Consider the following 71,857-nt stretch of genomic DNA (forward strand, 5'->3'; position numbering starts at 1 on the left):
CTTGGCTTGTTTAACATGTTTAAATAAACGGGTTGTGTTTGGGTTGACCTGTTTAACTCATTTAATTAAACATGTCGCGTTTGGGTTGACTTGTTTAACTTATTTAACTAAACAGGTCGATGTGCCAACCCGTTTACGACCTGTTTAACCCATTTATTACAACCCTCCAACCTCTTTAACGTGTTTACAACCCGCTAACCTATTTGAGTCGTTTAAATAAACCGGTTATGCGGGTCGTATTTAGGTTACGCAATTTTACATCTGTTCGGGTTTCTTCGACACAAATAATTATATTCTAAAAAACCATTACTTCTGCCTGGCTATGTTTATTGAAGATTTTGAGTGTAATTTTGCTAGGTTAACAGTTCGGGAGTGATGCCAATTATATTTTCCACGTCATCATTAGCTCTTCCTGCCACTCTGGCACGCTTTACCGGTTTAAACGTGCTGAAAAATGCTGCAGTCAGCTTGAACCCCGGCGGTAAGAATACGTATACGATCAAGATCAACAAAAACATTATTTTACCAACACTCGGGCCATATTTTGTGTTAATCTAACTATAATTTGTAATTTTGTAGGTGCTTTTTATCTCCCAACAAACATCTTATTGATAGGTTTCTTTAATTATTACTACACTTTTCTACAACTGGACCCTGATGATGTCAGCGAACAGTTGAAGCGCCAAGGCGCCTCCATCCCTCTGGTCCGACCCGGGAAAAGCACAGCGGCTTTCATCAGAACGGTAATGTCCGATTCTCACGGTCAAACATGTCGTTTGTGGTCAAATACAAATTTTCAAAGAGCTAACATTTTTTTTTTTTTTTTTTTGTGATCCAGGTTCTGAGTAGGATATCAGTTTTAGGGTCGGTGTTTTTGGCGATTCTTGCAGCTGGGCCCGCAGTTGTGGAACAAACGACACACTTGACTGCTTTCAGGGGATTTGCGGGTACATCGGTTTTGATTCTGGTAGGTTGTGCTACCGACACCGCGAGAAAAGTTCAAGCGGAGATTATTTCTCAGAAGTACAAGAACATCGAGTTCTATGAGATTGACAAAGATACAACCTTTTAAACTTGAAACATAACTCACAATAGTTTTTGTAATTTTGAACACGATATTTGTGTAGTTTGTGATTAGCCATTGTATTTATTTGTGATGTGTTATATTTTAAGTAAGCATGTCGAAAGGGTTGTGTTGGGTTAGGTAAGTATTGGGTAAAGTTGGGTTTGGGTCGAAACTGTTGTTTTAGAAAAGTATATATTTGGTTAGGGTCATAACGGGATCGGGTTTAAAAAGGTCATTTTTAAAAGAAAAGTATCAACATGGGTAGACCTGTTATATTTGTTTTTATAGCGGCTACACAAATTGGTCCAGTTACAACTGTACCAGGGGCTCCAGCAATCGTTCTGGCAACACACGTGGTCGAGGCAGCTACAACAATCGTTGCCAAGGAGGAGGTAATCGTAGACAATTTTCTTGGGCTTCTAACCAGAATAATGTTTATGGAACATGTAATAGGTGCGGTATTGGCCATGTTCCCTCACAGTGCCCCAACTGGGATCCCAATACCTTGAGGACAAGACAACCTTCCCCTAACTTTGCGGATACTTTGCATCATTCCCCACCTCTCGTGTCAACATACGAGTGAACAAAATGGTTTTGTTGAGCGACGATTTGAAACAGGTCTTACCTTACTAGCCCAATCTCATGTTCCACAATGGTTTTGGCACTTTGCCTTCGACACGGCTGTTTATCCGATTCACTGTATGCCCTCCAGAAAAAAACTAACATTTCACCCTTTGAACAAATTTTCCATCATCCACCCGCTTTCTCGTTCTTATGGGTATTCGGGTGTCGATGCTATCAATATCTCTGTCCCTACAACAAACATAAAATGGATTTTGGGTCTCTTCCATGTGTCTTCCTTGGTTATAGTACGCTCATCATGGCTACCGGTGTTTTAATCTCCACTTTGAACGTCTATATGTCGCTCGACATGTTCGTTTTCATGAACATTCGTATCTCATCACCAGTGGCGGAGCTTGACCAAAAGTTCCGAGGGGGCGGAAAGTCATGGGACCCAATTTATATATTGTATAAATATTTAGGCAAAATGATTAGGGGGGGGGGGGGATCCTATATAATTTTAAAATTTTCGGATGAAAAATAGGAAATTTTACATTTCTAACCGAAACATTGGGGGGCGGGTGCACCCCCACTTCACACTAAGCTACGCCCCTCTTCATCACAACCTGATCCTTATTTTTCCTCTTATCCCACCGCCTTTTCACCTTCTCAACCTGACCTTCCTGAACCCAATACCCCCTTAGACAACTCTGCACCATCCACCTCACTCTCGGCCTACACACCAGGCCCTGCACCACCCTCGGGTCACACTGTCGAGCCAACATTGGCCCACACACCAACCTCGTCTCATACCGAGCCAACCCAATCACCAGCCACTACCTCAAGCGCACATACAACCCCGGCCCGCCCACAACAACCCACCATCAACCCACCCCGTCCACGACCGCCCAGTCTCCGTCCTAATCCTAAACAAACGAAGCCCTACAATGCTACATCTTTCCACACTCATACTGCCACTCTTGACACTGAACCTGCCACCTTTATTGTTGCTAACAAATATCATCAATGGCGTCACGCCATGGCTTAAGAGTATTAAACGCTTTTGAGAAATGGTACATGGTCTTTAGTGCCACGTGTTCCAAATTCTAATATTGTTGACTGCAACTGGGTTTATAAATTAAAAATGATCAAACAAGGGCATCAAACATTATAAAGCACACCTTGTTTCCAAAGGGTTTCGCCAGCAACCAGACATTGATTATCAAGAGACTTTCAATCTAGTAGTAAAATCCACAACTATCCGTATGGTTCTTTCCCTAGCTGTTACATGAAAACGGCCATTGAGATAGCTCGATGAGCAAAATGCCTTTTTACATGGTGACTTGAAAGAAACAGTTTATTTACGACAACATCAGGGTTTTGTGGACCCAAACAAACCAGATCATGTGTGCATTCTTCATAAATCCTTGTATGGTTTAAAACAAGCACCACATGCTTGGTTTCATCGTTTGTCTGCGAAACTTCATGCTCTCGGTTTTCAAGTATCAAAAATTGATCCTTCCCTGCCATTTACTCTTCACAGGGTACTCTCCTATACATGCTTGTCTATGTTGATGACATTATTTTGACAGGCCACAACTCACCAGCGATCGACCGGGTGGTCACCAGCCTTAGTCGATCCTTTGCTGTTCAAGATATAGGTCCTTTGTCCTACTTTCTTGGTATTGAAATCACCACTCCGGGTTATGACATGCCACTTTCACAGAAAAAGTATATCCTTGAATTACTTGAATGAGTCGGCCTCTCCAATGCTAAACCTGGCTCTTCGCCGATTACCACCACTGTCAATCTAGCTCTTGGGGACAATCCACCGTGTTCTGATCCGGTGAAATATAGACAAGTCATGGGTGCTCTTCAGTATGTCACTCTGTCACGACCAGATCTTACATTTGCAGTTAACAAGGTATGCTAGTTTATGCATTCTCTGGTCGGTTGTGAAACAGATTTTGAGATATTTGCTAGGTACAGTTGATTATGGTCTCCTCATAAAACATGACTCCGAGACACTTCTTCATGCCTATACAGATTTTGCTTTTAATGTTGTCAATGCATTCTCTAATGTTGACTAGGCTGGTTGCCCAGATGACCGTCGATGCCTGAGGGGATTTGCTATATATCTTGGATCCAATCTTTTGTCATGGTCTGCTAACAAACATATAATTGTCTCTTAGTCATCAACAAAGTCTGTATACAAGGCCTTGGCTCATACAGTTTTTGAACTCACTTGGCTTCAAGCTCTTCTACAAAAGCTTCGCATTCCTACAAAGTCGGTTCCTATATTATGGTGTGATAACCTAGGGGCTACATATTTATCAACGAATCTGTTTTTTCATGCACTCATTTTGTTCGAGAGAAGGTAGATCAAGTAAAACTCTTAGTACAGTTTATATCCACAAATGATCAAATTGCCGATGTCTTCACAAAGCCATTACCCTCACAACGGTTTCTCTTTCTACGATCCAAGCTAAGAGTCGCTCCCTGGCCTTAGCTTGCGGGGGGAATATTAGATAATAGTGTATTTATGTTCTCTATCTGTATTCATGGTAATTAACTCATAAACCACAATCAATATACAATTTTGATTACCAAGATTCACTTGCATGATTTGTTAAATAAATCAGACGATTAGGATTCGTTTTTTATTCATTGATTTTGTTATCTTCATATTGAACTACCTCTTCTTCGTTTTATGTTCTATTTACCATTTTGTTTTGTTAACGAAAATAATTATTCTAAGGAAACCCATAAACTTATTACCAAAATGATCATTTAGTTGTTGTTTGTGGCTCGTTTTTCGGTTTATATAAATTAGTTTGATAAAAACTACAATTGGTTTAGCTCGTTGGTTCAAATGAACGTTCAAGCAGAGTTCGAGCCAAAGGTAGCTCGCTCATATAAAACTTAAGTTAATTTGGCTTGAGAAACTCACTCTATGATCTCTATAACTAATAAATTAGCTCGTTTTTTTTGGTATATTGGTAGTTTTGTGCAATATTAACCGAGACTTATGATAACCGTGAGTGGGTAGTCATGACCTTTGTGGTGGCGATGAGTTGGGTACTCACATCTTTGTGATGAGATTATGTGTTAGCTTTCTGTATGATGTGATTTACGTGTTTGCTATAACTGAATGTGGTAGTATAAGGTGTATATAATGTGATTATGGCGTTAATTTGTGTTCTAACTATTGTGGTATAGATTTGGGTGTCAAATGATGGAGGGTGTCGGTTCTAGTCGTGCTATTACATGTGATATACATGCTATGCAAGGGGAGCAAACAAGTCATGGGTAAGGAGGTAGTGGGTCTAGCGACCGGACAAGTTGATTGTAGATTCTTGTTTGGGTGATTACCAAAATGGGCAAGGTGTTAGTCATTATTGTTTGATATTTTGATTTAAATCATCAAACTTAACTGTAACAACTCAATCAGGGAAGCTAACTTTTATCAGGATTGTTAAACTTATTATAGGTGCATAGATAAGGTCACAAGACTCTTGGCTAGCTGGGAGAGCTACTAGTGATTTATGGGTTTTGGCATTTGTATATGTTTATTTGACCATTTGTTTGGTTTAGTTATTCTTGAGTTTGACGAGTTTGTTTTCAAACTTTGACGTTGATTTATTTTAACTTCCGCCATGTTATTTTGAAACACGCAGCACAATCTTTTGAACTATTCGTGTGATGATGTTTAGTTGTGAGGTTCCCGGATTGGGGCCTTACAACGTTGGAACCTAATTTTGAGTTGCATGGTCGTCATCATTTTGACTTGAAGACTAGTATAGGAATCCATATCTGTTGTGCATAATCTTTGTTAGTGTTGCATAGAGTATTTATAAACGAACTTGGAAAAGCTTTTACCTCATGAAATAAGTCCATTGCCAACACAAACTCATAGTCTTCTTCCATTGGTACCGCTGATATGTATAACTTGTCTTCACAAGTTTCGATCTTAGCTTTCACGCCCCATGTCATTATATCAATTGGTTAGGCATCACCATTTGTGGCTTTGATCATTGTCATCTTGATACAGTGTCCTCAAGTTTCTCATGTCGAGATGAAATTATGGCTTGTAGTTACACTTTTGTGAGTCTCTGTTTACTTCTATGCCTACCAACGGAAGTGTGTCCTCACAAGCGAATTCGCCTTTGTCTCACCCTTGGCATTGCGTTAACCCTTGTTGGGCTTGTTTTGTCCTTCCACTAGCACCTTTGTACATGTCTTTTATCAGTTTATCATTAGTCACTATTTTGGCCATAACCTTGCTTGTCTCACATTTTGCCTTCACCTTGGAAGAATGGTGTGGAACGAGCTAGACAACGCCCCACCCCATTCCGTGAAGAGTTTCACGATGAAAGCATACTTTTTTAGTATTTATCAAGCAACTCAACTGATTTTTCAGCAATAACCTGTACTCGTAAACTTATTTTTAAAATCTAATTACACAATATTGTTTGTCCTTTTCTTTACAAATGTTATATAGCGCCCTTGATTAAACTAATAGAAAGTCAAGGGCCTTGAAAGTTTACCTGATTATTAGAGAAAGGTTTGGAATCCTAGTTTTGGAGTTTTCAGCTCAATCTAGGTTAGCCAAAATTTCATTGAAAATCAAGTTACTTTCAAGATAAAGCATTTCTTGATTTGGCATACGGCTTTGGCACGTTTCGACACATATATTTCAATATAAAGTGACTAGCCTATATCCCGTGTGACACACGGGTTAAAAAAATATAATTAATAACCTATTATTTAATATGATGTTTTATATTTTAAAAATCAAAGTAACATCTAAGAGCATTCACATTGATGCCTTCATCTTCATCTATATAATTGAATAAAAAAACTCATTTTTCTCTAAATTATGTTTAGTTTTCTAAAACCTCTCACATCCATCTCTCTATCTATATCTTTATCCTACTCACAAACACAATTTTATTATTTATTTATCTTTCATACACACTCACAACAAAAATATAGTGGATGGATATGAGCCTCTAAATATACAGGTTTACTTTAACATCTATAAAAAATTCTCTATTATAGAGATATCAACGTAGTGGTTTTTTTGTTATTTTCTCTATTTCTTCCTCTACATTATATAGAATTTATTAATAAAGAGGCTTCAATGTGAATGCTCTAACCAAGTAATTTAAAATAATAATGTTTTGACACATTTTAATTCAATATAATTTCCCTCTTTCGTACACAGGTTAGATAAATATATTAATAAAGCATATAATATTATAAAATGAACATCAACAATATACGAAAAAAAAGTTGTTGACTATGATATAGTTAATTTAAAACTTCCCACATAGTAGAACTTTTTGTTTACATATAATTTCCGACCTTATACATTATGAATAAATTATAATAACCTTTCATAACTAAAGAGGTAAAAAATGACATTAAATCAGATATAAGTTCGAGTTCACAAATGTTACCTATGATTAATTATCGTTTGAATCCTTCTATACTTTGATTATCTAAATTATTATTAGCATATTTAACAAATTAAAAATTGAAATGTATAAGAGGTCTTTAAACTTAAATTGATGGAAAGTAATTATTTTGATATACCACAATTATAAATAAATAAATAAATAAATAAATATCTATATATGAGTAAATTAAGTTATATATATAAAAATACATAACTTATACAATGTTAATACATATCATATAAATAGAATGTTACTTTAAAATGAAATTACATCTGAATATTTATATAAAATACTAAAGTTATCATTATATTACATTTTAATATATTTATATAACCTATCTATTTTCATGATTTATAAAAATTCACTTTATGCACATAATACAAAAAATTACTTTCTGTACACAATATCTTCACACTCCCCTAGGTTATAATGGGTGAAAGAAAAGCGATAAAATTACTTCAACATTCAGTTAATAAATGATGGGTCGAAGTTTAACATTTTTAAATTCCAAGTGTGATTAATTGACTTGTGGTCATTTAAAGGATGGGCTTGAAGAAGTTTCGGTAATGGGCTGTCTGGTTAATGGGCAGGCTGGACAGTGGGCCTATGGGCATCCTACCTTTCAATTCAATCGCCCACTGTTATGATAAATGTTTTTTTGTTTACAAAATTGTAGCGTTTACCAGCGGAGGTATCTAGAAGAGCAGGGCTGACCAACAAACTCCATCCACTGACAATTGAAAACATGCAAGGTCAAGTGGTTACGAAGAAAACAAAAACTGAAAGCAATGGTAAAGCATTACGGTATGCAATTGAAGATTGGGGAGGTTTCATGAATGCTAATGGTTTGAAACATGGTGACATGCTTCACTTTACTTTTATAACCTCGCTGAAGAAAATTATCTTAACGAAAGTGGATGCAGTTGAAGGAAATGCGTAAGTAGGTTTGGAAGTTGATTTGATGCGGTCTTTTGAAAGTCAGTTAGTACTTATGATGTTTCGGATATGGATTTTGAAGCTTTAGGTTGGTGTCTTAGTTAATGATTATGAATGGTTTTATTTTGGAACTTAACATATATGGTATGGCTTGTTAAGGTTGATGGGAATGTTTGTGTAATATTTAAAACTTTTCTTTGGTTGACTATGGTTTATGTAAATATTGGTGTTATGGTACAAAAGGAATTCACATCTAAATAATGTTTCGTTATGTAAAAGATACACACGTATTCAAGTAAATAAAACTAAATCACATTTGACAAGTTAAATTTGAAACAATCGCAATAAATGAAAATACGGAGAATATAACTAATACAATATACTATCGTCTCTGCCTTTAACTCAAGATAAAGCGACGTACACTTCACTGTGAGTGAACACATGATACTTTAAATATACATTACAAATTTCTAAAAACTTCTTTGTATACCACATTTGAGGTAGTATCTGAAAGATTTCCATCACTATCTAGAATAACAATTTTGAGGCCATCTCGTCGGGTAACTCTTGATAATGCAACATACAATTGACCATGTGTAAAAACTGGGTTTTTCAAAAACAAACCAACTCTAGAGAGTGATTGTCCTTGACTTTTGTTTATGGTCATTGCAAAAGATACGGCGAGTGGAAATTGTCTTCTTTGTAACTTAATGTGAAGTTTTTTGTCTGTAGGTATCAGCGTAATTCTAGGAATGTAATGACGATCTCCAATGTGACTTCCGGAGATAATCTCTACCTGTATAACACGCTTACACAAAGAGACCACCTTTAATCGTGTTCCGTTACACAAACCACTTTTTTGATCAATATTTCTAAGCAGCATGACCGGAACACCTACCTTCAACACTAACCTATGATTGGGCAAACCAGAAGCTTTAATTCCATTAAGAATATCCAGGGAGCATAATCTATCATCTAAATTCTCATTAACCATTTCTGTTGGACATATACTATCTGAACTTAGATATTCCTTCTCAACTCCCGGAAAAACTGACAACAACCGGTCGTAAATTTCTTGAACCACATCATTTGTTGGAGCAAGAATTGCTCTTTGATGGAAGTAATTTTGTTCATTGAAATGATATATAAGAGAAGGATATACAAACTCGATTAACTCAGAAATGGGATCTGACGAATGTTTGATGAGAAGATCTTCGGGTATTTGTAAATTTGCATCGCCGTCATTCATACCACCAACATTACCTTCCCCTATATCCAAAAGCCAGTTTGCAAAAATGGTAGTTTTCTGTATTTCAGATGGATCATTTGAGGTACTCAACCGCAATTTTTTTTGTCAATTTTAGGACCTTGCAAGTTCTCCAAAGATAAGAAGAACTTAAAGAAGCATTTACAATTTGTTGTCTGCTTCCTCCTGGCACCACAGGTAGTATTTGTCGGAAGTCTCCTCCAAAAACTATAACTTTCCCACCAAATGGTAATTCTGATGATGCTCCAGATACAGATCTAAAAAGGTCTTTTAACGATCTGTCCAAAGCTTCAAATCCATGTTTATGTACCATTGGTGCTTCGTCCCAAATAATAAGTGATGTTTCTTGTAATAAACGTGCAAGATCGCTGCCTGGCTTAATGAAGCAAAAAGAATCCTCATCTAAATTGATAGGAATGTGGAACCGGGAGTGAGCAGTCCTCCCTCCTGATAGCAAAAGAGATGCAATTCCACTGGAAGCCACACTTAAAACAATTTTCCCTTCAGATCTTATAGATGTACATAAAGTCTTCCAAAGATATGTTTTTCCAGTTCCACCGTAACCATAAACAAAAAAAAAACCCCTCCTTTGTTGTTATCCACCGCTGTGATGATTTCTTCATATATAACCCGTTGTTCATGAGTTAATGAAGAGAAAAGGTTACGAAACTCTTCAGCTAATATCTCCTTGTCGTAAGCCAACTCTTCACTAAGTAAAAGATTGTTTGCGGAAGATATACAATCATGATTAGGAAAAGGCATACTGGAATACCTTTTAAGAGTCAAATTATTTCGAAGTAAAAAATTTTGGATCTCAAACAATGTTAGGTTCTTAATTTGATCTTCGTTAAGTACTAAACCTGTCAAATAATTAAATTAACGTCTAAATTATATATATTACATTAACTTAAACATTTATATAAAATTTATTATAATGGAAAATACCTGGATGTTTTAAAATACGACGTTGCTTGTAGAGAATGTCATCTGACAAGTAAGTGAAAGTTTTTTCCCACACAAATTCAGGTCTAGACATACTCTCGGACATTAACATTGTACAAAACAAACTTCTTAAATAATAACCCGATCCGGTGAAACTTGCTTCTAAAATTGCTTCAATATATTCATTGTCATCATCCAAAAGGCCATATGCATAACATGCATCTCCAAAAGTAGGATACTCAACATCATTTACGGTTCTAATATCCTCAAAATTTCTTGGACCTTTCACCTTGTTCAACAAAATCCTCAAATAATAAGCTTCACCGACTGAAGGAGAAACCGAATGAATTCTGCCAATTGAAAACCCTCTTTTCCTTGGTTTCCACTTACGTTTGTTGCTCTTCCAGACAAATTGTGTTGGGAATTCGACGTAAGTAAGTTGACGTGTGGCTGGGTATTTTTTATTACAAAGAAACCACTGTAAAAACATTGAAGCATTCACTGACGGTTTATCTAACACATCTTCTATTTCTCAAATTCTTCATAGATAACATGTTGTCCTGAAAGATGAAAAGGAAGCCTAATGACAGAAGGATTCCTATAATGTATATCATAAGAAAAAATCCGCCAAGACGCTTCACAAGCAGATATGTATCTACAACTATAGTAGTCTTTGATTTCATCAACCGTCTTTTCTTGATCATTTGCTTCTTTACTTGGTACAAAACAAATTGATGCCCTATCATGACCTTTGTTTATATATTTAAACAAATATTTTATTGATCCGGCCTGATTGCACCACTCAACATTGATGTGTGCTTGATATCTTTGTAACAGAATTTTGTTGTATGGCACAACACTGTGGTTATCTAACTTGACATCTGACTTCTCAATAAAAACACCATTGTTACGTCTTCTATAAACGGGAAAACCATCACCATCTATGCATGTAGATTCACGGAATTTTTTGGGAAATTTTTTTGAACACTTATCGTCAATCATGCAGGGACAATTCATATTTTCAACACCACAAGGACCATGAGTCATGAACTCACTTACAAGAAAATATAACTCTGGTTCTTTGTCTTTGTCAGGTATTTCGGCAGAAATGAATGGATCGATATAATCAACGGTTGGAAGTTTGTGGTCGGCATGCATAAATAAGCACAAATTAGCATGAGGTAAGCCGCGCTTTTGAAACTCCACCGTATATACAACTAAAAAAAGCAAAAAAACAAATTTTAAATTGTGTAATATATTTACTTTTTAATGTTTCCTACCGTTTACTAACTAAATAGGCATATATAACATAGTTTATAGTTTATTTATTATAAATGTCGAAAAAAATGTAGAAACGTTTGAAGACAAAAACAAAAAAAATAAAATACCTGCTTGAACCTTTCCCAGAATTGCATTATCCCTTAAGTCTTTAATGATGGAATCCAACTTGATTTTAAATAACCTACATAAAATATCAGGCATATCTTCCGGGTTAAGAGTCGTGTCCTTATGAAACCTCTTCACTTCAGGCCATTTTGGGTTACATGTGATTGTTATGAAAAAATCAGGATATCCATACCATTTACAAAGGGACATGGCATCTAAATAATTTTGAAACATGTACCGTGCACTACCGTTAAAAGACGAAGGTAATATAACACGCTGACCGATTTTGGAGACATCACTTTTGCCTTGTTTTTTAACGGAACATAAATTCTCAAAAGTCTCGCATCTTAATTTCTTTTGTTGAGTACGTATGTATAAGAGCCTTTCGCTTTCAATCATAGTAAACGCATCAACCAAAAATTGTTGAAAAAGCCTTCTGGAATTAAGAACCAAATAAACGTATTCAATCTGTCTTGCATTCTATAGCAAAAGTATTCTCTCATTGTGCACGTATGTCTTTTACTGGTGGTTGAAGTAGAAACATCACTGGTGGTTGAAGTAGAAACATCACGATGAAGGATATCAATTCTATAACCATCATCACCGTACACAAAAAGTAGGGGATATTGAAGAGCTAAATAAGAAGGATGTAGTTCACTAATACGCTCGAGATAACCTTGTTTACTCTTCACAATAATATCTCTAGGTTCAAACAAAGTGTCAATATCTCTAACTATTAAAGCAGCAACTTCAGAAGCAGTTGGCAAGTTATATGTCCTACCATCTTGATTCCTTTTTGCAATAAGGCGTATCTTTAGATTCTCACGAGGATTTCTTTGAAAACAATCTCGCGCCATTCTGTAAGACTTAACCAACTGATTGTGTGAATCTAACATTGCCTTCAATTCTTTAATAATTTCAAAATCCAAATTTTCGGTACTTGATGTGGAGTCTTTTTTGGTTTGTCTAATTAAAAAAAGTAAAATATAAAGTAAATAAGGATTGATAAAAAAAGGTATTTTTGGAATATGAAATTTTGAAAAATTACATAAAAAACATACCCTAAAACAAATTGTCTGCTTGCAACCTCATTCTCAGTATCATATATATATATATATATAACTGAGAAAATTTAGGCTTGGATCCATTCGTTGGTATAAGACTTCCAATACTATGATAATTTTCACCACTAAGTCTGAATACATACGGAGATTTACCATTGTTAATGGAGTTATCTACTTTTCCACCCATGGAAGTAAAAGAAAACATTGAGTTGTAACGACGAATGTTTTTCAAAAAATGATTGCTTTTTGAGTCCAAAGAAGTATAAAGACTTTTATAATCAGGGGGGGGGGGCTTGAAATCGGGAAGTTTGACTTTGTTGTAACCACAACATAGAGAAAAACTTGATTTAGTCTTTCTTTGATAACTTCTTAAGACTTCATCTTTCCATAATTTTGCATGACATGTTTCACATATATGACTCTGAACACCATGATCCAAGTAATCTGTTAATGGTAAAGTTTAATTTTAGTAGTATATAATTATAACATAGTATTGTTAAATTGAAAAGGATAGATTTAAAAAGCTTTGTAAATGGAATATTACCTTTTGATATGCCATAAAATATATTGGTTATAAATTCTCTGGCAAGATGGAGTTTTTCTCGATAATTGTTCAAGGAAGATAATTGAATATTCTTATTTGACGTACAAGTACCTGAAAAAGGAATTCGTATTTAACAATTGTGAATATATGTATGTTAACTACTGATAATAATTTGAATTTAGAGTTTGAAAAAAAAAATAAGTAAGTAACATACTTTGTGGTAATTTGATAGATGCTTGTGTACTTGATCTTTGAAACTTTACTGATGGAGATTTAATTGCTTGTTTTTGCCTATCACGATATTGTTTCCTGATGCTCCGACAAAACTTTGGGCTAGTATAATCATCATTGGTGATTGAAGCTGTGAAAGATAGAATGTTGTATACAAAGAGAAAAAGTAAATGGAAATATGTACTTTTTTATTAAATGCAAAACAGGAAAATTAATCATTTATACACCATTAGTAATATCTGATAGCATAGGTGTAAAATAGATATTGGAAGAAGTAACAGTGGTATGTTGATTTGGATTTGATTTATAAGGAATAACAACTTCCTTCACATAAGGGACAATTCTATTAATTGGTGAATTGTTATAACTGAACTGGATATTTGATGAAGAAGTACCTGCCAAATATATGAGAACTATTAATAATAATTTGAATTAGTATTTTGTAATTAGAAAAATGAGACTACCATACTTTGACAAAATGTGAGACATGGTTGTGTACTTGAAATTGGAATGTTTGGTGATGTAGAATTCATGACTTGTTTTTTACTATCCAGATATTGTTTCCGGATGCGCTGATTAAACTTCGGGCTAGTATAATCATTATTGGGGATTGAAGCTGTGAAACAAAAAATGTGGTATACAAAGACAAAAACATAATAGAAATATGTAGTTTTTAAAGAATTGATTAAAAATAAATATGTACCATTTGTAACATCTGATAGCAATGGTGTATAATAGATATTTGAAGCAGTGTCAGTGGTATCTGTGTTTGGAATTGATTGATAAGTATTGACGACTTCCTTCCCATAATCGGCACTTCTGTTAGTTGGTGATTGGTTAGAAGTAAGTGGGATATTTTCAAACCTGCTTTATGAAAACAAATATTTAGTATTGTAATAATAGTGTACAGTTAAGATTTGCATAAAATGAAATATTTAAATTAAAAAAGATGTGAGTAATGAAGATTAACTTTAAAATATAGCTTATTCATAAAAAAATTAATGGTAAACATATAAATTACCTTTAGATTTGTTGTGGGAATTCCTTTTATCGATCTCTTCTTTTCGCATAACTATTCTTTCTTCACAATCTAGAATGAATACAGATATTTCAACTATAATCGAATAGGTGAAAAGTAAATAAAGTAAATACATACCATTTGTAATGTTAGAAAGCGGACTTCGCATTTGAAAGTCTGAATAAATATAAAAAACTTTCATTAGTTTCAAATTATTGTTTTATAAGCAGGCAAAAATTAATATTGAATGGCATATATTATTGACAAATAGGAGAATGTATTGAAAACATGACCTTTGCCTGTGCAAGTAAAATCACAAGCTTTCGTTTTTTTTAACTGCCATATGTAATTTCCTTTTTTGTCGCATAACCTTTGCTTCAAAAATTCCCTCGTTTTGATCTGTGGATAATATATGGTATAAGTAAGGAAAAAAATATTTTACATAGACTCAAACATAAAGCATATTTCGAGAGGTATTTGAAAAATTAAAATTTTGACATGTTGAGTTTTAAAACTACATAATAAGGAGTGGAATACTTTGACATTCAAGGATTTGAATGTTTAAAGGGTATAAACTTTTAAAAATGATGTTTTTTTTGAAAAACTATGTAGTACAATCGCAATATAAAGATTAAAGTTAAGTTTAGAATAAAAATATTGTTTATCGTGTATTGTGAATGTCGATATTTACAAAAGATTTGAGGGTTTCTTGTAACTACTATCAACTGAAGATGATAATGTATATTCAAAAAAAAAGTTGTTGAGAAAGGACCAGGGTTTAAAAAGTGATCAACCTTATCTTTACATTATAATGACATAAAATATGATGTTGTAAAAAATAAAAACAGAAATGTAACAAAACATTAATACATTAAAAACCAAAACATAATAGTTGCTTTGGAATATTGTCTTGAACCATTCAGTACAACAAAAGGAAATTAAACTTCTTAAACATAAAAGCTGGAATGATCCCAAGCTTTTGAAGTAGTTCTTAAACGATAAACATAAGTTAAAACACACTAAAATAACATAGGAAAACAACACTTAGAACATAAAGACTGTAAAATCTTCATTTTTCAATTTTCGGAATTAGGAGAGTTGGTTTCCCAGGTTTAACTGGTTTGGTGGTTGACATTTCTCCATTTTCATCAACATCATAACTCTCAACCAAGTTTTTCTTGAAAGCATGTTTTTTGGTTTTCCTCTTAAAGATCGCAGGCCAAATGGCTTACTTGCCATGGCAGTGTCATCCAAATTTTTGGCCAAAGGGGTGATGACATTATCATCCATGGACTCAGTAGCAACCTAAAAATGATATACAAAATTGGTGTCAACAAAAATACTGAAAATTGGTCTTAATTATATAAATTAAATTGTAAAAAATTAAAAGTATATAATTAATTTTACATACCTTCGATTTGACGTCTTCGTTTGATTTGGTACCAACAGTGACTCCCATAATAACATCAGTGGAGTTATCATCCTGCATTTTTTGTATAGTACAATTTTTATATCAAATAACTAAAATACTACATAAACATATAATTGAAGATAAAGTTTAATAATGAGTAATTTTAAAGAGTACAGAATGCATACATTCAGGTTAACAGTATCTTCTGAATCCATATCAGTGAACCTGTTGTTCAAAGAAGCAGACTTTTCCACCTACAATGTTTTTCAGAAATTGAGTATGTTAAATATGTTTCAATAGTAAATGAATTGATAATTAAGTACTGAATCTTAATATTACCTCAATGTTGTTTGCTTTCTTCTCAAGCTCAAATATGATATCCTCATCATCAGTCAATTTAGAAACACCAAAAAACCAAAAGTTGTTTTCAATGTTGAACTCACTTATATCAATCTTAAATGCAAATTTTTTCCCCAAAAGAGCTTCAAACTCGTCAGGATAGAGACCCTTATCACCACCCTGTAGTATATATACAAATATATTATTGACATATTAGATGGGACAAAAATAAGAATGTGCAAAATTAATAAATACAAACGTACAGCAACATGTTTCTCAATTAAGTTAGCTGCAGTTGTTTTTAGAATTCGGCAAGCATCTCTGTCAAACAATGTCAATGACACAGTTCCACTTGAATCTTGAACAGTCAATGGAATTTTAAGCCTAAATAACAAAGTGTCAAAATGTAAGGTATGAAATATAAACAGCTAAGAGAAACAATAACTTTCAAACAATTTAAATTTGTTTAGACCTTTGAGTATATTGAATCACAGTGTCCTTGCAAGTTGCCGTTTTGCACTCATAAACCTCTTCTTCATCAACCAAGACACCAACCGTAGGTGTATCATTATTAACTTTTTGGAAAACCTTCTTGTTACAAGCTTTACAAGCAAAATAATACCATGGCAAATCTTCGGATATCTTTTGAACAGTACCAACAACAACATACTTGGCCTATAAAATAAGTAGTTTAGTTATAACGATATAAATAATGTTAATATAAAAACATAGTCATGTACTTTACCTGATTGAGATTTACTTCAGTTATGTTGTTGAAATCAGATCTAACAACATACTCATCATACAATGACAAAAATATTCCAGAAAGCCGAGAAGATTGACTCGAACATGAAGAAGCAGCAAAGTTTGTAATAAGCCTGTTACAAATAATTAGATTACATTAATATTTGTGTATTTATAATAAATTACCAAAAAAATTTAATAAATGAATTCTGGGTTTTTTTTAATTGAAATGATTAACCTGTTACGAAAAGAAGTCATTTCATCAACATCAGAATTGATGAAAAGCTTTGAAACATTGAAACAGCTGTTAACATAACCAAAACGACCAAAGTACTTCAGTGTAGCAAACTGCAGAATGACAACAATAACACCATGTTGTTCTCTGTTTTCCCAGTGCTCTAAAATCCGATCAGCATAAGAATCCCACAAAGACAGGTATATTGAATCCATCCTTCACAAAAAAATATTGTAAAATCAGGCTTAAACAAAAGGGGTAAACATTATAAATTATGAATTTATAATCAATATATTGAATACGAATTAAAATACATACTCTAGATCTTAAATGATGACATTGAGTTTCTTGGTGTCTTTACCCCTTGCTGTCTTAAACTTCTTAAGGTCTTTAACATTAGCAACAAAACCAATAACATCTAGAAAATGACAGTCAGGTTAAATGTGAAAACATATTACAATATTTAACAATTTAACTAAAAAACATGTATGAGGTTTTTAGTTACCTATAGATTTGTTTTCAGGAACAGTTTTGTCGATGATATCCTTAAAGGATGTGAATGAGAAGCCATAGATGGGACCATTGAAATCCTTACATGGGTACACATCGGTATCAAAGTAGATTCCCAGCTTGTTTTTGTTGTCCACATACTGGTACTTGGACTCATTTAACCCAATAGTGGGTTTGACAATGAAATAGCAATCTGTTAGAAAATTTGGAAAATAAACATAAAAGAATTTAAAAAACAGTAAAGTGAACATGTAAGGTACGTGTAAAAAAGTTGGTATGTAAAACTTAAAAGTTAAAAAATATTTAGAAACTAAAAATACTTAAGTTACAATGCAATGTTGTATTATTAAGTTAAAATTAAAACCACCAAGCAGTGTACAAATATATTATGCAGTTGCTTATTTATACAGGTTATAAGTTATTGCATATACCTAAGTTATAGGTACCTTTTAGTTCTACACTATGTGGATGTCAACAATTTATTTTTAATAAATTTAAGGATAAGGTAAATGTAAGTATACAAATATTATATGATGTTTAAAATATAAGCATATGAGGTACTTCAATGAGAATATGGTCAAAACTTGTGGTTGTTACATTTGGAACTACTCATAACTTATTAGGGATAAGATGATAATACAATTCCTAAATGAATGACATGTGAATAAAAATACATGTCTAAAACACATAAAGAAACTACTTCAATAATACACAATTATACAAATAAAAACAAACAGTTATATTGCATAAATACATTTTCTTAAAACTAATGTAGTTGTAAATAAGTAGATATGTAACAGTTAAAAGATATTTAGAAACTAAAAAAACTTAAGTTACAATGCAATGTCGTATTATTAAGTTAAAATTACAACCACCAAACAGTGTACAAGTATATTATGCATTTGCTTATTTATCGAATCATACGTTATTGAATATACCTAACTTATAAGTACCATTTAGTTCTACACTATGTGGATGTAAATAATTTCTTTTAAATAAATTTAAGGATACGGAAAATGTAAGTATACAAATAATTTATGATGTATAAAATAGAAACATGTAAGGGACTTAAATGAGAATATGGTCAAAAGTTGACGTTTTAACATTTGGAACTACTCATAACTTTCTAGGGGTAACATGATATTAGAAGTCCTAAATTAATGACATGTGACTAAAAATAATTTAAAAAATCACATAAAGAACCAACCTCCATAATACACGATTATACAGATAAATACAAAAACTAAAATTTCATAACTACATTTAATTAAAACTAAGTCAGCTGTGAATAAGTCTTTATGTAACAATTAAACATGCAAGTTTATGCATAACCAAACATTGCTAAAATATACATGGCAGTTGCTTATTTCAATGGTTATAAGTTATTGAATATACCTAAGTTATAACCACCTTTTAGTTTTACAATATGTGGATGTAAAAAATAACATTTTATTATAACTAAGGCAGCTGTAAATAAGTTAATATGAAACAGTTAAACAGGCAAGTTGTTGAATTAAATATAACTTTAACAACTTTAAAAGGTTTTAAATAATATACCCGATTCATTCAAAAGATGTTCAAATTTGGGAAACCATCTTCGGAGAACATTGGCTTGCATGGTGGTTCCCTGTCAAATAAAACATGAAAAATAAAAATAAAAAGGTTAAAAACCACAAAAAATAAATATACTTTACGGAGATTACAGAGGAAAGAGACAGGAAACTTCATTTTGGCATGTTACAGTCAGATGTTCATAAGCAGAAGGATAACACTTTAAATTAAACGGATAAGTAATTAGATAACCAAAACTTTAACAAAGTGACTGGATGCTAAGGTTATATGTTTGTTTGAGATGTAAAATAATTCAATTTGTTCGTTATTTCAAAAAACAGTGAACTTAATATGAGAAATATATACCTCTTCATCAACAACGATCATTTCGATTGAGTAAAACTGCTCTGGATTGTTATACATGGGCTGCTTCCATAAACGGAGTACATGAACCTTCACAGTGTAATCACGCCGAGCCAAATCCAAATCCTTCAAATAGGTGATGTTACTGTATCAAAGAAATATGGGGTTAATATTAGTATGTATAAAATATGATATGAATCAGTAAATGGAAAAAAATAAGAGAACTACCCGTGCTCCATTAGTTCACTAATTTGCTTCACAGATGAAATGGAAGAAGGAGAGTTCTAGTTGGTGAAAAAGGAGGAAGGGGGAGTGGATATAAATAATGGGGGATGGAAGAAAAAAACAAAACTATATAAGGTATATGAAAGTAAACAGATTCAGTTATCTTCCTTGGATAGGTAGTAGAATAACTAAAAGGTGAAACAATTTGAAATGGTTTATTTGTCCTTATAGTTGACCGAAAAAAAGTTAGACCTTACATAACCTGCCAATTTAAAAGCATGAACCGTTGAAAGTCCATTTGTTAAAGGAACAAAGAATTCAGTCCCATTTTAGGCTTTCAGTTTTGTTTGTATTATTCTGTTTTTTTAACAGCTGTCTTTTCAGGGCCTTAATAGGCTGTATGAATATCAATTGGGCATGTATAGTTTTTTTAATGAATACTTGTTCTTAAAATTATTTAAATACATATACATATGAAATATGCTTTACTATTGTTAAGGACTACTGTTGTAAAGGTTTAAATTAATGATCTTTATAAAAAAGAAACACGTTTCCAATCTTTAAAATGTTTACAAAAGTATGGTTATGAGTAGAAATCAAAGTGTCTTTGTGAAACGTCCTTGAAAAATTTGATTTACTTTCAAAAAAAGAAATATTGTTAGTATATTATTCAAACAGAATTAATCTATAGTTGACAATTTAAAAACTGTGAAAACCATAATGTACTGCAATGACAAAAGGGCTTGACCGTTAATAAACTGAATGGTGAAAAGTGGAACAAAGATTATGGGTAAGGTCAACTAAAAGGAAAAGGTCTTTCAGAAAGTCAAAATAAAAGGTTTATGAAAATAGGAAAAGTTTGTCTTTGTATTTTTGTGCTTTTCCTGGGTTTTTAAAGCTAGTTATCTGAAAAGTAAAGGAGGTGAACAGTGTTTTTGGGGAAGAGTTTGATTACCTTGTTGATACAAAGACAAACTTGTATACTTTAGGAATTCTTAGAAGTGTAAAGTGTAAAAAGTTATAAAATAGGTTAAAAGAAATACCAAAATTGATTCAGATCTGTTTGGAATATTTTGTTTTCAAATACAGAATGGTGACATAATGGTTTACCAAGATCAAAATCATATGAACCAAGATTTAGTTTAAATTTTACAATCATTCATCCTAAACATGTTAGTAATCAATTTGTGAGTACATTTACAACAATAAGATAAAATGAGACTTAAAAACTTATATACCTTTGGACCATTTCAAACTCAGCTGAGTGAGATTTTGGATTCAGGTATGCATCCATCCAATGCTGAAAACTGATGATTCCATAGAAACTTATTTCTATCACCTACAACAAAAAACAGTTGTTGAAAATCGAAACTCTATTATGTATCTGATATGAACTGAAAAAAACATGTTATCCCTTCTTAAAAACAAAAACTAATATCATGCTACAAAATTTCTTGCAAACATCCAGAACACAAATTGGACATTTAACACAATATTTGATTATCAAATATCAAATCATATTCAGATTCTAAATAATTGGTTTTCCAAATCCATAACGGTAAAAAAAACCCCAATGTTAGTGAAATTAGTTCAACATTAGAAATATCAAGCCAAACAATTACTTTCAGTATTCAACTACCTAGTTAGGATTCGTCAATTATGTATAAACTGGTTATTAAGATTTCCAATTTACATTTAAAAATTAGAATTCTTAATTCGACTTATCTGATTATGGATTTCCAAGAATCGTGCAAAGAAGTGTCAATCACATGAAGCCGACCAAGTTGTTTGACTTCGAATCTTAGAATAAACCCTAATATGTTCAACCAAAAACAAAATGTTAGAATAACAAAATGGAACCACAACTCATAAAACTGCTATAAAAGAGAAGAATGATGAAAAAGATGAAGAAACCCTAACCTGTAATACGCGTGGTTCAGATCTACAATAATCACTAACAAAATCAACTCAACAAATGCCTAGAATCAAGAACAGCGATCAGAAACATGACGAAACCATAACCTATTAAACGCGTTGTTCAAATCTTCATAAAAGTTTTAAAAAAACAAAAGATTTTTTTAGGGAGAATAAAACCTGAGACAGAAAAGGATGCAAAATTGGGAAAATGAAAACAGCCGCCGGTACGGATAGCTTGAACAAACCGTAATATGATCAACGGGTGGTTCAGATCTACATGTTAATCGCGTGGTTAAGATCTTCAACCATGGATGAATGATGGAGATGAACAATGGAAGAATAAACCCTAATATGAAATACGGGGGGTTCAGATCTAGAATAATCAGTAACAAAATCAACTCAACAAACTGCTAAAATCAAGAACAATGAACAAAAATAGAATAAAACCATACCTGTTAATTGCGTGGTTAAGATCCGGAACCATGGATGAGTGATGGAAAAGAAGAATGGTTGCGCGAGTGTTGAGGAGAGAAGAAGGAATCAGAGCGGCTGTGGGGAAGTATTAGGGTTTGTTCGAAAATGAAACAAAAAACCCGGTTCAGCAGCGTGTAGACGTGGACACCTTATTTGTTGAACACGATAGTAAATTGAAGGAGGGGCTGACATGTGTTTAGGGGGAATGTGGGGGTGTCAAGTGGAAGAACTATGCAATTAATCTCGGCGATATCTCGGTGATATCTCGGTTATCGGCCCCTCACCAAAATATCGGTTTCCGATATCGGTCATATATCGGTCAACGATAATATCGGCGGTCAACGCCGAAATATCGGCCGATATCTTGCAAAACCGTATCGGTTGTCTCGGCGATATCTCGTTTGGGCCAATTTTGTATAAAAAAAATTCTGGATTTCAGCAAAAAAACGAAGGTCCCGGGTTTCGGAGCTGCATTCGTGTCCGCAGGATGCGCGGGCACGCATGAGTTCAACCAAATTTCCAGCTCAGAAACCCTTTTTTTGCACCCCCCCTGCGCGCGCGGGTAGGACTTGTGGTAAAACATGTGATAAAGCTATAATAGAGTAGTAAATGCTTTACCTTATAAACACCCACTCACTTTGTTCCCACACCAATGTGGGACAAAGTATTTACCACCTTTTGAGACTTTCATTCCCACACCTAGACTTTCTACCACCTCTTGTATATATATAAATATATATATTTATGCATGATATTAGACTTCTAGTATATATATAGGCTCTAGATATGAATATAAATATAAATATATATATATTTATGCATGATATTAGAAATTACCGATATCTCACCGCGATAAACGATATCTCATATATCGGTCCTTGACCGATAACCGATATTTTTCCGCATTAACTGCATAGTGGAAGAACCTAGTTCTTTTATTAGAGATAGAGAACCGAAGAGATTTGGATACATAACAATGATGAATATTAGATATTTAACTTCGTTATATTTTAAACATCTCAGGTTGTATTTAACTTCTTTTCTATTTTTAATTTTAATTATTTTTACGTAACGGTTTTAATATACTTATTATTATGTGATGTTTTTATTACTTTTTTTTTACAAATTGTTAAAAATAAAACTGTTTTTTTTTTGTATTCAATTAAAATAAAAAATGATGGGACAACGAAGTATGTCTAGTTTGGTAATTTTCTCAAACTAGGGTTAAGAACCGCCCGCGTTGCGGTGCGGGTACATCGTAAACATTGAATGGATTAGTCCAGACGTTATATGATACATTAACCATATGAAAACACATATTTCAACGTATCCAGTTCAACTCAATGTAACATGTATAAGCATTGTAATTGGATCAAACGTAAAGTAAATCAAATTCGTATCGAACAATTATAACGTATTATATGTGACCCAACTCATACATAAAAAACGTAACGAGTATGAAGGAAAATATGCACATGTAATCGAAAGTAATTAATTAGAGCTTTCGAAAAAAAGGGAGAAAAACAAACCATAATTTGACTCCACTCAGTTCGAAACAAACTTTACGAAACATACATAAAATAAACACGAAAACATATTATATTTGACCTGAACCATTTCCCAAAAAAGTTTAGGTCGAAACGTAGAACAACTTGAATTTATACCAAAACGTGCATAAAAATATGCACGTAAAAATGGTTTCTTTAAACGAAAACGTATTATATTTGACCTGACTCGTCTATATTACGTCGGAATATAGAACAAATCATATTTATACATACATGTACATAAAATATGCACGTAAAAAATAGTTTTTAAGTAAAGGAAGTATAGGGGTAAACCGAAACAAAATATTAGTAAAAAAATTAATAGGTTAAAAACGTTCGTAAAACCGTGCCAAGTAGTACCGATGCCACAACAACATCGACTCTCAACATCTTAAAAATAAAATAGATAAAATGGTAAAATTTACACTGAACGAAAAACAGACTAAAAGTCAAAATATAAAATATGAAATGTTTGGGTTAAAAATGGAAAAAATACCACTGAACGAAAAGCAGACTAAAATCATTGAACCACGTACACCCGTTACAGTGTGTTAATGCGAAGAAATTAACCAGAAACGTAAAACGTAGAAAATAATAACTTATAGGACTTGCCCTTTGCGGCGAACTTTTCAAAAGGGAAAAAATGGGCGCGTTGCGACGGGTCTGTCAAATATGAAAAAATAGAGCAAAAAAATATTAAACCTCACATGGACGCTACAACATGTTAGCGAAGAAATTAACCAGAAACGTAAAACGTAGAAAATAATAACTTAGTCGATCTAGGACTTGCCCATTGCGGCGAACTTTTCAAAAGGGAAAAAATGGACGCGTTGCGACGGTTCTGTCAAATATGAAAAAATAGAGAAAAAATGTTATACCTCACATGCACGCTACGAAATGTTAACTCACAAAATTTAGAACGATACGTAAAATGAAAAACTTGCGAAAGATTAAAAGTATGGTGGACCAAAGTTGTAAATAATAAAGTGTTGTGTTAAAATATAAAAGATGGAAAACTTTGGATAAAAAGTAAAAAAAAGTAAAAGGGGTCAAAATATAAAATATGAAATGTTTAGGTGAAAAACGAAATATCAAGTTTTTTTTTTTTTTTTGGAACACTCTCAAAGCATATGGCATATGTTAGAACTCAACAAAGCAAGATGTAGTTGCTTATTTTATTTATAGTGGAATGGAATGGAATAATGTTAAACCACTCCCACTACTGTTGTAAACCCTCGTTTCCGAAGGTGGGCGTTAATGGCGGGGAGCTCCACTGAAACCTCAAAATGGGTGACTTTATCCATCACTTTGACCTTGGCTACCCTCTCTGCATCTGCTGCTATCTCCGGTAACATTGTTGTTCATATCTCATAGTAAATAAATGTGTTAGTTAAATCAAATCATCTTTCAGTTTTCTTTCGGAGTAAGAGAAGAGAGAAGCATATAAATGAACTTGAGAAATCTCTCAAGGAATCATTGAAAAAGTGTGCTGCTGAGAGGCAAGGTCGAATCAGAGCTCAACAGGTTATAATTATATTCATCACATACTCAAACCCTAGTTCAGAGGCTTATACTGTAATAATTGTCCAACTGAAGCCCTAATTGAGAGCTACCAACTGAAACCATTGCAATGTGTCGGGATTTTAGTATTTTTAGGGTTACTGGTTGGTTGGCTCGGGGCAAAAGTGAAATTGCACTAATTTTAACGTTATTCTACTAATTTCGTGAAAATAATGTTAAAATAGGGGGATGGTTAATCATGCATCATGTGGTGGCGTTGATAGCCGAAAAACAAGGGGTACATGCACTAATCGGCCTTTGTCTCAATTGCTGAGTGTTATGTGCCTTATGTCCAAGGCTAGATGCAAAACTACCATCGAGCCGGGGGTCTCACTGGAAGCAGCTATTCCTACGGGGTAGAAGTAAGACTGTCTACATCTTACCCTCCTCAGACCCTACCTTAGCTTTGCTATTGGTGGGATTGGGATTTACTGAGTATGATGATGATGATCCAAAACAACTTTTTTTGTACCATATTGCCCTTCACTTTTGGGATTTTTTGTCATTTTCATCCAAACGTCTAATTTTTTTTTTGCCAAAATCGTCCCTGAGAATTGGGATTTTTTGCCATTTTCACTCAAATGTTTGACAGAAAAAATAAAACAAATCAGAGGTTTGGATGAAAATGGCAAAAAAATCCCAAAAATGAGGGGCGATATGGTACAAAAAAGTTGTTTTGGATGAAACCGGCAAACATGCCCAAACCTCATGGACGATTTTGGCAATTTACTCTTATATTTATATAAACATATAAGTTTGCTTAAGCTTGCTAGCCTAATCGAGGCATTAAGCTCGAGTTTGAGATTGTTTAATAAGCAATCAGCTATCTCAAAGTTAGCCCCTAAACTTGTTTAGGCTTTAGCTTGAGATAAGCTCTTAACAACGTAAGCTGGAAGTACATTTTAGTATTTTTAGGATTACTGGTTTTTCATTAGTTATGCTTGATATACAAGGAGTGTTCATATGTATTAATTCTTTTAAAGAAAGCAATGAATAGAGTAACTTAAATCTTCCAGTTGGTTGTAACTCGTATATACATATTTGCCTGATGTTGCAGGATTTAAGAAACGCAATGCTCCAACCTAAAACCGACAAGTTGGAAACAACTTATCCCATGGCACCTATCGGCATCATTCGATCATGTTTTTCTACCAGGTATTATTGCAACAGCAAATTTAAAAAACCTTTTTATATGACACATATTTTCTGAAACATTCATGTATTCAGAAACGGGACACCAAGACAACCTCTGATCGTACCACTTGCGAGGGCACGTTTGACGTTTGATACAGCGCTGGTCCCACTTGCTTCTCTTGAGGGTCTTGAAGAGTATTCCCACTGCTGGATTATTTATGTTTTTCATCTTAATACCGATCTTGACAAATTGTGGAAAAATCCATCTAGGTCAAAATTGAAGGCAAAAGTGTGGTTTGTTCTCTTAATTTTGATAATCGTTATTTATTTTTTAAAAGGCTTAGAGAACATAAATTAAATGTTGTAGGTAAGAGTACCGAGACTGAAAGGTGAAAAAATGGGGCTTTTTGCTACAAGATCACCTCATCGCCCCTGCCCTATTGGTCTTACGGTCGCTAAAGTAAGTTTCAATAGTTTTTTAGCTTTATTATATTTGTTATTAGTAATCATTACCAGTTATTATAGCATTGGTTTTGGTCTACAAGATTTAGTTTGTGTTACAGCTTGAGAAACTTCTTTATTTTTGTGTTGGTTATGTTTATGTTCGTAACCTTTGTGATGAGAAATGCAGATTTTATTCCAAAATGAATTTATGTTCGTCTGTATTTGTTTGTGTGCATGAACGTTCGTTTTTTTTCATGTATGTTCATGAACATTTGTTTGTGTTCTTGTGTTCGTTTGCATTCGTTTACGTTCGGTAAGTGTTCCTGAACATTTCATGAACACGTTCATTTTCTTAATGAACTAAAACGATCAAGAAATCTCGCTCGGTAAGCATCTGTGAACAGTTTATGAACATGTTCATTCTTTAACGGGCCATGATCATGTTCGTTCGGTTTGTTTATAGCCCTAAATTCTTGGATATATGACTGTCGCTCGGACTGTTTTTAAATTATCTTAGACTTCTTAGTTTAATGTTGCATCTCTTTTTAAACAAGGCAAATGTTTTCGATTTTATGGTCAAAAAAGTCAACTTTATGTTCAGAATTGCTACAAAGTTATTTGGATCTGGAGATGAACAAAGGAGAAAATGGAAACTATATATATATATTTTTTTTGAATTATATAAGTTTTAATATTAATTGGTTTTGATATTTCAAATGTAAATACAATTTTTTTCAACTAGGTGGAGTCGATTCAGGGAAGCAGCATTCTTCTTTCTGGTGTGGATTTGGTTGATGGCACTGTAAGTCATTCTCGGTCCATTACTATATCGATCATCTACACACGTCAAAAATTGTTTCTTTTTTCGCATGTGAAAATTGGAAATTGAATTACAAGGCGTCATTACTAAATTTTTGATGGAGTTTATGTTGTGAACAGCCTGTTCTGGATGTCAAGCCCTATTTACCATACTGTGACAGTATTGAAGGAGCGAGTGTACCCGATTGGGTTAAGGTATCCCCCGTATACAACGATGAATAGTTACTCTTGGCATTATGTTAGCTTAATCGGTTGGTTTTGTTAGCTATTTTGCGTAATTAAAGTTATGCCAGTTGTTGAATGCTACAACCTTATACAACAATAGTTAAAGGGGAATTGGCTTGTAATAATCCCACCGAGACCTTATTGGCCATTAATAATCCCACCTCAGAATATTTCCCCCACCAGTCCCACCTTTCACCTATTTTTCCTACAATGGTCCCCCGTTAAAAAAACTTAACGGAGTTAAGCTTTTTCCAAATTACAAAAGGATTTTTAGGGCTTTTGATCAAAACGATGGTACGAGTCCATTGATGTAAAACTTACTTCGAAATGGTGCTCCAAGTGACTTGATTTTGGTTAATTGGAAATTTTAACACCCGAATTGAAGCGTCGTTTTCATCGTTTGGAGCACCGTTTCGAGGCAAGTTTTACATCAATGGACTCGTATCGTCGTTCTAATCAAAAGCCCTAAAAAATCTGTTTGTAATTTGGAAAAAAGCTTAACTCCGCTAAGTTTTTTTTTAACGGGGGACCATTGTAGGAAAAATAGGTGAAAGGTGGGACTGGTGGGGGGAATATTCTGAGGTGGGATTATTAATGGCCAATAAGGTCTAGGTGGGATTATTACATGCCAATTTCCCGTAGTTAAATGAAAAACTAAATTATAAATAATGGTGTTGAAACATGTTTTAACAGATGGACGATTTGTTAGCCGTGGCTTCTGTTGATTTCACAGATGATTTTCTTGCAACGTTAACCGATTGTTGGCCAACAATAGTAAGAACCCTGAAAGCCTATAACATAGCATTCATGAATGCGCGCGCACATGTGTGTGTGCATTTTCATTTGAATGTTGCTAACATGTTAATTGCAGGACAAGAAATCACTATATACATCCCCTGAAGAATTTCAAAACTTGATCAAACAAGTGCTTTCATGGGACATACGTTCGGTATCCCAACGGACCCAAGTTGAGGAAAATTACGAAAAGACCAAAAACGAGCAGATTTATAATAATGAAGTGCAGGATGTTATTTATCATCTAAATTTAGAAGGCTTAGATGTTGCGTACAGAATCACATCCGATAGTAACGTACTTGTTGAAAATGTTACTTTTCCTCCAAAGTAGTAACTATGCGTGAATCCTGCATGGTTTAAACCAGGTCCGGACCACTGGACCATCATCGGAATGTGACATTTGAAGCGAGTCAGATGATTCGAATTTTTGTAAGGTATATTCAAGCGCTTAGTTTTATTTTAAAAGGAATTTATGATATATTATTGTTTTAGTAGTAAGTTTTGTAAGACCATGCGTAGTGGTTTGGGTGAATAATGCCTCACCCTTGGGCGTTGTCCGCCACGTGTTATCCTAGTCAGCAAATGGCGTTTTTCTAAAATTGGTGTAGTCGGGATGTGGGTATTATGTTAATAGGGGTGTAAAGAATTAAATAAATAAAAAAAACTATAAAAAAATTGATTGGACAAAGAATAAGAAGATGAAGGGTGATTGGACAAACAAATGGGGGTAAGGGCGTGGAAAATACAACGCCAAAAGGAATTTGAGTGAAAAAAACGCCCATGGGGGCAGGCTCGCTGGCGTTCTGGGGCGTGGAAGAAGACAAAAACGCCGACCACCCTAATGAGTACGGGTGGTCTAACTATCTTTAATGAGTTAACTATTTACAAGTATGTTAAATTTAAAAAAAAAGAATTTCTAGACCATGCGTAATGAGCATTATATATAGGGGCATAAAGAGGATGTGCGTTTCTAGTAGAGGTGTACAAAAAAACCGGTTTTAGAACCGAAACCGGGAAAAAAACCGAAACTGGTTTTTTTAACCGGTTTTATAACCGAACCGCCGGTTTGTGACCGGTTACTATTCTTAATCTGAAAAACGGTTAATAACCGAAACCGGTTTTAAAAAAAAACCAGTTCAAACCGGTTTTTTTTTTTTTTTTTTTTTTTTTTTTTTTTTTGGCAAAAACCGGTTAAAAACCGGTCCCAACCGATTACACCGATTATTGTTTTGGACTTGAAAAACCGGTTAGTAACCGAAACCGGTTATAAAAAAAAACGATTTTCGTTTTGGGTGAAAAAAACCGATTCGGTTAATAACCGAAACTGGTTTTTGAAAAAAACCGACTTGTACACCTCTAGTTTCTAGTATAACACATAATGAGGAGAAAAAAATGATTGAAAAAACATTAAAAGGTGTTAACCGGTACACATTTTTTGAACGTTTTTGATGTTTAAATGAATACGTTTTTTGACTAGCGTTGTTAAAAGAAGTTTTGACTAGTTTAAACAAATGCGTGTTTAGTTTTCTTTTCAACCATTCTCAACGACGCATTTAGAACTTCTAGATCTTCTACTCTTCTAGTCCTAAAAGAACGGTCAATTAATGGGCCTTTTTTGGTCGTTTTTAATATGGGTTGGGCTTGAAGTTTTCTCTCTGACCATAGATGGCTAGATGCTATTGCAATGAATGTTCTAATGTTAATAATATTATAAAACTAGTAGTTATTGCAATGAATGTTCTAACGTTTATAATATTATAAAACTAGTATTTTAACCCTGTGCATTGCGGCGAAAATTTGATTATCGAAAGAGATAATTTAGAACCATGGGTAAAATAACATTCAAAGGTAACCATTATACGTACGGAAGCCGGCCGATTTAAAAATGACTTTACCAAAGTTAATATCAAAACTAGAAACAAAAAAATAAAGTGTATATAGTAACGTTAAAAAAACAAAGGAATTTGAAAATTTTATTAATGTAAAAGGACTACATGTTAATATGTTATTAGTAAAGTTGAGAGATTAAGGGACTGTTTAGCAACTTCTAAATGAGTAAATGCTGAATCAGTAAGACGTCTGAACCATTCAGACTTAGTATAACGTTTAACCACTCAGAGACAAATGTCTGACAGACTCTGAATGAAATACCTCTGACCGAATTAGAAGTATGGTCCCATTAAGAGCTTAAACAAACAATCCCTAAAATTGTATTGATTAAACTTCATTAAAGTATAGTGACTAAAAATGTATATCAGTACAATTAAAAATGGAAGCAAAAGAATTTGAAATTTTATTAAAGTAGAGGGGCTAAACATATTATTAGCAAAGTTAGAGTGATTAATTAAAGAGTAAATTGCCACAGAGCCACTGCCCCCCCCCCCCCAATCAAACAATGTATCGTCAACAAACTTTAAAATTACCCACCAAATAGTAAGTATAATGCCATGAACCAAAAGTTTCTTTACTCAAACCACTCGGAATAAATATTAGTTAGTTACACTAATAATCTTAATTAGATAAATATTTATTTCTGGCAACATATTTTTTAGGTGCTCACCACATTTAAAAATATGTAACGTTTTACATTTTTTTTCTATCTCTACACTTGATTAAATGCTAAAAGGTGTAATCGATTGTTATGTACTACACACCATTGATATTTGTTTTATATATCATTTTCTTTTTTATAAAACTGATCTATATAAAAAACTGGATATTAATTTCTGTCTTAATTTATAAAATTTAAAACACCCTTCACCTTAACAGAAAAATAAACTGAGTTAGTGGTTTGGATGAAAATTTATAAAAATTATGTGACAAAACTATTATTTTTTATAAAAATTGCATGTATATTGTGTTTTAAAAAGAGTTTGAATAAATTGCCAAAATCGTCCCTGAGGTTTTATATTTGCTAGTTTCATCCAAATATCCTTCAACTAAACATAAAAAGTAAACTAAGTTAGTGGATTGGATAAAAATGGTAAAAAATGCCAAAGGTGAAGGGCTGTTTGGCACAAAAAAAATCATTTTAGATGAAATTGGCAAATAGGCTTAAACCTCAGGGACGATTTTGGCAATTTACTCTTTATTAAATCAGAAAGAAAAACAAAGGAATTTTAAAACTTTATTAAAATAGAAGGGCTAAACATGTTGCTAGAAAAGTTAAAGAATTAAAGTGACAAAACGAATTTTGTAAAAAAAAATAAAAAAGTAAAGAGACTGCCACGTGGTAGCATGTGATTGGACAACATGAATAGTGAGACAAAAGAAGTTACATTTAATATAAATTAATTAATAATAACTAGTCTTAAATCCCCGCGTTGCGGAGCTTGGGGCGTAAAAACCGTGATACGAGCGTTGCAGAGCAAGGGGACATGGAACTATGCTAATTAGCAACCGAATGATAACCAAAACCGAGAAAAAACGTAAAACAAAAAAAACATTAATTTTTAACACTAAGTGATTCACATGACGTAAAAGTAGACGGAGTCGAATATATACCAACACGTATAAGAAAGTCGACGGGGTTATAAATTATTTGAGGGACCAAATGTAACCACCAAACCATGCTAAATAGCAACCGAACACCGACCAAATCCAGAAAAAACATAAAACAAATCTAATAAAAAACTAAACTAGTTTAACTTTCGTGGAAAAATCATAAAGACCAAAGATAAAACAAAATCTAATAAAAAACTAAACTCCTTTAACTATTGTGGAAAAATCATTTAAAACCAAAGTTTTGTTGCAAAAAAAAAAAAAAAAAAAAAACTAGGATTAAGACCCGCCCGCGTTGTGACGCGGGTACATCGTAAACATTGAATGGATTAGTCCAAACGTTATATGATGCATTAACCATATGAAAACACACATTCGACGTATCCAGTTGAACTCAATGTAACGTGTATAAGTATTGTGATTGGATCAAACGTAAAATAAATCAAATTCATATCGAACAATCATAACATATTATATGTGACCCAACTCATACATAGAAAACGTAACGGGTATGAAGGAAAACCTGCACATGTAATCGAAAGGAATTAATTAGAGCTTTCGAAAAAAGGGGAGAAAAAGAAACCATAATTTGACTCCACTCGGTTCGAAACAAACTTTACGAAACATACATAAAATAAACACGAAAACATATTATATTTGACCTGAATCATTTCCCAAAAAAGTTTACGTCGAAACGTAGAACAACTTGAATTTATAACGAAACATACATAAAAATATGCACGTAAAAATGGTGTCTTTAAACTAAAACGTATTATATTTGACCTGACTCGTCTATAAAAAAAATTTTACGTCGAAATGTAGAACAAATCATATTTATACCTACCCGTACATTCCATATGCACGTAAAAATAGTTATTAAGTAAAGGAAGTATAGGGGTAAACCGAAACAAAATATTAGTAAAAAAATTAATAGGTTAAAAATGTTCATAAAACCGTGCCAAGTAGCACCAATGCCACAACGACAATGACTCTCAACATCATAAAAATAAAATAGATAAAATGGGAAAATTACACTGAATGAAAAGCAGACTTAAAATCGTTGAACCACGCACACCCGTTACAGTGTGTTAATTCGAAGAAATTAACCAGAAACGTAAAACGTAGAAAATAATAACTTAGTCGATCTAGGACCCGCCCGTTGCGGCGAACTTGTCAAAAGGGAAAAAATGGACACGTTGCGACGGGTCTGTCATATGAAAAAATAGAGAAAAAACGTTGAACCTCACATGCACGCTAGGACATGTTAACTCGCAAAATTTTGAATGAAACGTAAAACAAAAAAATTGCAAAAGATAAAAAGTATGAGGGACCAAAGTTGTAAAAAATAAACTGTTGTATTAAATTACAAAAGATGGCAAACTTTGGGTTAAAAGTGAAAAAAATACAAGGGTTAAAATACAAAATAAGAAAAAATTTGGATTAAAAGTGAAAAGTCAAAAATTTTATTTGAAACACTCCCAAACATGAGGTACTACACACAATGCAACAAGAAGTTGCTAATCTACTATATATAATAAATGTGATAAATTTTGCTGATGTGTCATGCTATTAGCCCCTCTAGATTGTGCATTTTGGCGGGAAAACTAGCGTCCCTATTTTTTCATTCGTCATACCCGAAAATATTGGATCCGACCCGTAAACATGGATCCTATATAATATCTTTTATTCTCTTATCAAATCTTCTTCCATCATATACAGTCTCTCTCTTCAAGAACATATCTCACATCTCCCCATAAACCCTTTCTTCTTCAACCGATTCACTATCAATCCTTCCATATTCATCCTTATCAGGTAATCGGATTTTCAATGTATTTGGTAAAAACTTCCGTGAATTTTGATCTGTAATACAAGTTTTCTTATATGTGATCTCAACAGATTAACTAGATATTATGTGTTATCCTTGAAATCTTTTATGTGTTTGATGTTTAATAGTTAATTTTTTATTACCTGTATATATCTCTAACTTTCTTTCTAATAAGGTTATTGATGAAGTTATCTTACTCATTGAATTGTTTTGATTTGTTAAAACTTACTGCATGTTACTATATTATTTCGAAATAAAAACCCAGATCGTTATTAATGTTTTTTATGTGTTTTAGATTTTTCTCAAAATTCTTTGATTTATTGATGGTATAATTTTTATATAATCTTAATGATGAAGTTAGCTTCCTCACTGAATTTTTTGGCTTTGTTTTAACTTACTTATATTAATATGTTTTTTTGAAATAAAAAAGACCCAGATCGGTTTTTTTATATATTTTTTTTGTTTTTGTTTTCAAATTTCATTGATATTTTGATATTAGTTTTGTTATGCATAATTTTTAGTTTTATATTAATTTGGTTTTTATATCAGATTATTATTATGTTTTGTGTAATTTTTCATTTGTTTACTGTCCATTTTTTTTTTGGTTATTTACAGCGATTTATGTTAATGTTATTCATTTTGTATTCACACGCAGATTACTATGGCGTCCTTTTATACAATTTTTTCATCCGAGTTTCCTGAATATTTGGTATGTTTCCTGAATATTTGGTATGTTTATTACTATGGTTTGCATTGATATTTATTTGTAGATAGATCGAGAGGATGTACATTTTTTTCTTCATATAGTTTTTAATATGTTTAACTTTTTTCTAGGAAATACCATATGAATATAGCAACAGGTTCCTAATGTATGCCGAGCCAAACAATCAAGCTGTTATCAAGTCTGTGAATGGTAAAGAATTTGAAGTTCTATTTACTAAGCATAGAGGTGGGTTTGTGTTCATGGATAGGTGGCAAGACATTGTGGCTAAACTATCACTTACTGACGGATGTTTCCTCATGTTTAAGCAAATCGAGTTATATTCTTATTTGTTAACACCTTTTAAGAATATGCAACCACATCCAATATTTGGTCATAATGTTCCTTTATTTATGTCCATGTCTACTGAGGAAACTGTAAGCAATGTTGAGTACTTCTGCCAACGCTTCACACAAGACTCCAATGATAATCTGGTTATTATTTAAATTACAATTATTTATATTTTTAGACATCAATTTTTATGCATTTAACCAAAGTGAATATATATGCAGGTCATTCCATCTGATTTCGTTGATGGAACAATACGTTTACCATCTATTCGCAAGTTAACATTCAAGGTCCATGTTAATTGGTGGGATAGTTTTGATGTGTTGATTGCTAAAGACCCTAATCTTAACGTTTATTTGATTTACGATGGATGGGACAATGTTGTTTCGTACGTACCTATATACCCTGATTATTACGTTGTCATGAGGTACATTTTTTAGAAAAATTTCCAGGTGGTTGTGTATGACTTGAATGGTTGTGAGGTTCTTGCGCCGAAGCGTGTTTACACGCCTGCTGCTGTAAACATACCTAAGCCCGTTCCGTCATTTATTGAGATACAAGACTCTCACTGATGATGAAAATGATGTTGATGAATCTGATCCTGATTATAATGAGTCAATTGGATATGATTCAGATGATGCTTCTTCCATCATAACTAACTCAGATAGCGATGGGATGGACAATGACGAGGAGGATGTTGAAGTTTCTGATTCTGGAGAAGATAGTAAGTTTGATCCGGACTACCATCCTATCGAGTTTGAATGGAAGTACGACAGGCATTTTGTAAGTGACGTTTATATCCCTGTTATTTTTACCATGGATTTTTATAAAAAAACCGTTTTTATTAATTGATGTAGCCGTCGTGTACATATTAAGTAATAATATTTTTTTTATTAATTTTTTGTAGCGTCTTAATTCGGACGTTGCTGAAGCATCCAGAATTGACATGACTATGGAGATGTGTGTTCAGAACCTGGCTGGAGAGGATACGATGATTTCTTTTCGTGCTGAAGCGCACGGTAGTGGTTTTCGATACGAGGCTTTGCAATGGCGTACCAAGTTTACGAAACCAAATGGTATAAATCATCCTGCCAAGTGCACGTTTGTTTATTGTCAAGTTCAAAAGAAGTTGATTCTCAAGAAGGTTGTCCATTAGTACCATTTGCACGTTCTAAACATTATTAATATATTTTGATTTTCCGTTATTTTTTGTTTTTTGGCTACTTTATAAGCTTTATTTTGGAAATCTATGTTATAAACATGTAACCTTTTTTTTGGAATACTAAATGCTATGTAAATATAAAATATTACTTATATTGTGTTTGTTATGTGATATTGTTTGTAATCACATGTTTGAATTTTCAAATATTAGTTGTGCAATTGATATCAATATTACAATTGTGTAACTTCTACATATTAGTTGTGTAACTGATATATTAAACAAAGATTATTATTGTTTGTTATTGATTATCGTAATAGCCTTTAAAGAATATGGTAATTTGCTAAATTAATGTAAGTAAGATTATTTTATATTTGGAAATCGTTATAATTGTCCGTTGAATAAATTATTTGTAAATTAAATAATAGTTTCCTTTTTTATCAAAAGATTAGTGTATCAATAAAATATTATTATTTTAATATTAACTTTTACAATACCTGTTGCCGTCAAAAATGCATATATCGATATGATCAATCATTGATTTGACGTGTATGTAAGGTGTTATCATGATTTTTATATTTTATCCATACAAACAGAAATTATTATTTATTATGCATGTATTAACTATAATATCCCCATTGAATGGAAATACTGATTTATTTTTGTTAACCAAATTCTCCAAGATGGAAATTGTGAACTTTGAATTGAACGGTATATAATTCAATGGAAATGGAAATACTTATTTTATTTCTTAAATTCCTAATTTTAAAATAATCAAAGATTTTATCACTAATTAACGACAACAAGTAATAGTGAGCTGTCAATCTAAACTTGAAATTCAAATTAGAAGACATTTTATAGATGGAAACTATATTATAATAATTACATATCAATCACATATGTATTATCTAAAAATACCAATGATTTAGTCATAATATATATAATAGATTAGATATCGTATTATTTCAAACATTGTTCCTCTTTTTTTGTTTTCTTTTTCTCCGATTTTCTATTACAATTATTGTAATGGAAGAACCCAAGATTACAATGTTGTCTAAGCTTTCAACATTGTCAAATAACTACACATTGAAGTTGAAAATCATCTCTATTTGGAGAAAAATGATGCATGCATCTAAGAACCAGATATTCCGGGTTGATATGATATGCATGGACGAAGAGGTATTAAAAATATTTGTTTATATATTCGAATTGTTTTATTTAATATATAATTTTATTTTAGTATGTATTTTATATTGTTGACAGTTCAAGTTATTATCATTGTGCACTTACAGGGGCATACTATTCAAGCAAGTTGTCTTCACCGGATTCTTCCAAAGTTTGACCAGTTTTTCAAGCTCGATCAATGTATTGTAATTAGCAGACCTTCTCTTGCTCCTTACAATACAAGTATCAACCATACCAAAAACAACCAGAAGCTGACATTTAATATGTACACACAAATTCAAAGAACCGATGATTGGGAAGGTCCAAAGTATTGCTTCTCATTTGTGAAATTCCGAGACGTTGTTGAGAATGTTGTTCCCATTAATTCACCTGTTGGTATGTTTTTAAAATTTTTTTTGTCATTATTGTTTAATACGTGTACAACATTATTGTTTTTTATGTTATATCTTACATATTAATTTCTTTTCTGTTTTTGTCTTTTTTTTTTAATTTATAGACTTCATAGGATATGTCGAAGTGTGCTTCAATCTGGAAGACACTAATAAGAAAGATGGAACTAAAGGCAAACGATTGAATTTGAAACTTAAAGATATTGAGTAAGTATTTAAGTTTTTTTTTCGTAATTTTTTTATACCTTATTTATGTTACAACTTTTATATATATGTCCTTTTTGTCTATATACATAGTGATCAACAAGTTACTGCTACACTTTGGGACGATTTCGCAATTGAGATGCATGGATACTTTAACAATCCTAATCGTGAAAAGCATGTTGTGGTGTTGGTTCATTTTGGTGTTGTTAATATGTATAAAGGTAATAATTTGCCATGTAACTATTTTTTTTCCTAATTTATAAGTTACAGTATAACACACTAAGCATTCAACTTTTTTACCTCAATATATTGCATCATATATTAGGTTTTAAATACGTCTTTTGTTTTATTTTGTAGATCAACCTGGTTTGTCTACTTCATTTGATATAAGTAGAATGTGGATCAATGTTGAACTTGAAGAAATTTCTTCTTTCAAGAATAGGTATATTTTTATTTTATTTTTTATTATTTCAAATGACATTACTAATTTTTTGTTATATATATTATCATTTAATTAATGAAAATTATATAAATATTCAAATTCATATAGTTTTATAGAGAAGTTTGCATCCACACCGTCGTCGAGTGATAACGTCAGATCTTATCTTATATCATCTGTTGAGGATTCTTTTATGAACAATCCTTCATTTGTTCTCACTGCTTTTCTGGGTACCATCGAGAAGGTACGAAGTTTATTTTATGTATGTATTTGTAATTATTTATACATAATTATTATAAAAGATTGATGTTTGTGCAATTGTTGGTTAATCTTTTTTGTTTACTTAGAAGAAGAAAGTTATTTTGGTTGGCACCATACTTGCTATTTGCTCAGAAAAAAATTGGTACTACAACGCTTGCAGCTATTGCAAGTCCGGGGTTGAAGAGTCCTTTATTACAGTTGATAAAGATGATGGTTCAGGTGAAGTTGAAGATAGGATCATTGTATTATGCACCAACACTAAGTGCAAAGGAGTTGATATTGTGTCTCTCCCTCGGTTTGTTAATTCACCTTACATTGACCATATGTTTAAAATAAATATATTATATTACATATAAAAATTTACTTTTGGTCTTATTTAAATTTTTATCAGTTTCAAAATTCCTATTCGCGTACAAGATTCATCTGGTACGGTTACGTTGACTCTCTTTGATTACGAGGCCTTCAAGATTTTTAAGAAAACTGCTAAAGAATTGCTTGAGGTGCAGGACAAGGTAAATTTAAATTATAATTTTTTGTTCTGACTATTTATACTAAATACATTTTAATCCTTATCTATTGTCATAACTTTGTAGGAGTTTTCGTCTGGTGATTTTTCGAAGGGATATCCGGATGTTTTTAGTATTTTGATCGGACAAAAAATGGCTTTTATCATCAGTGTTTCAGATTTTAACATTACGTATCATGTCGAAAATTATGGAATTTCCATGCTTACATCTGATCCAAAGATTCTTTCTGCTTTGTATGAGAAATTCAAAATTCATGAGGTATAAAATATCTTTTATTAAATACATGTATTTTTGTATAGTTTCCATATAATGTAGTATAACTTTAATTAATTAATTTTTTTTATTTTGTTAGTATGAGAAATCTGAATCATCCAGTGTGCAACTGTCAGACATTCAATCTATTCCTTGTGATGTTTCCAAGGTATATGATTTTTTATAAATATTCATATTTTATATATTTTTATGTAGTTTTTTCTATTGAATTAGATGATGTCAATAAAAAATAATATAAACATATTGAACTGATGCATTCAATTTTCCTTTTCAGGATGACGTATCGTTCAGTGGAGATAATCAAACGCCAATGTCTAACCTGTTGTATAATGATCACAAATCGTCTTCTTCAGGGGAAGTGAAGCGTAACCTACACGAAATGTATGATGTTGATGACATGGTTGGATGTTCTTCAACAAAAAGGCGTCTTGGTGATGAGAAAGAGGAAGCACAAAATTCAGAATCTTCAAATCTTCTGATTCCTAAAATTGAGAAGTAGGTTGAGTTGGTTGGGTTATTACTTGGTTTTCTTGAGTGAAGTTTGAATTTGCTATTTTATGATTGCATGTTGGAACAATTTTTTTTTCAGTATTGGTTGTTGGTTTAATATGGTTTTAAGACAATAGTTATTTGAATAATATGTTTATGGTTTTCATTATAGAGGTTATTTTAAATCCATATGTTTGTTTATTTCAATGTGACACTCGAGGTTTTTCCGAACGAACACCTTGTAATATTTTGTGCATATATGATTATTATTAAATAAAAACGTGACTTTAGTACATGATATGTGTTGTGTATGTGTATTATATATAAATATATAAGAGCCGAGACTACGACCCGAGACCATGACTCGCAACCACTCGGTTGCGAGTGGGCCACTCGGTCTCGAGTGGGCCTTTGAGCCGAAACCATTTGGGCCGAAATCCCTAGCCCAACTCGTGACCCCTTGGTATATAATCCCCAACTTTCCCCATTTCTCTCATTTGTTACCAAACAATCCACACATAGACTCTTCTATTCTCTCCCACTAGAAAACCCCAACAACACCACTTTCCTTCTCCTTGATCTCGGTTCAAGCTTGGAGCATATCGGACAAGACACTCGGTCAAGACCATCACTCGGACACTTCATCTTCTCTCATTTTCTTCCTTTCTTTCGGCTCATCCTCCTTCTTCACAACCGGTTAGTGTTGTTACTATGTGCATGAGATTTATGTATGTTGTATGAACTAGAAATGCTTGGTTAGAATGGTTATGCATGATTCTTAGGTTGATTTGTAAAGTTTGACAATATTTGGTAACATGTTTAGAAAATGGTAGTCTAAGAGAGTTCATGGCCAACCAAACTATACTTCTTTGTTTCTTGCAAAATGTTGATGTTGAACTTAAGATTTCGGCTATGTAATGCATGTTTCTTTGTTCTTGCCATGATAATCTTGTTATAAACATATGATTTTTGTTCATAAAATATGGTTATATGTGACATGAAAACCCTAGAAAACTATGAATGTAAGATGAACTTGTTTGAATGGGGTTTGAAGATTTTAAAAAGGGTAATGTTTGATCTATTGTTGTATATGGGCAGATTAGGAAAAGTGTTAGTGAAATATTATTGGTTGTTTCCTAATCTGGGTCTGAATACATGGTACAATTTCGGACTGTTGCTTCTGCATCATCACGTGTACGTGAAAGGGACAGCTTACGACTCGCAACCGCGTCGTTGCGACTCGCAACCAAGGCAAGACAGCTCGAGACCACATAGTTGCGACTCGCAATCATAGCATGACAACTCGAAACCTCATGATTGCGACTCGAGACTACGACGGTTGCGACTCGCAACCACAGCATGATGACTCGAGACCGCACGGTTGCGACTCGCAACCATAACGTGACAAGCCGAGATCTCCTGGTTACGACTCGAGACCATCTGGTTGCGAGTGGGCTGCTCACTTTGGTTATTGGGCCATTATGTGTATCATGGGCTATCTGATAAATGGACTATGTGTCACTGTGTTCTGTTTGAATGTGTGAATGTTAGGGCCGGCCCAATAACCCCATGACTGTTTGTATTGTTTTGCATGTTACGTGCCAGTATGTGTTTTACGTGAATACTTGTATCTGACCTATACCGGTAACCATGTTAGGACGTGGTGACCAGCGTGTTTGACCAAGTAACCTAAACCTACCGAGCAACCCAAGGTGAGTTCACAACTTAAAAGCATGCGTCCCGGTGGTTTGGGACACGAGACTAACAACCCTATCCCCTGGTAAAAGGGGATACCATTTACATACCTTCCCTAGTTATTGGGAACAAAACTTACTTTTCCTTCCCGGGTATTGGGAAACCTTTTGGTTAATTACTGTTTATACGGATTGCAACCAACGGCACTAAACGAAACTCTATCACTCAAGTCCCTACTACAAATACCGATTAGTCGCCGGGTTAGGCGAGCGGGTTATTAGTTGATAGCGCTATTTAGGTGTTTACCAGCCTCACACCGTGCCCTGGTTTGGGACGGTCGTGAACTAATGTACTCAGAAATCCGTCAATGATGATAGAACATTGACATCGGGGCATCCTGCGGATACGCAACGGTTACCTAGTGTTCGGTATTGGAAAAACAGTTTAGTCGCTAACTTTTGGGGTAGCTCCCCATGGCATGTATAAACGGGTAAATTAACCGGCGAAACAAGTTTTTGGTAATTAAAACTGGACAACTAGTGAACTCACTCAGCATTATTGTTGACTCCTTACTGCATGCTTTGCAGGTAACCAATGATTCAGGAGCTGCTACTTGGGGAAGTGTAGTGTTCGTCAAACCCGTGTGTTGGGATAACTGTTTTGATCAATGAACTGTCTTTAAAACTATTTTGGTTTATGCTTCCGCTGTTTTGTTAAACTAATTACCGAATCTAAACTCCAATGTTGTTAATTACTTCGGATTTTAAATATTTCTACTATTAATTAAATGCTCAGTATAATTGGTGGCTGGATCCTGGTCAGTCACGCCCTCGAAGCGGGTGTTATCCGCAGGTGGATTTTGGGGGTGTGACAGATTGGTATCAGAGCCATTGGATTATAGTGAACTTGGTTTTAAAAAGGGGAAAATCTTTTTGGAGAAAACCAGACTATAACCCGTGACTCGTGACGACACTACACTCCAAGTACAAGGCTCAACACTTTTGACCTCATAGCTCGGACCAGTGTTTACTTGTTTGCTTACTTTATGTTTCCTGTTTCGCTATACGTACTAGTATGCTTAACTAGTGAACGCCCACATACGATATTGCATGTGATTGCACGTTAGCACACCAATATGAATTCATGAACACTTTCTCGTATCATGTGATTGATAGGGTGGTAATTCCCTAAACCTCCGTGACTTACACTACTTAATACTCTTTGAAATCTACTCGAGTGTGGGGAACCATTTGACATGAGTTAAGAGGAGCTGAGATGAACATGCAAATCACAATATTATTGTGGGTGCACACATAATAATATAGTGGGGTGGATGTGAGTCCCAGTGAGGCTTAACAAGTGAAAAAGGGGTTCCATTTCGTTATTTGTATGATGAGAAACACAACAGTCCATAGGAGCCGTAGCAGTGATTGTCTCCTACTCGAACACGATCTTTTCACTTCTCACTGCACCCCTTTCGAACCTCGATGCTATCGAGTATTACCTGAACACCCATATGAACGCCTAGCGAACTGTGTAGAACATTAGGTGCCTGTACGAGCATCCCCGGGATGGGTGTTGAAACGACAATGATTGGTCTATATCCTTCTCACCTTTCTTCGCTTGCTGGAACGTAACGTGTTGACGTCTTAAATCCCGAAGTGCGATCACTCCTGCAACACTATCTCAACATACCGTGTATTAATCAGTCAAGAGGATAGACGTAGTACCCTACTGGCTTCAGCATTTGAACGACCCTAGTCACCGACAACGAGCATCAGCGAATTGACTCCAATCGAACCCTTAACCCTAGTCAGCGGCTCATAGGAGCCAGCTCTTACGAATCAGTCGGGCCATAAGCGATGACAATCGACAATGGTGCGGAAATGCGTAACAGCCAGCTCAATAAGTACACCTTGGGACGCGGCACGGAAACGCGACAAGATGGACTTGTCAGTGAAGGATCGTAGCGCACCATTTCAAGCAACGACATCAGAAACAACAGTCGCGACAACATCAAGGTCAACAACCAGGGGAATGATAATAGGGAATCCTCGCAACCGTAACAACAACATTGGAAATGATGCTCGTGGAAGGGCATTTAGGATTGGCGCAGGCGACGCCAGGCATAGTAGCAACATGGTAGCTTGTATGGGTAGTTGTTTGCTTCATCTCTATTCTGCTTGACCCTGATACTTCTTAAAACCGAACCAGATGTGGAATCGACTGATGGCAAGTCATATAGAATCTCAAAAGTTCGTTAGGGTGTAAACACGACCTTGTGGGACGAGTGTCCGATGTCGACCTTCCTTCTACCACCCTCGATGGTTACAACGCAGTAGTTAGTGTGAATTGGTTACCCAGGAATCACGCGAATATACCCAGTGAGGAGAAAACTTTGTGTGGAGAATCGGCATTTGTTCTAAAGCATCAGAGTAGTTCAATAGTTAGCGCCATTTCAGCTGTGAAGGCCAGAAGCGTCTACAGAGGGATTACTCCGTTGTGTTAGCAACCGCTACGGATGTTAAGGCTAAGGAAAAGTGGATCGAGGATCCACCAGTTGTTCGTTGTTTCTCTCGGCGTGCTATCCGAGGAACATTCAGTTTTTCTTCCGAAAATTTGTTAGGCGGAATCTCAGTCTGATCTCACGTCTGAGGCAGCCCTGATTACTTGTACTTTTACCATTTTGCGCCGGGAAGGTCGCAAGATCTATCAAAGCAACTATAGGAACCGTTGGACAGGAGTTTTGTAGGGTCTAGTTCTTCGCTTTGGGGGAGCCCCACTTATCCTAGGGAAGATGGGCCTTTTTCGTGTGTATACTGACTATTAAGAGCTCATCAAGGTGACAGCCCAAAACCGTTTGTCTCGATCCTGTATTGACAACCTGTTGACCAGTTACATGGGTCATGCTCCTATGTGAAGATTGAGTAGCGAACGAACTAACATCAGATGGAAGTCCAAAGGGAGGATGTTCCTAAAACGGCATAGTGAACGCAATAAGGCCGTTTCCAGGAGACACCGGATGAATTATTCCATGACCTTTTGGGGTGAACAACCCACCAGCTGCTTTATGGATCACGCTGCAACTGTGTTTATCTAGTACGTTTTGAATCGCTTCTAGGAGAAAGGGGCACCTTGAACAACCCTTGTATTCCATTGTAGAGCTTCTAGGGGAGGAGCGTCTACGTGCGAAGTCTACCTAAGTATGACTTCAGGATTCGGGAAGTACACATTTTCTTTTTATCAAACAACGAAGTGGGAATACACATGGATCTCGCTAAGATCCATTTGGTTAGGAACTGATCAACATCAAAGATCCCTTCGAGGATACAGGAGTTTCTTGGTCCCACTAGATACTATCGCAGCTTAATCACAAGATTTTCGAAGGTCGCACAACTTAAGTCTCGTTGGCACATCAGGGTGTTGTGTTCGTGAAAGACCAAAACAGGAGGACGTCTTTTCAGCTTTCGAATCCCAACTTTGTAATGCACTGAACATCGTCTTCACCCTAGGGTACGGGTGATCTAGCGGTATACCATGATGCTTCGAATCAGGATCCCAGTTACACACGGATGCAACGCGAGAAGGTTATTGCTTACGCCTCTCGACAACTTAGGACGCACGAAAGGAACTACACAACGCTTGATTTGGCACTGGGAGCAGTGATCTTCGCACTTAAGTTATGACGGCATTACCTATACGGAACCAAGTGCGCCATCTACACCGACCACAGAAGTTTAGAACACATATTCAAGCAGAAGGAACTAAATATGCGACAGCGACGATGGGTCGGACTGCTGAATGATTACGAGTGCCAGGTATCACCCGGGCAAGGCCAATGTAGTGGCAGACGCCCTCAGTCGGAAGGACACTACGCCCAAGCGCGTAAGAGCTTTACAACTCACGATCCATTCTAGTCTACCTTCGCAAATACGAGCTGCTCAGATAGAAGCACTGAAACCAGAGAACGTTAGAGCTGAAGCCCTACGCGGGTGATCTATGGCGACTTACGAGAACTTGCGAGAACTTGCGATGGATGAAGCGCACAAATCTCGCTACTCAGTACACCCTGGTTCGGATAAGATATACCACGATATTAAGACTACGTATTGGTGGCCTAGCATGAAGGCCCACATAGCAACTTACGTCAGCAAGTGTTTGACTTGTGCGCGAGTCAAGACGGAATATCAGAAACCCTCAGGCCTACTCCAACAACCAGAGATACCACAATGGAAATGGGAGCAAATTTCCATGGATTTCATTACTGGCCTACCTAGATCACAGCGCGGAAACGATACTATCTGGGTGATCGTGAATCGACTCACGAAATCCGCACACTTCTTGGCGATCAAAGACAACAGATAAATTCTCCACTCTGGCGAAGATATACCTCAAGGAAGTTGTTTCGAGGCACGGGGTGCCCACCTCTATCATCTCTGATCGAGATGCACGTTTTACTTCGGAACTGTGGCAAGCAATGCACAAGTCTTTTGGCTCACGTTTAGATATGAGCACAGCGTATCACCCACAGACGGACGGGCAGTCCGAACGCTCTATGCAAACATTAAAAGACATGCTTCGCTCTAGTGTAAACGACTTTGGCAACAGCTGGGAAAGGCATCTGCCACTCGTGGAATTCTCGTATAATAACAGCTACCACACCAGCATTAAAGCTGCTCCGTTTGAGGCATTGTACGGACGTAAATGCCGGTCACCTCTTTGTTGGGCAGAGGTGGGGGATAGTCAAATCACTGGTCCAGAACATGTGGTAGACACTACTGAGCGGATTGCTCAAATACGACAACGCATGGCGGCCGCTCGTGACCGTCAGAAGGCCTACGCCGATAAGGGCAGGAAACCACTTGAGCTCCAGGTTGGGGAGCGGGTATCACTCAAAGTTTCACCCTGGAAGGGTGTGGTTCGTTTTGGTAAACGAGGCAAACTCAACCCACGGTACGTTGGACCTTTCGAAATCCCTGAGAAAATAGGCAAGGTGGCCTACAGACTGAACTTACCAGCAGAACTCGGTGCAGTTCGCAACGTTTTCCATGTGTCGAATCTGAAGAAGTGTCTGTCAGATAGACGCACGTAGTTCCTCTGAAGGAACTCACTATCGACGAACAGTTGAAATTCGTCGAAGAACCTGTCGAAATCACGGACCGGGATGTTAAGGTCCTCAAGAGCACTAGAATACCTTTTGTTCGAGTTCGTTGGAACTCACGTCGCGGCCCAGAGTTTACCTGGGAGCGGGAGGACCAGATGAAGTCCAAGTATCCCCAGTTATTCCCAAACGAAAACCCCAGCACTGAAGCTACAACCGAATTTCGGGACGAAATTCCAAACTAACGGGGGGATGATGTGACACCCCGTTAAAACACGCTAGCTTGGCAGTGGCTGCTTCAACTTTCGGGACGAAAGTTCTTAAAACTTGGGGATAATGTGACACTCGAGGTTTTTCCGAACGAACACCTTGTAATATTTTGTGCATATATGATTATTATTAAATAAAAACGTGACTTTAGTACATGATATGTGTTGTGTATGTGTATTATATATAAATATATAAGAGCCGAGACTACGACCCGAGACCATGACTCGCAACCACTCGGTTGCGAGTGGGCCACTCGGTCTCGAGTGGGCCTTTGAGCCGAAACCATTTGGGCCGAAATCCCTAGCCCAACTCGTGACCCCTTGGTATATAATCCCCAACTTTCCCCATTTCTCTCATTTGTTACCAAACAATCCACACATAGACTCTTCTATTCTCTCCCACTAGAAAACCCCAACAACACCACTTTCCTTCTCCTTGATCTCGGTTCAAGCTTGGAGCATATCGGACAAGACACTCGGTCAAGACCATCACTCGGACACTTCATCTTCTCTCATTTTCTTCCTTTCTTTCGGCTCATCCTCCTTCTTCACAACCGGTTAGTGTTGTTACTATGTGCATGAGATTTATGTATGTTGTATGAACTAGAAATGCTTGGTTAGAATGGTTATGCATGATTCTTAGGTTGATTTGTAAAGTTTGACAATATTTGGTAACATGTTTAGAAAATGGTAGTCTAAGAGAGTTCATGGCCAACCAAACTATACTTCTTTGTTTCTTGCAAAATGTTGATGTTGAACTTAAGATTTCGGCTATGTAATGCATGTTTCTTTGTTCTTGCCATGATAATCTTGTTATAAACATATGATTTTTGTTCATAAAATATGGTTATATGTGACATGAAAACCCTAGAAAACTATGAATGTAAGATGAACTTGTTTGAATGGGGTTTGAAGATTTTAAAAAGGGTAATGTTTGATCTATTGTTGTATATGGGCAGATTAGGAAAAGTGTTAGTGAAATATTATTGGTTGTTTCCTAATCTGGGTCTGAATACATGGTACAATTTCGGACTGTTGCTTCTGCATCATCACGTGTACGTGAAAGGGACAGCTTACGACTCGCAACCGCGTCGTTGCGACTCGCAACCAAGGCAAGACAGCTCGAGACCACATAGTTGCGACTCGCAATCATAGCATGACAACTCGAAACCTCATGATTGCGACTCGAGACTACGACGGTTGCGACTCGCAACCACAGCATGATGACTCGAGACCGCACGGTTGCGACTCGCAACCATAACGTGACAAGCCGAGATCTCCTGGTTACGACTCGAGACCATCTGGTTGCGAGTGGGCTGCTCACTTTGGTTATTGGGCCATTATGTGTATCATGGGCTATCTGATAAATGGACTATGTGTCACTGTGTTCTGTTTGAATGTGTGAATGTTAGGGCCGGCCCAATAACCCCATGACTGTTTGTATTGTTTTGCATGTTACGTGCCAGTATGTGTTTTACGTGAATACTTGTATCTGACCTATACCGGTAACCATGTTAGGACGTGGTGACCAGCGTGTTTGACCAAGTAACCTAAACCTACCGAGCAACCCAAGGTGAGTTCACAACTTAAAAGCATGCGTCCCGGTGGTTTGGGACACGAGACTAACAACCCTATCCCCTGGTAAAAGGGGATACCATTTACATACCTTCCCTAGTTATTGGGAACAAAACTTACTTTTCCTTCCCGGGTATTGGGAAACCTTTTGGTTAATTACTGTTTATACGGATTGCAACCAACGGCACTAAACGAAACTCTATCACTCAAGTCCCTACTACAAATACCGATTAGTCGCCGGGTTAGGCGAGCGGGTTATTAGTTGATAGCGCTATTTAGGTGTTTACCAGCCTCACACCGTGCCCTGGTTTGGGACGGTCGTGAACTAATGTACTCAGAAATCCGTCAATGATGATAGAACATTGACATCGGGGCATCCTGCGGATACGCAACGGTTACCTAGTGTTCGGTATTGGAAAAACAGTTTAGTCGCTAACTTTTGGGGTAGCTCCCCATGGCATGTATAAACGGGTAAATTAACCGGCGAAACAAGTTTTTGGTAATTAAAACTGGACAACTAGTGAACTCACTCAGCATTATTGTTGACTCCTTACTGCATGCTTTGCAGGTAACCAATGATTCAGGAGCTGCTACTTGGGGAAGTGTAGTGTTCGTCAAACCCGTGTGTTGGGATAACTGTTTTGATCAATGAACTGTCTTTAAAACTATTTTGGTTTATGCTTCCGCTGTTTTGTTAAACTAATTACCGAATCTAAACTCCAATGTTGTTAATTACTTCGGATTTTAAATATTTCTACTATTAATTAAATGCTCAGTATAATTGGTGGCTGGATCCTGGTCAGTCACGCCCTCGAAGCGGGTGTTATCCGCAGGTGGATTTTGGGGGTGTGACAGTATCATTATAATCTTTTAAAAATGTTATAATAGGCCCTTCAATTTTATCCCCACATTAAAATCAATAATTAATTATTTTAGATATTACAACTTTATTATTTATTTAGTTTAATATATAAAATTCCAAATCTTAAGCAGGTTTGAATATGGTATGATACTGATATATGCCCTTTATTGTTTTTGTTTTCATATTTATATGTTTTTATAGTATTCTTTAAAAACCACTTCAACCGTATTGTACCACTTAAATTCAATAATTATGTAGCGGACTTTCAAAGTATATTACATTACTTTTTTACCTTACATTACAGTAACATGTAGTCAACTAAAATTTAATAAAATTTCAATAATTAATAGTTGATCATAATATATTTTCCATATGTCATTGAAATAATATATTTATTTGATATATTGGCCATATTTTTGACCTAATATCATAGAATACATATACTAAAATGTCATCCAACTTAAAAAAAAATTGAAGCTTTTGAAATTAATTAGTTTAAGCAGATAGCTTTTGAAATTAAGAAGATTAAAAAATACATTTCTTTTTTGACCTAATTAATTAGTTTAAGCAGATAGCTGTAATATTCACCCAACTTAAAAAAAATTAAGCTTTTGAAATTAAGAAGATTAAAAAGCGGTTATATTTGTTTTTAATTCATAGGTTCTATATATTTATTATAGTTGTTAATTTCGAAATACTGACTTTCTAAATTTGTATTAAAAATATTAAAATGTATTTGACACGCATTATTTCAACTTGATATCGTTATCAAATTTAATATAGTTTCTTAAAATAATATATGTATCATTTATTTCATACAACATAATAAATTCCAAATTTAGACGTAAAATACCATTAAACTAAACCAAAAATAATTTTTTGCCAAACAAAACGTATTAAAATGTCATAACTAAATCAAGCATGATTTTTATCAAAAATTGTATGAATTATTTTTTATTCGAGAGCCTTTTCTTCTGTCTGAATCGAGACAGCGACGGGTTCTCTGCCCCTGCGGATATATTATATTACAATAAAAAATTTAGGTATAAAAACCATTGATTTCGTATATCTTCAATTATTTTTTACTTTATTTCCTAAAATACATATACCTAAGGCTATAAGTAAACGTTGAAAATAAATTCATTTTGCAACAAACTTTAATCGGTTATCTTGTGCTCTTTTTAAGAACAAGGTTCTTTTTTTTTAATTTATATTCATCTATTATTTTTTAGATATATTATAGGGTTGTCAATTGTTATTAACCATTTTTTATAAAATATATTGCTTATCTTTATTGTGTATCAGTTGTCATGTCTGCAAAGGGAGATGTTTTATCATCTTTATTTACGAATGATTCAACTTTTTCTAACGTAGGTGATGTTTGGGAGATTTCAAAGGTATATCTTTATTTATTAATAGATGTGTAGTATGTATACACCAAACAACTAAATTAATATTTCTTTTATATTTTTTCAGCCAAAGAAAGTTCTTATTTTGGCTAACGTCAAAAATATTATCAACAACTCTTGGTACTGTATGACGTGTCCTACGTGTTCTAATGAAGCAACTTTGGAGGTCGAAGAATTTTTTTCACCTGATTGTTTTGATGACGTAAAGCAATTAGAAGTTTATCACTGTTCGAATTACGATTGTTCTGAGACTACAGTCAAACCTGTTCCCAAATTTAAAATTAATCTTGAAGTTGGTGATGACTCTGATTCTGTTGAACTGGTCTTATTTCACAACCAGGCTGCTGAGCTTATTAATAAGTCTCCTAAACAATTGATTCAAGACAACACCACGGTTATTTATATGTTTATGTTTATAAAAGTTATTCGATTTATAAACATGTTAAAATATAAAAATCTTACACACACACTTTTCAATACTTTCAGTGCGATGATATTGTTGTGGTTCCAAAAGAGATAAGGTCACTGGTTGGCAAGTTTTTCGCATTCAAGATAGAGATCACTGAGTACAATCTTGTACATTACGATGAGGTTTATGGAATTACCCATATAAGTTCTGATGAAACTCTCATTTGTGACATTAAGAACAAGTTTTTGTGTGGACAGGTATTATAATCAAAAGTTTTGTATTGTTTGCATCAATGTTAGTTTCAAGTATGTTTCGTTATTTTTAGGTATTATGTTATGCAGGATCGCAAGTCGATAAATGGGAAACGCGGTGTTAATGAAGTTTTTGACATTCATGAAAGTCAGCATTGTTCTGCTACAAAACGGAAGACCGAAGAATGAGGATACCAGCCAAGTCTAGAAGCCCTGATTTTAAGTCCTCAACATATTTCAATATTATTTGTCAATTATGTTTATTTCCGTTTTATTTCAACATTATAAGTTTCCTTTTATTATGATTTCAAACTTCACCATGTAAGACGAATATGAGTTTACTTTTTTTAAGTTTCCTTTTATATTGCAACATTATAAGTTTGTTTATTATTATGTTTAATATCAATTATGGTTAATAATTAATATCTTTTCAATTTTTAAAAATAATTAGGATAGTAACTGTAAGTCTGTCTACTATATATATGCAATCATCTTGCAAATTGTAAACGTATCTCTTTTCCTCAGTTCGAATTTCAATCATTGGCAATTGAAAACGTTTCACTACTTTATTGAAGGTTAGGTTTTTTTTTTTTTGACACTTCAAAATCTCTATAATTAAATACAGTTTATTTGTTTTTTTTTCGTTAAGAATGTAATTTTGCGTGAATTTCATTTTTTCTATTCGTTTGATGCCATGTTTATATGTTATATATTTTCGTTTTTTTGTTTTTTAAATTTTATAGAATATGTCAAAGAGAACCTATAAATTTCCTTCATCAACATCAACACCCGGTAGATCAGTAGCAGTAGATGTTAACCGTAAGTTTTTAATTTTTAATAATATACTTTTCAAGTGAATATAGGTTACGTGTACCTTAAATAATACATGTATACATGTAGGTATTTTGGACAGAACTCCCCTTTCAAACATTTCTAATGGTAAGTATTACTTCTTATTAGATCACAAAATTAATTCATATATTTTTTTACTGTTATGTTTATTTGAATTGTATACTTTTGTTTTAATGTTTTGTGGTTGATTATTAAGTAATTGACACCGGAGAAAGGCGTAGAGTTCGAAAAGCAATAATAGATAGTAAAAAGGCAAAGAGAAAATCTTCAAATAAGAAGGTTGGCGTCACCTTACGAGACAAAGAAAACTTAACTCAGGTGTCGAATGTTACAAATCAATTCAATACTCCCATCCAGTTCAATAGAAGTATAAATTCTACGTCATCCTTACTTAATATTACTTCTGGTACGTGAAACATCTGAATATATTTGTATTAAGCAATAATCATGTTATAATTCAATTTTTTATTTATTTTATTTTCAGCAAATAATAATATACATAATAATGATGGGGCGTTATCTACACCTACGCTATATTCATTTAATTCAAGTATCGTTACAGCTACAAATCCGTGTACAACATCTAACACATCATCACTTAGTAAGTTATCAGTTGGTAAGCGCAAATTGAAGCACATGGCACGTGATATAACCCCAGTAGTTATGGTGGATTTGGATTCTGTTGACGAATCCAACGAAGAAGTTTTTGTGTTGGATCCTTATAAAGGAATTTCAACAGGTGTGCAATTTATTTTATTTAACAGTCAACGGTTTTTTTATAACATCAATGAATTTCATTAATATAAATTTATTTCTTTGTAGACTATTTAGATCATGGTGACCCGGATGTTATATGTCAGATTTGTTATGCAAAGCTGTGGTCTTCTGAAGGTGGTAAAGGTCGTATAACAATGGATAAACTATGTTATGGTTTGTGTTGTGGATATGGTAAAGTTGAGCTACCAGTATTGAAAGATGCTAATTCTGAGTATCAACAGTTGTTTCATAATTGTGATACGAAAAGCAAGTTCTTCTTGAAGAATATCCGACGTTATAATTCTATGTTCTCTTTTACATCTATGGGTGGAAAGGTTGATTCGAAGATCAACAAGGGTATTGCCCCATTCATATATCGTATTAGTGGTCAAAATTGTCATAGTCTTGGTAGCTTAAGACCGCCTAATGGTAAACAAGCTAAGTTTTCTCAGCTATACATATATGATACTGAGAACGAGATTTCTAACAGACAAAGTGTATTGGGGTAAGCATATTATTTGGTTGATTTATATTTTTTGATAACTTATGAGTGTTAGTTTATTATAGTTATTTTTTCTTATTTAAATATATTTATTTTTTCTCATGATAGGAATCAATTATCTTCACGTGATAAGGAGTTGGACGTTGGAATAATTGAATACATCAGAGTTTTTTTTAGATTCTCATAACGAGTTGGTCAAATCGTACAGAATGGTAAGAAACCACTTTCATGAAAATCCTCAAGCAAACTTAAAGCTCCGTCTCATTTACAAAAGGGACAAAGATGGTAGGACTTATAATTTACCATCCACTAATGAGATCGCTGCACTGATTGTTGATGATTTAGATCCATCAATTGATCGTCGAGACATTTTAATTGAAACTGAATCTGGTATGCTTCAACGTATCAGTGAGTTACACCCATCCTATCTTGCTCTTCAATATCCAATTCTTTTCCCTTTTGGTGATGATGGATATAGAATCGACATTCCTCATAGAGAAGGTGTAACAACGAAAAAAAAAATACGACCAAAATGCACAATGCGGGAGTTCTTTGCATAAAGAATACAGGAGCGAAGTAATTGTTATTCTTTGGTTTTAAACTCCAGAAGACTCTTTCAACAGTTTTTGGTTGATGCTTACACTATGATTGAGAGTGAAAGGCTCAATTTCATACGTGGTAAGAAGAAGAATCTTCGTTCCGAGTCATTTGAGAATCTTCAAAAGTATAAGGACAATGGTAAACAAAATTTATCAAACACTGGTCAAAAGGTAATATTACCTTCATCTTTTACTGGAGGTGCTCGGTTCATGCAACAAAACTACCTCGATGCTATGGCGTTATGTAAGTGGTTTGGATACCCAGATTTTTTCATAACCATTACATGCAATCCAAAATGGCCTGAAGTTTCAAGATTTCTTAAAGATACATCCATTAAAGCAGAAGACAGGCCTGATATTATATGTCGATTGTTCAAGATGAAGCTGGATTCAATGATTAAGGATATAAAGGATAATAAATTTTTTGGTGAAATCAATGCTGGTATAAAATTTTTCTTAGTTTTCTACTTCATGTACAGTTTTTATTATTATTTATATCTAATTTTATTTACTATATTACTTACACATCATTTTTATTTTGTAGTTGTTTATACCGTTGAATTTCAAAAACGTGGCCTACCGCATGCACACATTTGTTTATTCATGAAGGTGGATCACAAACTTCCCACTGTAGATCATATTGATCCTTTTATTTCTGCCGAAATTCCGGATAAATCTGAAGATCCTCAGTTGCATTATCTTGTGTCTGAGTATATGATTCATGGTCCTTGTGGTGCTGCTAATCTGAGCTGTCCTTGCATGGTTGACAACAAATGTTCAAAACGATTTCCCAAAAAATTTTCGGATCATACAATTATTGACTCAAGCGGTTTTCCTGTATATCGAAGGCGAGATTCTGGTCACACTGTTATGAAAAAAGGTGTTCAATTAGACAACCGAAGCATCGTACCTTACAACAAAGGTCTATTAAAAAGATACCAAGCACACATTAATGTTGAATGGTGTAACCAGGCTGGTTCGATAAAGTATATTTTTAAGTACATTAACAAAGGACCTGACCGTGCTACGGCTGTTTTGTATACTGATTCAACCGGTACTAGCAATCAGAAAATAAATGATGAGATCAAACAATACTACGATTGTAGATACATATCAGCCTGTGAAGCGTCTTGGAGAATTTTTGCAAACGAAGTTCATTATAGATATCCGGCTGTAATGAGGCTACCTTTTCATTTACCTGGTCAACACAATGTAGTATACGGTGAAGATGATGATATCGAAGATGTCTTGAACAAACCAACTGTTGCTTCATCTATTTTTTTGCAATGGATGCGTTTAAATGAACGTGATGAAGAAGCACGTAAATTGAGTTATGTGGAGTTCCCAACCAAGTATGTTTGGAACTTAAAAGATAGACGTTGGCAAGTGCGGAAAAGGTACAAAACTATTGGTAGAGTTCATTCTGTTTCGATTGCTTCAGGAGAACCTTACTATTTAAGGATTCTCCTAAATAAAGTTAGAGGTCCTAAATCATTTGAAGAGATTCGAACAGTGAACGGACAAGTATTTCCCACATTTAAAGATGCATGTTATGCTATGGGTCTTTTAGATGATGACAACGAATATGTTGAAGCCATTAAGGAAGCAAGTTTTGAAGCTCATTGTCGGTATTTAAGATCATTATTTGCGACATTGCTTTTAACAAATACGCTATCAAGACCTGAATTCGTGTGGGAAAAAACTTGGCACTTACTAGGAGACGATATTCTATTCAAGCGTCGTAAAGAGACACATACCCCTGGTAAGTTATTATTTTATTTTCATATCAAGTACTTATTTTTTTTCTTTATATATTTTGATTCATCATATGTTTAATTTTATTTTATACTTTTTGTAGATCTAATTATTCCTGAACATCATTTGAAGAATCTAATTTTGGTGGAAATTGAGAATTATTTAATTTCGAATGGGTCTACATTAAGTAAATTTTCTACGATGCCCTTTCCAGACGACGATTCGCTACGTCAAGGTACTAATCGTCTAATCAATGAGGAATTATCGCATGACACACATGAGTTGAAAAGTGAGTTTACTCTATTGAAAGAATCTTTAACTGAAGAGCAGTTAAACGTTTTTAACCAAATTGTGAATGCAGTCGAATGCTAGAATGGAGGGTTGTTTTTTGTATATGGTTACGGTGGGACAGGGAAGACTTTTTTGTGGAAGACCTTGGCTGCTGCAATCAGATCTAAAGGTCAGATAGTGTTGAACGTTGCTTCAAGTGGTATTGCTTCATTATTGTTATCTAGAGGACGGACAGCACATTCTAGATTTAAAATTCCCATAAACTTGACAGAAGATTCCATGTGCTTCATTAAGCCGAACGATGATGTTGCTAATCTTTTAAAAGAGTCAAAGTTGATTATATGGGATGAAGCCCCTATGGTGCACAAACATGCGTTTGAGGCACTAGATCGAACAATGAAAGACATTCTGTCGTCTTCTACGAATAACTCTTCTGAGCTACCATTTGGAGGTAAAGTTATTGTGTTTGGTGGTGACTTTAGACAAATACTACCCGTTATTCCAAATGGTACGAGGCAGCAGATTGTTAATTCATCTTTGAGTTCTTCATATCTATGGTTTGAATGCAAGGTTTTAAAGTTAACAAAAAACATGAGGTTGAGAATTGGAGCTGAGTCATCTAACAGTGATTCCATTCAGAAGTTTGCAAAATGGCTACTTGATATTGGTGAAGGAAACATTGGTTCAGAAAACGATGGTGAAGCGTTTATAGAGTTACCCGATGATTTAGTAATTACCGACTCAGATGATCCAATTCAAAGTTTAATTGACTTTGTTTATCCTTCAATTTTACATCAGTATAAAAATCCTGGATTCTTTTCAGAGAGAGCAATTTTAGCACCAAAGAATGAAGTAGTTCATGAGATTAATGATCGATTACTTTCATTATTTCCAGGTGAAGAAAAAGAGTATTTGAGCTGTGACAGTATATGTCAAACAGAACAAGTTCTTGATTCTTTTCAACAAGGTCTATACTCTCCTGACAATTTGAATGCTCTTAAAATTTCCGGTTTACCTAACCATAGGTTGGTTCTTAAAGTTGGTGTTCCTGTGATGCTTCTTCGAAACATTGATCAACAGAACGGACTATGTAATGGTACTAGACTTCAAGTAACCTTTCTTGGTAAACGAGTAATTGAAGCGGAAGTGATATCTGGCGGAAATATCGGCACAAGAGTTTTTATTCCAAGAATTAGTATGGTTCCTTCTGACAAAAAGATACCTTTTCAATTTCAAAGAAGGCAATTTCCGTTAACAGTTTGTTTTGCTATGACAATTAACAAGAGTCAAGGACATTCACTATCTAGAGTTGGTTTATACTTAAAAGATCCTGTATTTACTCACGGTCAATTGTATGTGGCGTTATCCAGAGTCAAGAGCAGGCAAGGTGTTAAAATTTTATCATTTGATTGCGATGGTAAACCTACAGCGAAGACGTCAAATGTAGTGTACAAGGAGATTTTTCATAACTTATAATTTAATAATGTATTTCATTTTCATATATTTGATATTTTTATTTTATTTTTTTGGTTTTTCCACTTGAAGTGTAATAGTGTTGTTTGTCAACAAGGTGAATAAAGTCAAAACTACTGTATTAAGTTTCAAAAAATTTAGTATGTCTTATGTATTTTTATAAATTTATTCATTATTTTTAATATCATTATTAAGTCATCAATTGCCAAATAAACTGTTTTAAATTATTGGATGCTAATATATAGGTTCATTCTATCCAAGAGTAAAGATTATTAATGAAGAAATATTTCTTTAAAAGAATAAATTTTTAGGAGTTCATATTGATAGTGAACAAAATATTATAAATGATTTCTAATTATATAAGATACCAACGTTTTTATATTAGCAAAAACTATGGTATCTGTGTTTATAGTTTACCAAGGAACAACATGAGATCAAACAATATGTTTACTACAATTGTAGAAAATAAATGATGAGATGAAACAATACTACGATTATAAAAGATACCAACGTTTCTATATTAACAAAAACATGTTAATGTCTACTTTCACGTCCCAAAAAAAAAGAAAGATCCAAACATGTAATTTTAACAAAATAGAGTCATAATTTCATCTATCCAAACACTTAGAGCATTATGGTTACTTTTTAACTGTTAACCTTCATTAACGGCATCCACTTTGGTTAAGATCAGTACATTTCCTTCACATAAAAATCTGAAATGCATTTTGTCACCGAATCGAATGCCATTGTCCTGCATGAACATCGGCCACCCTTCGATAGCATACCTTACACCTTTTCCATTCTTTTGCCGCCTAAGATTCATGTCTATTGTTTCTCTATTCATGTTTGTCACTTTTATCTCATAGACTTTATTTTTTAATCCTGCGATTCTTACAACATTTGCAGGCATTCTCTGTATAACAAAAAAAGAATTTTCTAAGTAAAATATCCTTATTGATGTTATATTATTTGTTAATGTCATTGAGTATTAAAAAAAAAAATCATACCATTCGATTTTCTCCCTTCATTGTGAACTCATAACAAACAGTTTTGTCAACATCTTTTATCCTTGCAACAAGTTTTTGTTCCACATCCAATGTCTTCAATGCATTTAGTTATATATTTAATCCCTAATTTTAAGTAATATATATATATCACTAAATAGAATAATGTATGCTATACGTACCAATCGGCTACGAGTTTTCCGTTCAACTGTTGATACGTCTTGCATTTCCACTTCTGTTCCCTCTATCGGCTTTTTTTTGTTGTCCTGGTTACAATACTCGGCAATCTGTTTTCTTTTTTTTTTTAAGCTTTTGAGACAATGAACAACTTCAATTAATAATAGCCAACAATAATTAAATAAATATATGTACATATATGAATGAAAAGACTTATCTATTATTATGTTTAAAATAAGTACATCTTCTTTTTTTGTTTCTTTTGCCTCTTTTTTCTTCATACTGTTCGGGCCTTCTTTTGAAATTTCTTTATCACCTTCATCCATCTATGTATTATAATTAATAAAATATATCAACTATTAGTATATTGTATTTAAATATGTATAAAGTAGTCGTTATTACCTCAGCTATTTCTTGATCTTTTGAATCATTTTCTTGACTGAAGTTCTGTTATTCAATCAAATACAAAAAATAATTACATTTTTATAAAGTTTGTTATAAGTTAGTTCAAAATACTTACGAGGTCAACGCTTTTGTAATATGAGTCCCTAGGTATTTCTAGCAAAGAGTCTTCTTCACTTTCTTCTTTGTTGGTACGTGCTATTTCAACTCCTTTCCGATAAATTTTCAACTCAAATGTGACGCTGTCCATCTTCATCAACAAGAGTATATCATCGTCTTTGATTCCAAGATCATGAAATAGCTTTGGACAACCTTTTGTAAGAACATAATTATCGTTGATTCTTTCGGTCTCAACTTTCCAAATCTTGCCTTCTGCATATATGTTATAATAATCGTTCACTGGCGAGTAAGTGTAACATGTTGTTACATAATCATCCGGAATCACCTGAAAATTTTTGGTAACAATTATTGTAAATCTATAATAGAATAAATATATATTCAAACATGTTAGTATGCTTACTATAATATTTAAACTTCCGTAACGGTTTACCGTCACAAAAGATTCACCACATATGTTTTGGATGAAACAATCGATTTCCATGTTTTGGTCTTCCATTACCCTTAAGCGCAATAACGTGCTATTTGGCAACTGAAGGTCCCTTACCACATTACTCCATCCGTCAGTTATAACGCATTCACCACTTACACTTCTCAACGAAACTGGCCAACTTTTCCCACTTATATGATGTATCATTATTGTTTTTCTTTGCCAATAAACTCCATATATGTTCTTAACGAAGTCAATTGGTACCACCTGAGTGTTAAATTATGTTGTAAATGTTAGTTAATAGAAATATATAAACTTATTTGTAACCATTGTAGCATACTAGTTTTAACGATGAAGTCTTTTCTAACGAAGCGACACATGATCTACTCATTTTTATATACCTGTAATATAACAACATCTATTAGAAACATTTACTATTGAAATTTAAGTCATTCGTATATTTTGACAATAATATGAGAACTACCTATTAACCAATATTAGACAAACTGATGTTATTAATTTGCTTTTAAAGGGAGTATTATTTCATCATTATATTTGTTTACAAGAAAAAGAAATATTCGTTTTATTCAATGTAACACCCCCAAAATTCCACCTGCGGAAACCCCGCGAGGCGTGTTACGCATCAGAGTTCGAGCCACCAATCACATTGAACCAATGGTAACTATTTAAATAAATCATGACATTATTTTACCAACATAAGTTGACGACATAATATTAATTCTCAAAAGTTGCGTAGCGGAAGCATGTAATAAGTTGTTTAGCAATCGTTTCATAATCACGTTTAAAATCAATGTATCACATGTAATTTAATCCAAAAAGGCTCGATCCATGACCACTCCAGCACTCCCAGATAGCAAGCTTCCCAATTCCCAATATACCTAAGGGCCTGCGAGCATGTAACACACGTATCAGACAAAGCTGGCGAGTTCACAGTTTTAGAAAACGTTTGTTACCCGTTGTATGTAAAACAGTTCAATAACCAATGCAAGTAATATTGTTAATATCTCATTTCCAAACACGGACGGCTCACGGACTGCCCTTCCCACGTACTCCTATCTAGTACTGGGCCAGACTGGGTCATTAGTTCACCTCCGTCCTCTACAGGCACGGGGTGAGGGTGCCAAACCTAAGTAGCGCTACTAACTAATACCCGATGAGGGACTTACAAAAGATGATAGGTGAGAATATTAACCAATATACCCGTTTTTACCCAAAGACTTATCCCCCCATGGGATACCCACTGACTGTCCCCAACCACTGGGACGCATGCTCGAATGTAGTGAACTCACCTTGGATTTGCTCGGTTGGACTTATTACTTGTTTAACAGAAGTGTTCAACCCAAAACCCTATGATAGTTACATCCAACAATCAGTTTGTATACATGTACAACACGTATCATTCCACATTAATTCATCAGATAGTGCACATAAATACAAGTATTGATGTTCATCGCCCCATACACTAGTCTTAACAATTAAACATGTTGTGCAATAATTCATTAGTCATGCATGGCCTAGAAAGCATAAAACCCAACAAGTGTGCGGTCCGTTTACACATGTGCGGTTCAACTGACCCGGGACCCGACAGAAAATGTACGACTCAGTAGACCTCGCGGCCCATGCTACTAAGCGAATGTGTGTGACCCACTACTGCTATACAATCCAATCACATGGGCAGACAAATAATTCGAGTGGCAGCCCATCGAAAGACAACCGACTTAACTTTGACCCAATCTCTTATGATAACCTTTGGTCCACCAATCAACACCCCTAATCCACATGTTTCATGTATATGTTTAACCTACTGTTGACCATCACCAACATACGAAGTCATCATCAAAACCATAACTAAATTATCATGCAGACATATAATATATATTCAAAGATGACACCCATGTACATGCATATCAACTAGCTTAACATAAAGTCAAACAATTACCAACACTTTATCAACAACTTGTTAACATCAAACATTATGTTCGACCTATAACTCCCTTTTCCAAAATCGCAGAACCTATAAACAGCTTAAACTCCTTTATTTTATCCAAATCAAGGGCCACAAGAGGTGCAAATAATAATCATGTACAAACCAAAAATCACAAAATCACTGGTTATCAAACGTAGTATGTTACTGACCGAGAAATGAAGAGAATCAGAAGTGTGTGCGGGTGTCGCTGCCGCAGAGTTCCGTCACCGCTAGTCTTCTTTGAATAACCTAAGTCCACCATGCCACTGTTTCGGATCCGAACCGGAAATCATTGTCACCACTGTCGTAACCCAGCTTCAATTGTCGCCACTATTTGAACCGAACCACCACTGTTGCTTCGGTTTATCGCCAAATCACTACAGTCGGAACCATCACCCATAATCGGAAAATCTTCGTAAAGCATAGAACCACCGCAGTCGCCGTCGGTGGCGACTGCTGCAACTCTCGTTCTCCTCAATCTTTCTCGATCTATCTCTCTTTCTCCGCTCTTGTCGTCTGGCACCACCATACGCCACCATCAACGGAAAGGGGGGGGGGGGGTAGTCTGCTGCCGTTCGTGATCCAAAGTGAAGGGTGGGGGTTGTTTAGGGTTTGTAACAGTTTGCCATTATGCGTGTTTTACGTACCCTATTATAATATTGATGGAAGGTTCGAAAGATATGATCTTAGTTCGAAAGATGTGACCTTAGTTCGAAGGATATGAGCTTAGTTCGAAAGATATGAGTTTGGTTCGAAAGATTGTCTAGGTCGAAAGGTTGGGTCTTGGATCGAAGGATATAGAGTCGAAGGATTATTAACAAGTGTTTAACGCGTTTATTATTAACAAGTCTGTAACGCAATCCCACTAGCACAAAACCCTTTTTAAGATGTCAAGAATATGTGGATACAAACAAAAGAGTCGTGGGATAGGATAATACTAACCTCGGGAATTCGGGTTGTCACATCATCCCCAACTTGAAGAAAATTTCGTCCCGAAATTTGACAAGTAAGTACGAGAGAGTGAAGTGGCAATTCAAGATTGCTGCGGATTTTCCTCGGGTGTTACATCATCCCCAACTTGAAGAGGAATTTCGTCCCGAAATTCACCAGTGATAACCATGGTTGGTTCAACCTTTTGAATCATTGAGGATATTAAAGTTTCAACAGATTCTTACATTCCTATGTAAACTCCAGCCCACGTATTGAAGTTTAACAAATCCACACAATTGTCATACAACTTATGCTAGCGAACCTTGACTCCTTAGTCCGTGTTTTCGATAGGTTCCCTGATAAATACAACTGTTCTGATGACTTCAGATTCCGACAAGGGTATCATAAGGGTTTCATCAGACAACACGGTCTTACATCCATGGCGTACATACCATCACAACAGTTATCCCACTCCATCAATTAGTCCGAGTTTGTGAGCCATGTCACCGTTTCATCCTAGTAATTCGAATGTTCCCATGCGCCGAAAACTAGGATTACCATGTTTACTATAGCGTACCGCACCCTCCTAGGGTGATACTTTCGACTATGACACGTTCGTCCACAATGAACTCCCAGAGTTTCTTATGCTTATCAGTTTTCCTAGCAGTTACGCGTTGCCATCAAACAATTTCCGATCTAAACAATCTTCAAGAGTTTTGAGCTCAAATCCTGGACCTGTGATTAGGTTATCACCCACCTTAATTCAACAAGGAGATTAGCGTTACTGCCCAAGCGATGCCTCAAACAAGGCTATATGCATACTAATACGGTAACAGCTGCTGTAGAACTCACCCAAAGATAAGCGTCCTTCCCGTTCTACTACAGTTAACCATACACATGCCCACAGCATGTCCTCGTGTGCAAGGATGGTTCGTTTACTCTGATTGTTTGCCCCACGGTGATACAAAATGTCCATGCCTAGACGTAAGCCAAGGATATCGTGTATTGCCTGTCATAAATCAGGTATAGCTCCAATATCAGAAGTAACAGGAGTTGGCACCTCATGCACGAAGAACATCCACAGCTTGTGAAGACTCGCTAGTTTTCTTGATTGTAAGAGAGTGTGCTGGTTTTGTGAGGCAATATACGATCACCAGGTGATATCGGTTCCGTTCTGAGTTTTAAGTAAACCAATGACAATTTCATGGTGTTTGTTTTCGTTCACATATGGGTGTTTCTGGTTACTGTTCGAACAAGTAGGTTTCCGGTGTTCCACCTTGACTTTCGCACATGTCCAACATCGGTCATATGTAGTGTTATGGGGCCTTCATGCCTGGTTATTCATACGAGACTTAAAATCCTAATATCCCCTATCAAGTCCAGACTACCGGAACATCGGAGTCGGTGTGCTTTGCTCAGTATGAGTTCCATACGGTTGCTGTATAGTGGGTTCCACATTTGTTCCATGAGATGGCGAATGTCGTCCGCCCTGCCAATAGTTGCTTCTCCATGCCTTGCATGAACCCATCTTGTGAATTCTCTTCCAACAGGTCTTCACTTCGAACAAGGTGAGTCTGGTCAGGTGTGTCAGAGTGGATAGCGAACTGCAAGGTCGTGCACGTTCAGGTCTCACGGTCGTAATCATCCAAAAGTTCCATCCAGCGTTCTCATCAACTGATAAAGCTTCTTTCGTGGCCAGGGTACACGGGAGGCCCTTGTGATCGGTCTAAGTAACGCGTTCGGTACCGCCCAAGTAATGCCTCCAAGTGAATCCAAAGGCCACGATTTCTACCACCGGTTGTGTGTCGTGCTGTTCTTCTTCGTAACTCCATTACGTAAGTCGTCACTCTCTTGTGTTGCGTCGGCATGTAACTGGGACTCCGATTCAAACATGATGATATACCACTGTATTACCCACACCCTCAGGTATAACGATGCTCAGCGCTTTGCAGAGTTAAGATTCGAAAGTTGGAAAGGCGTCCTCCTGTTCTGTCTTTCGCAATTACATCACTCGGCTGTACTAGAGAGGTCTAAGTTTGGTGACCCCCGGAATCCTTGCGATTAATCTGTGGTAACATCAAGCGGAACCAGGTAATCGTTGTAGCCTCGGGGAATTCTTCAGTGTCGATCAGTTTCCAACCAGAACGGGTCTTAGCGAGATTCACGTGCGTCCCTGCTTCGTTGATTATATGACCCACCAAAGACACCTCTCGAATCCAGAAGTTACATTTATCGAGTCTTCGTACGGTATGACTTCTCCCTCAGGGCTCTTCTAATAAAATGCATGAATGTCGGTGATATTCTTTTCTCTTGGGAAAGAGTCGGAACGTCATCGAATAACATGGTTGGTTCACATGATACGTAAAGCTGCGAGTGTGATGACCACCCCAAAGGTCATGGGATACAAAGTCGCATGGCTGAATTGCGTCGGATATGTCGCTTTAATAATCTTTTCCCCCCGGACTTTCATCTGATAAAGCTCGTCCCTTGCAACTAGTCGACGGGTCGTCAGTACACGGTCATAGAAAACAGTTCCTTGACTGTCGCCTTGATGAGTTCCCGTTAATCAGTACACACACCAAAAGGCTCATCTTCCCGGATATATCTGGGGCTTTCCAACACGAAGACTAGGTCTGACGACCTTCTTGCCGAACAGTTCTCATAGTGGCTTATACTGCTCTTGCACCCATCCTGATGTAAGACAGTAAGAGTACGAGTATTCGGAGCTTCCTCTGATTGTGAGATCAACGAGTTTCTGACTAATAATTGTGGTGATATGCCTGAAAGTTCTTCGAGTTGCACATTGAGATTAGTCACAACAATTGGTAGATCCTCGTTCCTATCGTCCTTTTTCTGATTATTAGAGTTAGTTGCTACTACAGTGAGGTCATCCCTTCATGGACGCTTTCTGGGCTGTCATTACTGACATGATGCTAACCTTCTCACCACTCTGGTGCTTCAATGCATAAGGTGACGCTAAATTTCTTCTCACCGGGTGCGTCTGAGCGACTTATCTAGTTAATGAACCATCACTGACTACTGCATCATAACCACCAAGGATAGTAGGAGTGAGACCGGTGTCGAATGCCTGTCTCCCGTAAGGTCGAGTTTGTGTCCCAACTAACGTGTGCGGTCGCAGTTGACTTGCCATCAGCCGGTTCCATAACATGTTCGGTTTTGCGAATCATCAAGGTTAAACAAAATTAGGGCGAGCGATTTACTACCCATCCAAACCACCATGTTGTTATTGTCCTATCGCTGCCCACATCAATCCTAACTTCCCTTCCATGAGCACCACTACCGGTGTAATTGTTACAATCACGCGGATTCCTCCCGTACCGTCATCGCTCTCTTGGTCGTGGTCGTTTTGAATTATCAACGTCCAATACATGCCGAAGGCACCTTCATTCCCATACAGTAGGCTACTATTACAAGTACCTGGGTGTCACGAATACTGTTGCTCCAATGTTGGTGTTTGGAGCCGGACGCCACGTTCTTTCACCACAATGTACCTCTCTTCGCACTTCGTGCCAAGTTCCAAGGTGCTACTCGTTGTGCTGGAAGTTACACATCCCACCCTAAAATCTGTTGTCATTGCTAAAGTACAGATTGGTTTGTAACAGTTGACTCCCATGAGTCGCTGACCAGGGTTAAAACCTAGATTGTAGTCAGTTCGCTGGTGTTCGTTGCTGGTAATCGGGGTCGTCCAAATACTGGGGTCGGTAGGATACTTCACTCATCCTTTTGTCCATCATTCCAGCAAGTGATTCGAATTACTCCCAGTGTGTTTCAAGAGTGTTGCAAAAGTGATCGCACTTCGAGATTGAGGGCGTTAGTGTGTTAGGTTCAAACAAATGAAGATAAGTGAGGAAGGTAATAACCATTCATTCGACGCTACCACATCCAACTCAGGGACGTTCGCACAAGCACCTAACATTCTACACAGTCTGCTAGGCGTTCTGATGAGTGTTCAGACAATGTTTGTTAACATCGAGGTTCGTAAAAGTTTGATGAGAAGTGAAAAGTTCGTGTTTCAAAAAGTTTGTGTTCATGTAAGAGTCACTCACTGCTATGCCTCCTATAGGCTGTCGTGTGCTACATTAATAACAGAGCAAAACCCCTTTTTCACTTGTTATGCCTCGCTGGGACTCGCATTATAGAAGTGAAAAGCCGTGCACACAATATGAGGGTAAGAATACTCGGTACATTCCGTACCAACTTGATAGGCTGCTAAAGCCTCGGCCACGCGGGTGTTGATTAGGTCAGTCAACTCAGCCTGAGTCCTGGTGATGTTGCCACGCCCGTGTCCTCACTCCTCGTCCACTCATGTTTCCATAGTTGGGAATAAACCGGTTTAGAAGTCGAAACGAGATGAGAGTCAAGTATCATACTGATATTTACGTACTACCAAGTTCACACATAGTAGGGCAGAACCCTCCTCACGCTTGATAAGTCTCACTGGGACTTGCATGCACCCCGCGTTATTATTAAGTGTGCACCCATAATAATAAGGCAATTTGCATGCTTATCTCAGTGCTTCTTAGCTCGCGCTCAAAGTTTCCCCCGTTCAAACAACACAACAGGTGATATCACAGGTCTATGACTCGCATGAGTCGATGCGTGGGGTCACGCTATCAAGTCACTATGGCGCTAATTGGTTCAGTTCATATACGTTGTGAGTGTGCGACTGTTAAACGAGTAATGTGTAAAGTGAGAGAGAAACGAACCTTGCAATCTGGAGCTGAGTGTCATGATCGATTTTCGAAGTTGTTCGGTTATAGTCTGGTTTTATAAAACGTTTTAAAACCTAGTTCACTATAACCAGTGGCTCTGATACCAACTGTAACACCCCCAAAATTCCACCTGCGGAAACCCCGCGAGGCGTGTTACGCATCAGAGTTCGAGCCACCAATCACATTGAACCAATGGTAACTATTTAAATAAATCATGACATTATTTTACCAACATAAGTTGACGACATAATATTAATTCTCAAAAGTTGCGTAGCGGAAGCATGTAATAAGTTGTTTAGCAATCGTTTCATAATCACGTTTAAAATCAATGTATCACATGTAATTTAATCCAAAAAGGCTCGATCCATGACCACTCCAGCACTCCCAGATAGCAAGCTTCCCAATTCCCAATATACCTAAGGGCCTGCGAGCATGTAACACACGTATCAGACAAAGCTGGCGAGTTCACAGTTTTAGAAAACGTTTGTTACCCGTTGTATGTAAAACAGTTCAATAACCAATGCAAGTAATATTGTTAATATCTCATTTCCAAACACGGACGGCTCACGGACTGCCCTTCCCACGTACTCCTATCTAGTACTGGGCCAGACTGGGTCATTAGTTCACCTCCGTCCTCTACAGGCACGGGGTGAGGGTGCCAAACCTAAGTAGCGCTACTAACTAATACCCGATGAGGGACTTACAAAAGATGATAGGTGAGAATATTAACCAATATACCCGTTTTTACCCAAAGACTTATCCCCCCATGGGATACCCACTGACTGTCCCCAACCACTGGGACGCATGCTCGAATGTAGTGAACTCACCTTGGATTTGCTCGGTTGGACTTATTACTTGTTTAACAGAAGTGTTCAACCCAAAACCCTATGATAGTTACATCCAACAATCAGTTTGTATACATGTACAACACGTATCATTCCACATTAATTCATCAGATAGTGCACATAAATACAAGTATTGATGTTCATCGCCCCATACACTAGTCTTAACAATTAAACATGTTGTGCAATAATTCATTAGTCATGCATGGCCTAGAAAGCATAAAACCCAACAAGTGTGCGGTCCGTTTACACATGTGCGGTTCAACTGACCCGGGACCCGACAGAAAATGTACGACTCAGTAGACCTCGCGGCCCATGCTACTAAGCGAATGTGTGTGACCCACTACTGCTATACAATCCAATCACATGGGCAGACAAATAATTCGAGTGGCAGCCCATCGAAAGACAACCGACTTAACTTTGACCCAATCTCTTATGATAACCTTCGGTCCACCAATCAACACCCCTAATCCACATGTTTCATGTATATGTTTAACCTACTGTTGACCATCACCAACATACGAAGTCATCATCAAAACCATAACTAAATTATCATGCAGACATATAATATATATTCAAAGATGACACCCATGTACATGCATATCAACTAGCTTAACATAAAGTCAAACAATTACCAACACTTTATCAACAACTTGTTAACATCAAACATTATGTTCGACCTATAACTCCCTTTTCCAAAATCGCAGAACCTATAAACAGCTTAAACTCCTTTATTTTATCCAAATCAAGGGCCACAAGAGGTGCAAATAATAATCATGTACAAACCAAAAATCACAAAATCACTGGTTATCAAACGTAGTATGTTACTGACCGAGAAATGAAGAGAATCAGAAGTGTGTGCGGGTGTCGCTGCCGCAGAGTTCCGTCACCGCTAGTCTTCTTTGAATAACCTAAGTCCACCATGCCACTGTTTCGGATCCGAACCGGAAATCATTGTCACCACTGTCGTAACCCAGCTTCAATTGTCGCCACTATTTGAACCGAACCACCACTGTTGCTTCGGTTTATCGCCAAATCACTACAGTCGGAACCATCACCCATAATCGGAAAATCTTCGTAAAGCATAGAACCACCGCAGTCGCCGTCGGTGGCGACTGCTGCAACTCTCGTTCTCCTCAATCTTTCTCGATCTATCTCTCTTTCTCCGCTCTTGTCGTCTGGCACCACCATACGCCACCATCAACGGAAAGGGGGGGGGGGGTAGTCTGCTGCCGTTCGTGATCCAAAGTGAAGGGTGGGGGTTGTTTAGGGTTTGTAACAGTTTGCCATTATGCGTGTTTTACGTACCCTATTATAATATTGATGGAAGGTTCGAAAGATATGATCTTAGTTCGAAAGATGTGACCTTAGTTCGAAGGATATGAGCTTAGTTCGAAAGATATGAGTTTGGTTCGAAAGATTGTCTAGGTCGAAAGGTTGGGTCTTGGATCGAAGGATATAGAGTCGAAGGATTATTAACAAGTGTTTAACGCGTTTATTATTAACAAGTCTGTAACGCAATCCCACTAGCACAAAACCCTTTTTAAGATGTCAAGAATATGTGGATACAAACAAAAGAGTCGTGGGATAGGATAATACTAACCTCGGGAATTCGGGTTGTCACATTCAATATATTTACACTTTGATATATGTTTTTTATAGCTACCTTAAACTATTACTATACTGTACTTCATAAGCACAGAAAAAAAAATTCAACAAAAATAATATAATTTTATTTCACTATAGGTGAATCAAAATTGACTAAATCATAAAGTTAATTCGATGTTCATAACTGAATCAATCTTCCAAATCAATATATTATAGAATAAAAACCTAATTTCAAAAGAGTATGAACAAAATCTATCAAATAAGACACAAAATCAAGCCAGAATTCTATATTTACAAACACATGCAATACATGTAATCCATTTTTTATATGCATAACATACTAAATCTAAACTGTTGAAATATCTAAACACCAATTTTCACGTTTATGTATTGATTAATCGCCGAAAACAAACTTCGCATAACTTATTTGTAGTTCTAAAGACATTTTTTACACAGTAAATCAAAAAATACATACCTGTAGAAGTGATCGGAAGTGTTGCCGGAAAATTACCTTTACCAAATCTTCAACCGGCGTTTACTAGATTTCTTGAAGAATGTGAGTTTAGGTCTGCTCAATGTTAGGGTAAGTATATGTGAAATGATGGTATGATTGTGATAGACAATATAATAGTTAACTATTTCTTTTTTATTATAAAACTTGTATAAGGTTAATTTACATTTATTATTATTTTACTTTTAGTTATCCAATATTTAAAATGTTCTTACTAAAAAAATGAAATATGGTTTTTGTATAACTCCATTTATAAATGTCAATGATTTATGGTTTTTGTATAATTCAAATGTATTTAAACATATGTCTAATGAAAGTTAATATTTTTATGTTACTAGATATTAGGTTTGTTGTACAAGCATATTTAAATAAAGTCATCCGAAATTTTTATTATATGAACGGAAACTATTTTGTCTTTAAATTTAATTGTTATTTAAGGAATTTTCTAATCAAAAAAATCCTTAATTTTACATTTGAAAATTTTCCAAATTTATGTTAAGAACTTTGAAATAAGTAATAATTCAAACGAATTCTGTTAATGATATTTTTTTATAAATAATAAATAGAGGTAACCTAATTGTTAAAACTAAATTATTCAACTAACAACTATTTAAAATATAAAAATCACATATTTATATTATTAATTCAATCGATTTCTACAATACATTCTTAAAATATAGTATCCTTTATTCAATCTAACTATTTAACATATTTATATTTTTAATTCAATCTAATTTTGTAGACAATATTTTCATTCATTTTAAATTTTAATGCATTATATCCGGAATTATATTATACATTCTTAAAATAGAATATCCTTATTAACATTATAGAGCTTTACCTTACATTGCAATTATAAATACAGAAAAGCGAAATTGGTTAGATTATTTGTGTTTAGATAACAGGTACTTTACACTAACTCTGATTTTGTGCTTTTGTTTTCATGTTTATTTAGGTTTTGATGATTAAGTTGCCATTGATCTTCATACGATTCAATTTTGGATTATTATATGTTTTGTACATGATTCATCCAACTTTGTTGCACTTCCAAAATTGCATTACATAATTCTCATCAAAAGTTTTTTATGAATTTTTTTGTAGGATGCAACGTCTTGAATTTGAAATGTTTGCTAACGAAATCCTATCAAGGCTACCAACAAAGTATGTTGCTCGATTAAGATGTGTTTCTAAACAATGGCGTTATGAACTGTCGTCACATTTGTTTGCGACTATACACTATCGCCGTA

At 35.1% G+C, this 71,857-nt stretch overlaps 8 protein-coding genes across 8 annotated transcripts in view; 6 read left to right on the forward strand and 2 right to left on the reverse strand.

Annotated features, from left to right (window-relative positions):
• LOC110940163 (preprotein translocase subunit SECY, chloroplastic) overlaps positions 1 to 1,187 on the forward strand; it is a 5,729-nt gene extending 4,542 nt beyond the window's left edge. The window contains exons 6-8 of the mRNA XM_022181724.2: positions 358 to 481; positions 580 to 743; positions 839 to 1,187. Of these exons, the coding sequence (XP_022037416.1) occupies positions 358 to 481; positions 580 to 743; positions 839 to 1,072 (522 nt within the window). The 3' untranslated portion in view covers positions 1,073 to 1,187. The remainder of the gene's footprint in view (positions 1 to 357; positions 482 to 579; positions 744 to 838) is intronic.
• Positions 1,188 to 8,485: 7,298 nt separating this feature from the next.
• LOC118492075 lies at positions 8,486 to 12,477 on the reverse strand. The gene is made up of 6 exons (XM_035989848.1): positions 12,144 to 12,477; positions 11,294 to 11,451; positions 10,238 to 10,712; positions 9,923 to 10,152; positions 9,438 to 9,821; positions 8,486 to 9,331 (listed from the first exon to the last, which is right to left on the reverse strand). Exons 1-6 carry the CDS (start codon positions 12,475 to 12,477, stop codon positions 8,486 to 8,488), a joined length of 2,427 nt encoding a protein of 808 aa, XP_035845741.1.
• Positions 12,478 to 15,566: 3,089 nt separating this feature from the next.
• LOC118492076 (replication protein A 70 kDa DNA-binding subunit B-like) lies at positions 15,567 to 17,421 on the reverse strand. Its single transcript, XM_035989849.1, has 8 exons — positions 17,210 to 17,421; positions 16,973 to 17,105; positions 16,700 to 16,902; positions 16,491 to 16,611; positions 16,228 to 16,407; positions 16,074 to 16,142; positions 15,889 to 15,960; positions 15,567 to 15,782 (listed from the first exon to the last, which is right to left on the reverse strand). Exons 1-8 carry the CDS (start codon positions 17,419 to 17,421, stop codon positions 15,567 to 15,569), a joined length of 1,206 nt encoding a protein of 401 aa, XP_035845742.1.
• Positions 17,422 to 24,969: 7,548 nt separating this feature from the next.
• LOC110940164 (tRNA (adenine(37)-N6)-methyltransferase) lies at positions 24,970 to 29,268 on the forward strand. The gene is made up of 9 exons (XM_022181725.2): positions 24,970 to 25,141; positions 25,205 to 25,317; positions 26,411 to 26,508; positions 26,581 to 26,776; positions 26,855 to 26,947; positions 27,674 to 27,733; positions 27,871 to 27,945; positions 28,669 to 28,749; positions 28,847 to 29,268. Exons 1-9 carry the CDS (start codon positions 25,051 to 25,053, stop codon positions 29,099 to 29,101), a joined length of 1,062 nt encoding a protein of 353 aa, XP_022037417.1. The 5' UTR covers positions 24,970 to 25,050; the 3' UTR covers positions 29,102 to 29,268.
• A 6,359-nt stretch (positions 29,269 to 35,627) lies between these two features.
• Positions 35,628 to 36,316, forward strand: LOC118492309. The gene is made up of 2 exons (XM_035990242.1): positions 35,628 to 35,927; positions 36,052 to 36,316. Exons 1-2 carry the CDS (start codon positions 35,820 to 35,822, stop codon positions 36,298 to 36,300), a joined length of 357 nt encoding a protein of 118 aa, XP_035846135.1. The 5' UTR covers positions 35,628 to 35,819; the 3' UTR covers positions 36,301 to 36,316.
• Positions 36,317 to 37,329: 1,013 nt separating this feature from the next.
• LOC118492077 lies at positions 37,330 to 39,323 on the forward strand. The gene is made up of 8 exons (XM_035989850.1): positions 37,330 to 37,482; positions 37,596 to 37,863; positions 37,985 to 38,084; positions 38,175 to 38,302; positions 38,439 to 38,523; positions 38,632 to 38,764; positions 38,868 to 39,076; positions 39,173 to 39,323. Exons 1-8 carry the CDS (start codon positions 37,330 to 37,332, stop codon positions 39,321 to 39,323), a joined length of 1,227 nt encoding a protein of 408 aa, XP_035845743.1.
• A 568-nt stretch (positions 39,324 to 39,891) lies between these two features.
• Positions 39,892 to 57,872, forward strand: LOC118492079. Its single transcript, XM_035989851.1, has 14 exons — positions 39,892 to 40,076; positions 40,171 to 40,175; positions 50,878 to 50,969; positions 51,049 to 51,375; positions 51,468 to 51,647; positions 51,732 to 51,789; positions 52,690 to 52,899; positions 52,978 to 53,232; positions 53,316 to 53,754; positions 53,960 to 54,254; positions 54,375 to 54,792; positions 54,895 to 56,112; positions 56,209 to 56,394; positions 56,518 to 57,872. The coding sequence occupies exons 1-14, from the start codon at positions 39,892 to 39,894 to the stop codon at positions 57,870 to 57,872; spliced, it is 5,223 nt and encodes a 1,740-aa protein (XP_035845744.1).
• Positions 57,873 to 71,712: 13,840 nt separating this feature from the next.
• The window catches only part of LOC110942799 (putative F-box protein At3g23260), a 1,014-nt gene continuing 869 nt past the window's right edge, over positions 71,713 to 71,857 (forward strand). The window contains exon 1 of the mRNA XM_022184564.1: positions 71,713 to 71,857. This exon is cut by the window's right edge and continues 869 nt beyond it. Coding sequence (XP_022040256.1) covers positions 71,713 to 71,857 — 145 coding nt within the window.

Source organism: Helianthus annuus, chromosome 5 (genome assembly GCF_002127325.2).
Source record: "Helianthus annuus cultivar XRQ/B chromosome 5, HanXRQr2.0-SUNRISE, whole genome shotgun sequence".
Lineage (NCBI taxonomy): Eukaryota > Viridiplantae > Streptophyta > Magnoliopsida > Asterales > Asteraceae > Helianthus > Helianthus annuus.

Excerpts from the sequence above, each read along its gene's own strand:
- LOC118492075 (XM_035989848.1), bottom strand. The coding sequence starts at position 12,477 with ATGGCGCGAGATTGTTTTCAAAGAAATCCTCGTGAGAATCTAAAGATA. Across the intron at positions 11,452-12,143 it reads TGTTTCTACTTCAACCACCA|TTGTATATACGGTGGAGTTT; the intron begins GTAAAAGACATA and ends TGCTTTTTTTAG. Across the intron at positions 10,153-10,237 it reads TCGTATTTTAAAACATCCAG|GTTTAGTACTTAACGAAGAT; the intron begins GTATTTTCCATT and ends ATTATTTGACAG.
- LOC118492076 (XM_035989849.1), bottom strand. The coding sequence starts at position 17,421 with ATGGATTCAATATACCTGTCTTTGTGGGATTCTTATGCTGATCGGATT. Across the intron at positions 16,408-16,490 it reads TAATTGAGAAACATGTTGCT|GGTGGTGATAAGGGTCTCTA; the intron begins GTACGTTTGTAT and ends TATATACTACAG. Across the intron at positions 15,783-15,888 it reads ACGAAGACGTCAAATCGAAG|GTTGCTACTGAGTCCATGGA; the intron begins GTATGTAAAATT and ends TATCATTTTTAG.
- LOC110940164 (XM_022181725.2), top strand. The coding sequence starts at position 25,051 with ATGGCGGGGAGCTCCACTGAAACCTCAAAATGGGTGACTTTATCCATC. Across the intron at positions 26,509-26,580 it reads CGATCATGTTTTTCTACCAG|AAACGGGACACCAAGACAAC; the intron begins GTATTATTGCAA and ends TCATGTATTCAG. Across the intron at positions 27,734-27,870 it reads TGGATTTGGTTGATGGCACT|CCTGTTCTGGATGTCAAGCC; the intron begins GTAAGTCATTCT and ends TGTTGTGAACAG.
- LOC118492309 (XM_035990242.1), top strand. The coding sequence starts at position 35,820 with ATGGACAATGACGAGGAGGATGTTGAAGTTTCTGATTCTGGAGAAGAT. Across the intron at positions 35,928-36,051 it reads GGAAGTACGACAGGCATTTT|CGTCTTAATTCGGACGTTGC; the intron begins GTAAGTGACGTT and ends AATTTTTTGTAG.
- LOC118492077 (XM_035989850.1), top strand. The coding sequence starts at position 37,330 with ATGGAAGAACCCAAGATTACAATGTTGTCTAAGCTTTCAACATTGTCA. Across the intron at positions 37,483-37,595 it reads TGATATGCATGGACGAAGAG|GGGCATACTATTCAAGCAAG; the intron begins GTATTAAAAATA and ends GTGCACTTACAG. Across the intron at positions 37,864-37,984 it reads TCCCATTAATTCACCTGTTG|ACTTCATAGGATATGTCGAA; the intron begins GTATGTTTTTAA and ends TTTAATTTATAG.
- LOC118492079 (XM_035989851.1), top strand. The coding sequence starts at position 39,892 with ATGTCTAACCTGTTGTATAATGATCACAAATCGTCTTCTTCAGGGGAA. Across the intron at positions 52,900-52,977 it reads CTTACTTAATATTACTTCTG|CAAATAATAATATACATAAT; the intron begins GTACGTGAAACA and ends TTTTATTTTCAG. Across the intron at positions 53,233-53,315 it reads TTATAAAGGAATTTCAACAG|ACTATTTAGATCATGGTGAC; the intron begins GTGTGCAATTTA and ends ATTTCTTTGTAG.